This window comes from Solanum lycopersicum, chromosome 9 (assembly GCF_036512215.1).
Source record: "Solanum lycopersicum chromosome 9, SLM_r2.1".
NCBI lineage: Eukaryota > Viridiplantae > Streptophyta > Magnoliopsida > Solanales > Solanaceae > Solanum > Solanum lycopersicum.
This window is the reverse complement of record NC_090808.1, coordinates 51919033-51991121: the sequence shown is the minus strand read 5'-3', so window position 1 is coordinate 51991121 and position 72089 is coordinate 51919033. Positions and strand designations below refer to the sequence as shown.

General features: G+C 32.9%; 1 long non-coding RNA gene and 1 pseudogene across 2 annotated transcripts; one reads left to right on the top strand and one right to left on the bottom strand.

Annotated features, from left to right (window-relative positions):
* Positions 1-29113: 29113 nt before the first annotated feature.
* Positions 29114-50065, bottom strand: LOC104649239 (uncharacterized). 2 transcript variants are annotated; one of them, XR_011211729.1, is made up of 5 exons: positions 49672-50065; positions 49452-49588; positions 31065-31140; positions 29980-30080; positions 29114-29658 (listed from the first exon to the last, which is right to left on the bottom strand). It is a non-coding gene; the product is annotated as an uncharacterized lncRNA (long non-coding RNA). The 2 variants fall into 2 exon arrangements; XR_743227.3 differs by having other exon boundaries at positions 29980-31140.
* An 803-nt stretch (positions 50066-50868) lies between these two features.
* Positions 50869-51691, top strand: LOC101260968 (probable ribose-5-phosphate isomerase 3, chloroplastic; annotated as a pseudogene).
* The last annotated feature ends 20398 nt before the right edge of the window (positions 51692-72089 follow it).

Below are 72089 nucleotides of genomic sequence, written 5' to 3'. Positions count from 1 at the left end.
CCTCCCAAACTTCCATGGATCTTTCCCCAAACATTAATATCACTAATATCTTCAATACCCAATAGTTTTGACTCGTAAAAAAACCTGGAAATAAGACTCACAAACCACTAAATGTACACTACTATTCTCCTAACAAGATTTCAAAAATTGTTCATCAAGAACTTTAAGATTTATCATTAATCAATATAAACTTGCTAAATTAAACATATTGGTGTGTGGGTGAACGCACCCAACACAAAATGATCTCGCATACCCCTATAGGGATGGCCCTCAACGAATTCCACAAGTGAAACCATGAAGAATTCTTGATCTTCTTCTTCTCTTCTCTCTTCTCCCAAATTCCTAAGTGTTCTCAACTTTTCTAAAAATAAATTGGGAATTCGTTTTACCCTTAATATACCCTTAAAACGAATTAGGGTAGGGTGAAAACACTACTTTACCCTTGCTAAAATCCGGATTGGACTTTGCTCAGTCTAACAACCCAACTTCTGAAAAGCATATATCCATCATACAACGTTGAAAATGCCCCAACTTGGCGTCATTGGAAAGATCTTTCCAAAGTTTTTCCAACCATAAAAAAATTAGCCTAAATCCTCCTGAGCTGGGAGTTATGACGATGTGAAAATGAACAAAAACTCACTCTTACACTCACAAAATTTTTCAGATATCCCTATTTATTTCAAAAATGATTATTCATTGTTTCTTAGTTTATTCTTAGTTATTTCAAGTTATGAAATGTAACAACATCATCTTCCCCTTATTCTAAAGCCAATTCTCTTTTCTTATGAACATTCACCTTCAAATCAAGCAAAATGGGGTATTGGTTTTGCTTTTTCTTTTTTTACCTCTGACACAAGTAATGATTGAGCCCCATTAGTCACCACTATTACTACTTCTGTGGAATCCATAAGTTTAAGTCCTATGTGTGCAAGTAAGTGCACATCTACCTTCCTCAACATGGGTAATGCTTCCAATAGGTAACCTACTTAAAGTATCAACAACCACATTAGTCTTACTTGGGTGGTAAAGAATTCTCATGTTATAATCCTTAAGTAATTCTAACAACCTCCTTTATTTGAGATTGAGCTCTTTCTAGGGAACACATATAGTATGCTCTTGTATAAAAAGAATATATCAACATGAACACAACAAAAGTAGTGACGCAATATATTCAAGGCAAATACAACAAAAGCAAACTCAAAGTCATGGATTGCATAATTCTTCTCATCAAATTTCCATTGTCTGGATGCATATGCTATATCGTTTCCATTCTGCATTAAACAAAACCTAACCCAACTCTTGATGCATCACACTACACCACAAAACCTTGAGTACCCTCTGGCAAGGTCAACATCGGGGCAGTAGTCAACCTCTTTTTCAATTCCTGGGAGCTTTTCTCACAACTTTAGACCATTTAAATTTAGCTGTCTTCGGAGTCTACTTAGTCAAGGGATATGATATAGACAAAAACCCCTCAAGAAACCTTTTATGATAGCCAGCCAAACCCATGAAAATCCTTATATCTATTAGAGATGTGGTTCTATGCCAACTCTGAACTACTTCTAACTTTTGGGTATCAACGCTAATCCCATCGCCAGAAACTATGTGGCCTAAGAATGCCAAAAGCTTAAGCCAAAACTCACACTTGGAGAACTTGGCGAATAACTCCTTATCTTTAAAATTCTGAAGAAGTATTCTGCAATGAATAACATGATCTTCTTCATTCCTTGAATAGATTAGTATGTAATCAATGAAGACTATAACAAACATATATAAATAACTTTTGAAAATTGTATTCAGGAGATCTATGAATCTGTCGGGCACATTGGTCAAACCAAAAAAATTGACCAAAGCTCATAATTCTCATATCTGATTCTAAAAGCTGTCTTTCAAATATCAAACTCCCTAACTTTTAGTTGATGGTAGCCTAATATAATATCAATTTTTGAGAATCACTTGGCTGAAAAGATCATCTATACTTGGGAGAGGATCCTTATTATTGATTGTAACCTTATTCAATTGGCGATAATCTATACATATCCTAAGGGAACTATCTTTCTTTCTTACAAAAAAGAATGGAGTGCCCCAAAGTGTTACACTTGGTTGGATGAAACCTTTAAGTAACAAATCCTTGATCTGTTCTATCAACTCTTTTAACTCTCATGATGTCATTATATATGGTGGAATAGAGATCGGAAGAGAATCTGGCATGATGTCTATGCAGAAGTTTATTTCTCTTTTAGGTGGGACTTCGTGTAGATCATGATAAAAGACTTATGGAAATTCATTTACGATAGGAACTGACTGAAGGGAAGGTACCTCAGCACTTGAGTCATTAAGTCAGACTAAGTGATAGATACACCCATTTGAAACTAACTTTCTCGCCTTAAGGTATGAACCTGAACGACCCCTAGGTATCTAAAACTTGACAATTTCAGTTCTACAGTTTATTGATGCATAACATGAATAAAGCCAGTCCATACCTACAATGACCTCAAAATCTACCATGTCTAACTCAACTAGGTCATTCATGGTGTTCTTCTTATTGATAGAATTGGGACAATTGCGATAAACTCTTTCCCCTAGAATAGACTCTCCAACAAGCGTAGAAACACATAAAGGTTCACAATGTTTCTCAGGAAGAATCTCAAACTTGTTTGCAATATAAAGAGTTAGAAAAGATAAACTTCCTACTGAGTTTAGCAATGTATAAACATTAAAAGTAAAGACTTTAATCACATGAGTGACAACATATGGAGAATTCTCATAATCTTGGCGACTTGTGATTGCATATAGGCGGTTTGCCCCTCCACCAGTACTGGAAGTGGATCCTCTAGGTGCAGCCCTGTCTGGTGGAGTAAGTGATGAAGATTGAGTTTTGTTTCCTGGATTCCCACTACCCTGCGTGTTCTTAGGGCACTCTATGTTAGCCTCTTGACCACACTTGATGCAACCTGTCTATCCATCAAGAAATGTACTTGAGTTGGTTCTACCACACCTAGCACATGCAGTAGCCCAACTACCTCCCTGTGCCACACTTACTTGAGATTGTACTGGTCTAACTCTGAAGTTTTGTGAATTTTGTCCATGGTGCGCACCTTTTTTATGGGTTCAGGAGAACTAGAAGCTGATGGTGTAGGTGCCTTTTATTTAATTAACTGTGGCTGATTGGAACCACCTTTCTGTTGTCCAGATCCATTCTACGTCTTAGATTTGTTGTTTATGTACTCTTCTTTGTCCCTCATCTTATCCTCTTTTACTTGTTGCACATAACTCATCCATCAGGAAATGCCTGTGTTGTGGATCATCAATGAAGCTCTAACCTCTTTTCTTGATGCACGACCCAAGTCAGCAACAAACAAGCTCATTCTGGTCCTCATGTCCTTAACAATCTTAGAAGCATATCAGGACAGTTGGGTGAACTTAAACTCATACTCATGTACACTCAAGGAGTCCTATTTTAGTGTAAGAAACTCTCATACCTTAGCCTTTTTTAGTTCTCGGGGAAAGAAACGCCTCAAGAAAGCCTCTTCAAAACAAACCCAACACGGACATGGTGCATCCTTATGTCTGCCCTCCTTCCACTGTTAAACTAAGTCCTAGCTACATTCTTCAGTTGGTATGCAACTAGCTCAACTCTTTTAGCATCAACAACATACATCACATCAAAAACATTCTTTAACTCTTCCACAAATTTTCCAAATCCTCCATAGTTCTCGAACTAGTGAAACTAGGAGGATTCCTTCTCAATAATTCAAAAATCCTCGAGGTGTCAACCTCTTCTGGTCAAGTTTCTTATGGTTGCCCGACCTTTTTAGTTACCGCTTGGCTTAACATTCGGATAGCCTAAAAGAATTTAGCATTCGTGACTTCAACTTGAGGTTGCATGTTTGGTGCATTAGGTAACTTTGGCTCATTGACATTCCTTCTAGTTGGACGTCCTCTCGCTGCTCTTCATTGAGGAATGATGATCTGAAACACGCACAAGCATGGATTAGAGAGAACTTTTGTAGAGATAAACTCTAACACACGAAAAAGAATATGAAAGAAGTGAGAAATTCCTAAATGTTGCAGCCTCCTAATTATAGATGTGACACGCTTACCGATAAATAGGACTCTACATACACGACTTCATACACACTCTAGGACTCTTGAACTATATGATGTTATACTATGTTTTTCACACCCCAAGCCTACACCTTAGAGATGGCCGGCACCTAATGACCATTGCTAGCCTTGAGCAGACATATGGCCTGACTTACATAGCTCAACAAAAGACTTAACTTAGTATTAAAATCATTCGCACAAAATTAACCTAAAATAGATACCTTGGCAAAAACGGCACTTAAGTCTCACAATAGAATATCTGAAATACAAATAAAGAGAGACTTGAAAACTAAATTGTATGTATCTCTATCTTTCTATAAAGCCTCTATAATACTAATGTGAATGTTGGGAAATACCCCACAACATCCTATAAAAAGAAAAGACTTAAAAAAATGTAAATGTGTACTCTAGAATTTAAGAAAGCTCACCGCTAACTACAAGTGCTTAGCTGGATCAGCGAGGCACTAGATGATGCTGATCCTTGTTATTTGCATCTACATCATGATACGAGGCAGGCCAACAGACATTAGTACATTGAATGTACGAGTATGCATGTTAGAATTAAAAAAAAAACTTAATCTTGAAAAGGGTAAGAAGAACTCTTACCTTGGCTTTACTCAACTCATGAATAAGTTGATAAAATATAAAGTAATAAGAACATGCAATATATAAAAGATTATGAAAACAATGTAAACACTTAGTTCATTAATGAAAATGCAATAACAAACTCAACCTTACTAATAGATAAAGTAATATAGTTTATGTGGGAGATTCTCTAATCGACAACCACCACTATGAGCCTAAGTGGTGATACAACGTATTGCCCACGCTACCAGCATTGTGCTTTACATTGTCGTCGCATAGAACTACTTAACTTTGTGGATCCACTAGCTAAACATATGTGCTCATCTAAAAAGTATGAACTGTTAATACACAAGATGTCTGCATGGTTTTCATGGAGATTTGAGTTAATATAAACTATAATCCCCACATCGGTGCTCAATACTAATCCCAAAATATATTTTAGCTCATACTTTTAAAATCAACTTTCTTTCTATGAGTTGAGATAATTGCTAAACATTTAGCTTTAAAAAGCTCCCTAGGAATCAATATTCCTTTTTATTGTTCAAAACTCTTTTGGGAAATCTTAGTTCCCCCTTATCATAAATATGAAAACATTTATAAACTTTCTGGTGAATACTTAGTTCTCTTATAACTTTAGAGAAATGAAAACAACTTTTTACTCTTTTCTTTAGTTGAAAACTTGAGTCTTAAATCAACTTTTAGGGAATACTTCGTTCCCATATAACTTTTGAAGGAAAGACTCCAACCTTTTTACTCTTTACTTTATCTTGAAACTTGAGACTTGAAAGAAAGTTAAAACTTTTATTAAGACTCTTGAAAACCTTTAAGAACTTTGCTTTGACTTACTTTTTAACATTGGATTTGGCTCTTAATTTCATTTACTTTGATCCTAACTTTCCTTGAATTGGATTACAAAGTCAAGGTTATGATATCTTATCTTTGATGAATTTTAGATGTTTAGAATCATTTTAACTAATTAGAATCACTTGAAGGTGTTAATATACCTTAGAAGGACTTAAAAAGACTAAACTATGAACACTGGGAGGAAAACACCGAATGCCTCACCACACACATTGGTCAGAAGTCGCATCGTGGCGTATTGTAGGCGCGCCGCCGAGGCCCCCAAGCGCAAATAGGGCGTGTAGTGCCTGGTGCTACCCAGGTGTAGCTGACGAACTTCTCTCTTCTTTTTCTAATATTAAATCTCTAAAGCTACATAGTTCTTTTCCCAAACCTTCACTAATACATTAAATACCTTGTGGATATAACTCGAAAAACAATTTGAATATTACGAATCAACATCAATGGTCAATCAAACAAATCAACCAAAAGGGATTCGACAATATTCATCAAGAATTCACTTCTAATCATGTAAACGATTCTAAAACAGTGAATTGAAACAAATTTTGGTGTGTAAATGAATTAACCTAACCCAAAAGATCTCAGGTACCTTGATACGGGTGATGCCCGACGAATTCAACTTAAAATTTCTTGGCATTCTTTGCGAGTCCTTGTTCTTTCTTCCTTTTCTTTCTTCTCTTTTATTTTCTCAAGCCCTTAGCGTAAACTAAATTTTCTAATCTAAACTAAAACTTGTTTTTACCCCAAATAAATCAATTAAACTAAAATGAAATAAATGGGTGAAAATACTAGTTTTCCCTTCCTTAAATACGGATTGGGACCCTTATCAATCCAACAACTCAACTTCCAATAGGTATATCTCCCTCATACAATATCTAAAATACACAAACATGGCGGCGTTTCTCCATGGGATATAAAACCATATCAAGAAATACCTCTGAGCATGACGTTATGACCATTTGAAAATGACAAAAAGTCACTTTTCAACTTGGAAAGTTTTTCTAATATTTCCTTTTCTTTCCGATAGTGATTATATTTAGTTTCTCAATTTATTCTTAGATATTTCGAGTTATGAGATGATACAAAACTAATCTTGGAAGAATCCATAGAGATCACACCATCCGGAACAGAATTTGACAATGAAGTTCTAAATGTTTTCCAAGAGTCGGTAGGGAACCAAGTAGAAGCAAACCTTAAATTTCTTCATCAAATTCGATGATATAGTATATAATTGGTTCATGATCCCCTGAAAATTATACAAATGGTATGTCATAGGAGAACCATAATAGTACTTTAAACTCAACATCTACTTTAATAAGAACATTTTGTTGTTGCCAATATTTCGAGCATACAAACTTTCAATATGCTCCCATAGGGTTAGAGCACGTGTCTCCCAATAAATATAGTTCAACATATTGTCAACCCATTGACTAATGAATCTACAAACCTATTTGCGTAACAGATTCCACTCTTCATTTATTTTATTATCAGTCTTTATAATGGTAAATACTGATTTATAAAAATTCTTTACATAAAGCAGATTTTCCAATTTCCCCTTCCAAATGAATTGATTAACAACATTCAAAGTAATCATTCTACTACTTCTATCAAAATAAATCTCTTCTGATATGGAAGTTCTTACTGTTCTGCAATTACCGAGCATACTCAGATAAAACCTTTGCACTAATACCAGTTTTTTGGGAAATTACGGATAGCCACAGAAATACATATGGTAAAAGTAATGTACATAAAATGGGAAAATAATGACACCAAGAATTTTATGTGGAAACCTTTTTAAATAGGGCAAAAAACTATGGACCAAGAGGAGCAATTGATTTCACTATACTATGGAATTTCACACTATAGTCATGAATACAATAATTAAATTGACTACTACACACTCAAAAGGAATAACACTCTTTTTTATTTCCACCTTATTAATGTATTTCTCACACTCTATTTCTTCACACACTATTTTTCTTGTATAGTCTATGGAATTTGTCACTTTTCTGTTAAAATGATATTTCTCTCTAACTTGGTGTGTTCCACAAAAGATCAAGAATGCCCTATTATAGAAGGAGAAAACCATGTCTATGTCAATAAGGACATAGGTAAATAAGAAAAGTCTAGAGGGTTGCAAATCTTACCAATTTTTAAGCCACCAAAATCTTTTATTTTTCACACTTATCACTATTCCTTTTTAACAGTAACGTGTAGTAATTGAGTAGCAAAAGTTGACCAAACAAATGGGATGGAATCTATAAACAGGTGTGTCATCGAAGTGATTCAGCGATGGTTATTTGTGTCGCCGAATGTAATAGACTCCTAAAAGAAAAATAAAAGTTGGAAAGTATAAGTGGCGATGAACTCTACCAATTAGCGCATAACCTAATGTGCTCGGTTGGTCCGACTTAGTTCACTGAAATAATACTTTAATAATCCACCTAAATCGTTATGAATAGGTCAATGGTGAAAGAATTTGGATCAGAAAGCTTTTGTGACACTGACTCAAGTTTTAGGCAGGTGAAGTGAAGCTTTTGTTGATTGATTCCAGATAGGTCTCTCGAGCCTTCTTTCTTGCTCTCATCTATTTTATATAGATGATTGGTCTCGAGCGTGAAACTCCCTAGGTCTAGTTGAGAATAAGTAATGTTGGCTAACTAGAAATACTTTACGTCTAATAGTTTTATATGATGTTTTTTAGAAAATTTTACCCTCATTTTTTTTGTGATATGATCAATTTTGTGTATACAAACATTTCAGTAGAATTGTAAGACTTCCAATAAAGGAAGATCAACAGAAGATGCAAATTGATTATTGCATAAGAAAAATAATTCAACCACCCTTATACTACATTATTCATATTGATTCCAAACTTGTTCAAGGTTCCTCCATAGAGAAATAACTATGATATAGGCAAAACTCTTCCTCCTAAATTAAGATTTTAGCATCGAAGTTGTAGAAGTGATCCAACATCTTCAAACATCATTATTGTCTATTGAAGCTTCTATCTTTGTTATGTTGTAAAGGACAAAAAAATATATATGTATAATGTCAAATTTCTTTTGGAGAGGCTATTTTTGTCTAAAAAAATTTTAATATTTGAAATTCAATTATTCTATTGAGTCTGAAATGTCGAGTTTAGTGAGGTAGCATATTTGGTTTATTTTTATCGAGTACCGAATAAATCCTAAGGGTCTTTTTGAGATTTTAATAAGTTGGAGGGTATATTGTGTTTCCTGTGTGGGGGCTTGATTATATGATGTACTTTCCCGTGTGGAGGCTTGTTTGTGTTGTTTAGCCTATGCTTACGACTTAATTGTTATTCTATTTTCTTGGAGAGTATATGATTCATGAGTTTCCTGTGAGAGAGGCTTGTAATGCTATTTGACTTGTAATGCTTGAGTGAGGGGCTGAGTTGAAAACATTATAATTATTTGAGTAGACGAAAAGATTTTTAAATAGGATCCACTTATTTGAAATGATCTCTTTCTTGATATTTTTATATAATGGTATATATCATGATTAACCTTAGTTTTGAGAAATGTAAAACGTTGATACATGTTGAGCTTATTATTGTGTCCATGTTATATATGTATTGTGATGCATCTGTCCTTTCATGATATTATATTCTTAAGAAATTGAGAATAATGTGGAGATTCCTTGACCACGTTGAGGGGGCAAGTTTATGAGATATCGAGGTTGTGATTTGGTATATGAATTTTGAGTCCCCTATAGGTCCTTGTCTGGAAGCCTTAGCTCGACAAAGTGTATACGGCACGTTGTGCGATGTCATATTTCCACCACACCACATCATTGCATAATCTCATTTCATTGTATTAATCATTTGAGTTTCTTTACTTATTTTGTTATATGGGAATTTCTATGCCCTTATGCGTTAACTTTACTCGTGCCGTTTATTATAAATTGGTAGCACTAATGCCAAAGATGGACTTATCTGTGTGTAGGTGGAAGCGTTCCTTCATTTGTTTTGTAAGCTTATTAATTCCTGGGTACTTGTGGATCGTGTGGATTGTACTCGCCACTACTTCTTAATCATTTTTAGGCAAATTCTATTTAAGGTAATCCTCGCGATGGTTGATCATTTCTAGCTTTGGAGATCTTATTGAAGTGGCGGTGAGATCCTATTTTTGGATCACCATTAGTTCCATATGATATTTTCAAAGTTTCTTGAGTCGATTTCTGAATTGGACGATGAGGTCAAGACTCTTCCCAAGCATTTATTACATACCCATGGTGATGCAAATACATGTATGACTTTGATCTTGCAATGTTTTCCCCTCAGGCCCCCCCATCTTAGAGTCATCTAACTCTGCTCCGTGTCTCTATAATTAGTGATGAAGGTCTGTGTTTTTTTAAAGTGCTCTAATAAAAGGTTTGGTGGATACATTCTTTATCTAATGATAGTTTTCTCTATTTTAGTGTTTAACTTCTTCACTGATTGCTTAGTTTCGTATGCTGTGTCTCACCTAGTGTCCCTGAATTCCTTATGTTTTTGCTTGGTATCTTGCTCTTGTTTAGTGCTATAATTTTTTTATGAATCAAAATGGGGAAGATAATATGTGGTAGGTTATAGGGCAGGCAAGGATGGAACATAGAGTTGAGTAATGGTGATAGTTGGAATGTATGCAGATGTGAAGGGGGACAAGAATAATTAAAAACATAATACACTGAAGTGTTTGTTTGTCATCATCAAAAAGGTGGGAAATGTTGTAACTCTGATGTTTCGATGATACTCATAAATTATGGGACCCGGTCCTATGGTTGAAGTATGTATCTTGTATAAAATGGTGAAAAACTATAAAGCCGCTACTAGTTCTAGCACGGTTGGTGAGTAGAAGAAAAGAGGATAATGTATTCAACCAATAAGAGGACCTTAGTTTTTAGAGGATAACATATCCTTATTGATATTAAACAACCTATTCAAGACATCAAAGTGTAACTAAAAAGTTAGATTTTGTCTTTAGAGAATGCAAGTCTTCAAGAACATCAAGGGACCTGATAGAGCTATCAACTCTGTTTGTTGTTGCTTATTGAAAGCTTGTAATGTGTTGGGTTAAATTTTAAGACATGTTTCTAATCTATAATGAAATGGATCGTGTCTTCATTATTTAATACAATAATGAGTATAGTTATTTAGAGTAAACTATAGGGTGTGATTGAAGTCTATATTAGTTGGTTTTACCTAATATAGTGGACGATAGTGGTATTTCTTTGGCTCTATCTCTTAGAAGGGTATCATAGGTGATAGTATTAAGAGTTTAATCCTTGTATTTGTGGTTGGAGTCTATATTCAATTGGTGGTTGAAAATAGAGAAAGGAGTTGGAAATCTTGCGTGACAGGTCGTGGTATCCTTGAGCATGGAGTTTTCCATGTAAAATATTCCTTGATGTATTAATTGATCGATGAAACATATAGTCATTTTTATTGTTGATGATATGTTAAATCTCCTAGGATGACAACTCCACTACAAAGAATCCACAAATGTTGGAAAATCTGACCTTAACTCTGTATATAATTCTAAAACGTCCACATGAAGGTAGCAACTCTATTGTATTATTTCAAATTCTTCCTAGTTATCTCATCACATTTGGAAATATTAAGTGAAACTTCAGACCAAGAGGTTGAGTTAGATAGAAATTCCATCAATCGACAAAACCACTCAGCATCCAAATGGTACCTAGAAGAATTAAGAATGAAAATTTTCAATTTGTTTTATTCTTTTGTAAATTTAAGCAGCTGAATAAGATATCCTTCATACTCAAGTGATGCCAAATTTGGAGAATCAATCATTCGTTTGTCGTGATAATTCTTAATCTTCCTAAAGTAGAGGCAAATAATGTCAAACTCTGAAGAAGTTAGATATAGAGTTAAGGCCCTCGATTAATCCACTAGATGTAAATGCATCTATACAATTTTATGCTTTTTATACTCAACAATATCCAATTCAGACAAAGAACAATAACGACAATAAGACAAGTATTCAACAGTTGGTTCTTTGATTTTAACAAGTTCCATGACATAACTTAATGCGAAGGGACCTAATCTTTTAAAAATTCCGCACCTCAAACTTTTCCCATCCATATAACTTTTTTTTAGATAATGTATTGTTTCAGTATTTAATACTGCTAAGAATGTATGTGGAATCACTTTTACTTTAATGTTATTTTGGTGAGTGATTAATGTATATGAATAATTCAGTCATTCTATGAAACAAATCCCATTTCTAATATAAACACTGGAAATTATATATTTTGTTATCGCTAAATATAAATTACAAGTATAATAAACACGACAAAATAATAACATACTAATTACGGATAGATTAACATAAAAGAAGGTAAGTATAAGAAGATGAGATAGTAGAACAGATAAATGAGATGAGAGATAACTGAAAGCCAAAGCTTCGACATAATTTTCCTCGCCGTTCTTTCTGATTCCTAGACCTTGTAAATAATAGCTAAATGGGCTTGAATCCCATATAAGACTCTCCAGAATTTTACTCGGCCCAACAATACCAAGTGGATCAGTCATATTTGCCACGTCTAGGCCACATGTCCCTATAAAGTTATCGTGGATCACAACAATACTTATTCCCCCGAAAAGATCATTGTCCTCAAGGTTCATATAAAGAAACATAATCTTTCAACTTTGAATATTATAAATTCCTTGGTTGCGACAAGTGAAAGCCATTATGAACAATATCGTGATTTGGTTGGCAACTTTTATGATTCCAGAATTTACTATGTTATTCTGAACTTTGATCGCAAGAATATCATCAAGAGTAGTACTTGGATCAAAAGAATCTCTAGAAGCACTGGGAATACTACCTTACATGATCGAACCCATTAAGGCTAAAATCATCCTCCTTGAAATAATGATGACTAGAGACGTTTGCAACGATAAAACGAGCATTTATCTTGGAATCAACATCATCAATTATTGTTAGTTTTGAAGGAAGAAAAAACATAACAATCTGACTTCTTTAGTTATTCAACAAGTAGAAACATTAGTTTGATAAACCAACAAAGAAAAAATAATGAAGGCAAAACTACTTACTTCATTATAAAATAGATATTTATAGATTTTACAAGAAAACCAATTCCTAAATATAAGATTAAAAAACTAAGGATAAGGGTGACATAGAAATTCATTAAGTGTTAAATAGTAAATAACTACCCTAACTACCCGACAATACATAGAACTTGGATTGTTGCAGTTATTATGCATATGTCTAACAATTCTCCTTGCTTTAAGAGCTGCAAACTCCATGTTTTTGCCTGAGAAGTTTAAATTTGTTGCCTTATAATTTTTTGGTGAAGATATCAGCCTGCTGCTCTTCTGTTTTGCAATAGAACCGAATCATGTCACCATTATTTTACACTTTCTTAAGGAAAAAAAGCTTGATGTTGAAGTTTTTTCTTTACCCATGAAATATAGGATTATGAGAAATTGCTATTACAAATTGGTTGTTCACATATACTTGAGCTCCCTTTGTCTAATTCATGTGCTGATCACCAAAAAATTTCCTCAACCATAATGTTTGTGTCACGCCCCGAGCTACCATCAAAACGTAGACACGAGACCTAGGACCACAAGTGATCTAAAGCTAACTCTGCTGGCATAATCACGAACATACTAAAGAATATAAACTGATGCGGAAGCTAAAACATACTTAAATGAAAAGATGGGGAAAACCCATATATTATCGATGAAGTATTTGAAAAAAAGATGAGTTCAATACAAACAAGTTATTAACTCAACACTAACCTAAAACTAACTATATCAAAAATAAGCCTCTAGCTGACTAGAAAGACTGGGAAAAGCCCCACCTAAGTCTACAAAAGATTGAAAATCAAGACTAAATACTAAAATGAATCTCATGAGTGTTATCCTCAGAGAATGAGGACTCACCACTGATTCTGCTAACATGAAATCAAAAATCAATCGAAGCGTGATATGGATGCTGAAAACCTAAACTTACATCATGAAAAGATGTACCGCATGTATGCGTCATACTTGAAGGTACTGAGCATGTAGGATAGAGTAAAGCTGAAATAAAACATAAATAAATAATCACAAAAACAAATATTATAATCAGAACATGATATACTGAATTATGAGCTAACTTGATGCAATGACCAAATTTATAACATGCTGAGACTGAATGATAACTGATGTGTAAATATGGTAAATGCAATAGAGTGTGACTGAACCGTGGGAGCAACTAATAACCGACAATAAAACCACATGAGCTAAATGTGGAATTTGCTGTATACGCCCCATCGAAAAGACCCAATATACCCTGCCAGAGGTATAAAGGCATGCTAACATGATCACTAAATAGATTGCCCACATAGGGACTTACAACCTACTTAGCTAGTAGTTCTGGGAGTAATTGGCACATAGAACCCTAGTCCAACTCGGTATTATATTACACCCTATGAACTATGTAGTTATGTGATAATGACTGAGTTTCTACAAATGTTAGATAGCTCAAAACTGAACATGCAATATGAGAATGCAACAATTAATCTTGTAATTATGCATTTATAAGTGAGGCATGCATATCTGAAGTAACTGAAATATCTGACCTAGCAGGTGTAATTCAAGAACTAAAGAAATACATAGTTAGGGTTCAAAAATTGATGCAATAATCTGATTAATAACATGATAATCTAATTTGGAACATATAAATAATAAATTTTTGAAGTTCTGTTGAGGTTCTAAGAAACCTTAGGTCTAATAATGATATGGTAATCAAGAATTTGACTGAAAACTAGGGACCCAATGGGTGAAAGGAACTCACAAGTGAAATCTCACATACATGGTGATGAAATCGACGGAGAAATATTTAGATTTTTGGGCTGAAACTGATGGACCCTTGTTGTGTTCTTGAACTAGGGTTCTTGACCTTTTTCTCCTTTCTTTCTTGTAATTTTCAAAGGTTTTGATTAATAATTTGACTTAGGTAAGTTTTAGTTATGTTTCTAGGCTTAAACTGACTAAACTATGATGATTTAGGGTCAAAACGATGTATATTAGGGTTTAAACGAAGTGGGAAAATACCAAAGACCTTTGAGTTAATTGTTGTCGGACCTTATGACGTCCTGGACTAATGGGACACCGTTCAATCCGCGTCCGTCTTTTGGGTCCGTTGGTTGGGTCAGCTCCACATGTCTTTACTAAAACGGGCACAACTTTTTACTCGGTGGTATGAATTTAGCAAATTCGGTGGCTATGGAAAGATAATGCATTTATCTATCATTTAGTAGGTCGTAGGTCACCTAGTTAATTTTATGATAAGAGTTATGATCATTTGAAGTTGACCTGACAATATTTTCTTCCTAACTATCTGCTAATTTTCAACTACGATCATAACTTACGGATCGTAGATCGAACAACGGTTACTGCTGGTCAATCGTGATTCTTATAACATGCTGGTGTAAAAGGGGTGTTGATTGTTGGACAGAGAATACAGATCATAGTCTTACTTACTGACCATAGGTCTGTCCATGGATCGACACTTAGTCAATTTTTCTAAGATGAGTCATGGATGAGTTTCAGTCACAAACGGAAGATGTGCAGTACGGGCCGTAGATTAGACTACGGTCCATCGATATTGGTCGTTGATTGCACATGCATATTTCTACAAAGCTGATTTTTGGTCTGTTTTTGATATGGGGTGTTACAGCTTTATTCACTGCTGCTGTTGCAGCCATAAATTCTGCCACTAAAGGGGATTGAGCCACAATGTCATGCTTCTTTGAGCACCACCTAAACATTCCTGAGCCGAGACTGAAACAATATCGTTATGTGCTCTTCATTTCATCTGCGGATCTAGCCCAATAACTCTCTGAATCCCTAAGTAGTATTAGATCTAATTTTTTCTGAAACTTGACACCATAATTGATGGTACCTTTGATGTATGTGACATCATGTTTTGATGGTTTTATGTGAACCTTACTAGAACAATACATGAACCTCCATAGAATGCTTACAACATACAAAATATCGGGCCTTGTAGCTGTGAGATACATCAAACAACCGACTATTGAAGTAGGTTTCCCCACTTTCAATACTATATCATTCTTGCTTACTTTCTCTTTATGGTCTACAAAAGTACTAATCTCCTTGCAATCTTCCATGTTGAACTTCTTGAGACTTTCATTAGCATAAACTTAATCCTTTTCGTGCTTGATTTCCATACCAAGAAACTATGAAATTAGTCCAACATCCGTCAGGTTAAATTCTTCCGTTTATTGCTTCAAATACTCAATATGCCATGTATTGCATACAATAACTAGTACATCATCCAACATTTATAGATAGAGCAAGAATATCAAAGCCATGATATTTAACATAAAGAGTATATTCTGACAGACTCTTTTCAAAGCCTAAGCGAAGTAAATGAAAGTCTATTCGACCATACGAAGCCCTTGGTGCTTGTTTAAGTCCACAAAGTGTCTTTCTTAACCTATAAACTTTGTACTCCTCTACTTTCACCATAAAGCGTTCAGGTTGCTCAACATAAATTGCATCCTGAACAAAGCCATTAAAAATGTTGATTTGCCATCCATCTCATACACTTTCCAATCCAATTGTGCTGCAAGATCAAGAAGTAACCTGATCGTGTCAAGCCTAGCTATTGGTGCAATTGTATCAAAATAATCCACACAAGAAATTGAGCATAATTTTTAACGACACGTCTTCGTTTATGCTTGTTCACTAAACCATCTTCATTTAACTTGGTTCTAAACAACTCTTCTTTCATTGCAACCACCCTTTTTTAAATCATTTTTGGCTTCATTGTACCCAAAAATTTCACATACTACTACATTGCATCTCATGATATATATCAGTGAGTTGTTGAGTACTTTGACGAGTAAATGATCCACCATTTCATCCTGCTGCGAGAGTGATATTTTCTTTCAAAAAACTTCGTAGGATACTTTTATGCTTTGTCAGAAGTATTAAGGACACACTCATTCGAGTCTTCCCAACACCACTCTTCATTATCTATAAAATTAACATCTCTACTAAACATTATATTTTCATTTTGTGGTTGGAAGACCTTATATGCCTTTGAAACTAAACTTTATCAAATAAAAATGTGTCGGACAAATTTTATCTAGTTTATGTCATTTAATATGACGAATGTAGCAAAAATAGAGACAACCTAACACTTAAAGAAAATTCGACGATGATTTAAATCTATACCAAGTTTAAAATGGAGTGCGATCTTTCACTGCCTTTGTGGGAATCCCATTTCGAATAAAAACTTATGTATTTGTTGCATCTGCCCAAAATTTCTTTGACAGTTCTTCTCGTTCAACATGTAACTGGTCATCTCCATAATTTATTTGTTACTTGTCTCACTTACTCCATTTTGTTGTTGAGTATAGGGAGAAGTAAGCTGATCATGAATCCCTTCTTCCTCACATAACATATCGAACTAGTAAGAAGTGTATTCCGTTCAATTATTTGTTCTTACGTACTGAATTTTATTGCTAGCTTCATTTTTTACTTTTTCTTTGAACTTCCAAAAGACACTAGCAGCCTCTTACTTATGCTTGAGAAAATAAATCCAGCACATGCGAGTTAGATCACCTACAAAAATGATATAGTAAAGACTAACTTTTAATGAAAGAGTCGTTTGAGGTCCTACATATTAGTATGAATTACTTGCAATTTGCTCGAGGCTCTCCAAGTTGTCTTTGGAAATGAAAGTCTATTTTGTTTTCCAAATTGACACGCAAGACAATTCGAAAAATGTACTTCTAAAAAAGGAAAATCCCTAACAATTTTCATTTTGACGCATTTTAACCAATCCTTCATAGTGATAGTGTCCGAGTCTCTTGTGCCATACTTATGCAACACTTTTTTTTGCTAAAGAAACATCATGCTCCTCCTCAAATGGATCTAATGAGAAACTTTTTCCTCTCATTCTTACTTTAAACATTTCTTAATCTGAAGCATGTTTGATCAGGCAATTATTTTCTTTAAAATTTAATTTGAAACCTTTTTATATAAATTGACCAACACTAAGAAAGTTTTGATCTATGTCAGGTACATAAAGCACATCATTAATGGTTTTACTACCTGAATGACTTTGAATAGCAATGGTTCCTTTATGTCTTACATGAAGATTGCCATTTTTTATCTATTCTGACTTTAGTAATGGTCGTGGTCTTCAATATATTGAACAGAGACATGTCATTTGTAATGTGATTAGTGCATCCACTATCAATCAGCTAATACTTTCTCGATGGTCTTCTTGAATAACATGTAGAAGCAAAGAGTTTATCTTCCTCCTAACCATTAACAATTTGAGCCTCTGCTTCTTGTTGCTGACCATTGTTCTTGAAAATGTTTACAACATGTCCAAGTTGATTCCATTTACTATATCTAGCATCAGACCTTCTCCAACATATATATGGTGATGACCTTTCTTATTACAATCATTGCGAGGATGATAACTTTTCTATGAATGTCCACTTTTTCCTGTGGTAGTACTTTCTTAAATATCTTCACCATTCTTCTTGCTCCTGTTCTTTTTATTTTTGCCTCCATCTTGAGGCTTGGTGTAACAACCCTCAAAACTAACTAGGATGATCTAGATCCTCATATTCTCTTTAAGAGTAATTTACATATTAATGAAGTGTGTCACAACTTGTATTGTGGGTTTGAATAGGTTTAAGGTCAAAACGTCAAGGAACAACCAAGACACATAGAGACTCGTCGTGTGTTGTGCTAGTGTACCTTTGCATGTTTTACATATTTTTTGGTATCTAATTATTATAGGAGATGACCCTAAAATGTATATGGTTGAGTTAAGGGTCAAACAACGAGCATGCAAATGACGACCAGTAGATTTATTGATGCCCCGTCGGTTGGGGGTGTTGCTCAACACTTAGGCATGGAATACCAACCAACAAAATGTGGTGTCTCAGCCACAAATGATGGAGCAAGAGAGGGTGGCAGGTCAGTCAAATAACGTCATGTCCATTGCCACCGTCGATTGAACATGTAACACTTCGGGTGAGTTGTTAAATTACCCCATGTCCCAATTAATATATCTTTTAGCTATTTTTGGGTTTTATATGTCATTTAAAAACATAAAATCCCAATTTAGAATTTATTCTTAAAATCAAACCTTCCTCTCTCAAAATAACCTCTCTCTAGAACCTCCATTGAAGACCAACCTCAAGATCAATCTACGGGATGGATTCCAAGTTCTTCTCCAAATTTTTATGGATTATATTTTATTAAAGTATGTTAAACCTTGATGGTTATGAACCTTTTATCTAAGGAGTTCTTTCATGTTTTCCAATGTGATTTCATGATCAAATTCCTATCTCTCAATATAGCCATGGGTTCATCGCCAAATTGTTTTCAAAGTCATTCTAATGATTACTTTAGGATTAATCAATGGTTTTAAGATAAATTTCAGCCCAATTTCATGAAGAACCTATGATTTGATTAATCACTCAATTTTAGCCATTAAGTCAATCTACGCAGTGAAGGAATTTTCAGAGGTCATTCCGAATGATCTTCTTGGTATTCCTCCTAAGCGGGATATTGATTTTGGTATCAACTTGGTACCGAATATGAATCCCATTTCAATTCCTCCTTATCGGATGACTCTAGCCGAATTGAAAAAGTTGAAGGCTCAACTCAAGGATTTACTAGACAAGGGTTTCATTCCACCTAGTATTTCTCCATGGGGTGCTCCGATTTTATTTTTGAAGAAGAAAGATGGGTTTCTTAGAATGTACACTGATTACCGCCAACTCATGTAACTATAAGAAAATATATCCTCTATCTAGGATTGACGACTTGTGTGATCAACTACAAGGGTCAAGCTACTTTTCTAAGATCAACTTTAGGTCGGGGTATCACCAACTTAGGGTGAGAGGTGAGAATATACCAAAGACGACATTTTGGACTAGATATGGTCACTATGAGTTCTTAGTAATGTCCTTTGGTCTCACAAATTTATGGATCTCATGAATAGAGTGCTCAAAGTTACCTATATTTTTGTGTTATTTTTTTGATTGACGATACCTTGGTATATTAAAAAAATAAGGGTAATTACATGGACCATCTACGGATGGTGTGTAGATTAATTTTGAGTCGACTTATAAATTTTTTTTATAGGTGTTAACAAACTAAAACAATGATCTACTTGATAAAAATTAGAATGAATCATCTCATTCTTTACAAAATGATAAAAGGATAAAAAAAATTATGACTTTACATTTTGCTTTAAATTTCATGAAAATTAGGAGAATAATTTAGTATACTAAGGAAAGAGTTTTTTTAAAAACTAATTTATATACTTGATAAATGATTTATCTCAAATAATGAGAATTTAAAAATATTTACAAAAGTTAATATCATATATATTAAAGTAATTTAACATAAGGTAGTTAAAATAATAATTTATATAACTTGCTTAAAATGATTTTAACTGATGATAAAATAATAATAATAATAATAATAATAATAATAACGGAAAAGGGTCTAAAATACCCTTGAAGTATTGAAAATGGTACAAAATTACGCTTCATCCACCAATTGGCACCAAAATGCCTTTCATCCATCTATTGGCTCCAAAATACCCTTGTCATCCACCTTTGAGTTCAAAATTGACCACTTATTTAATAATTTTAAATTTAAACTATTTAAATTTTTGTAAAATACTTGATGTTCAACTATTGGTTATAATTTAATTTATTTGTATTATTTATAAACCAACCCACATAATATCAAAATCGTCATAAACACTACTACAACATGATGAAATTATAGATTAATGAAAATGACATCCAAAATTATTCAAGTCCGAATCGAAGCCCCAATAAAATTCATGTTGAGCTGCTTATTTATGAGGACACTTTCAATTTGTTTCTCCTTCAAGATTGAATTAGAAATTTTTTATTAAAGGTAAAGAAGTGATACATCCTGAATTAATTCATGCACTTTTTAAAAATATAAATTTATAAATATTTATAATTTGTTTTAAATCTTTTAATATATTATTTTGAAAAAAAGTTACCTATGAAGTAACATCACATAATTGAGACGTAAGAATAATTAAGATGAACATAGTCAGACTTTTAAGTTTATTGATAAGTTTTATTTAGACACTTGAATGTATGATAATTTACTCTTATAGATATTTTCGTCTCAAATTTTTAAAAACATTCAATTGGCAGTAGCTTTTCTGTTGTTGCATTAATAATGTGAGTGATTTATTAATTTGGAGGGTTTAATTAGTAATGGATGGGTAGTGAATTGATTTATAAATTATACTAATAAGTTAAATTAAAATAAATAGTTGAGCGCCACCTATTTAAAAAAATATTTAAATAGTTTAAATATAAAACCATTAAATAAGTGATCAGTTTTGAACCAAAAGGTGGATGACAAGGGTATTTTAGACCCAATAGGTGAGTGAGAATGGTATTTTGGAGCCAATAGGTGGATGGAGGGTAATTTTGTACCATTTCCAATACTTTGAGGGTATTTTAGACCCTTTTCCGCAATAATAATAATAAATATATGTTTCTCAATTTATTAGATAATGATATAGATGTTTTGGGATTATACATAAAACAGAACTCAAGTAAATTATATACTACAAAAATTAATTTTACAATCTAAAAACAAAAGCAACGCCATGAAGTTTAAAAGTCTAAAGAGAACAAAAGGAGTTTTCATAACGTGCTGTGAGTTTTTTGAAAATTTTATTCTTAAAGAGCTTGCTCACTGGATCAATTTCTTATGACTTAGGCCTTTGGAGAATTGCACTTGTGATTGATATTATTATTTAGGATGCAAATTACAAATAAAGGGTGACAAATGTATAAGTATATGACATGAGAGGGGAGAGAATTGAGGGATGCATGAAATGAAGAATGTGTTAGTGTCTATTTACTTGAAAAATATTATAATTCATCGTTTCTAGAATAATCATGTAACTTATGCAGAAAATTTAGGCACTTGAAAAAATATTTTGACAAATTTAAAAATAGAATTTATAGAATTTTAAAATGAAATATATGTGAAATGACCATATTATCCTTGATTGTCCTCAACTTTATATTTTTATATTGTAGAAAATTATCAAATTTTGACCCGTCTACTTTAATTTTAAATCAAACTTACGTTAGTTCACTCTTCAGGTTAATATGTATGATGTCAAATAAAAGTAAAAATTTGATTATATATTTTAATGAAGAACTGCTCATTTATAATCTAGTAAACGTTTTAGTTTACTTAAAATGCAGATATACCATCCTATTCATTTTATTTGTAAAGTTAATTTTTGACACTTTTTAAAATATTGTTCTTTTAATATCATATATAATTTTGTTTATTCTTTAACTTCAATCTAATATATATTATTACATTTGATTATTTCTTTTTAGATATATTAATTAGAGCAAAAATAAGATTAAATGTAATTAACCATATTTTTTAGATAATGAATTTTTATATTAAAACTGACATATGTAATAAGTATAATGAATAGAAAAAATATCAATAATTAAATTGAAGTGATAGTAAAATAGAGTAATGAGTAAATATGACAATAAGTCATTAAAAAAATAAAGTTATAACAAAATAAGATAATGGTAATCATAATAAATAAAAATATCTCTAAAACTATTTAGTTTTCTTGTTATCATTCTTGATAGATTTTTGTTTGCGTGAAGTTATAGTTTTACCTTTGATCATTATCGCTTCATAGAAAAATGTTTCTAGAATTGTTTATTGTTCTTGCTATTTTTCTAAATAAATTTTTGTTAGAATAAAATAATATTTTTATTCGTGGTCATCTTAAATACAAATATATCATCCTATTCATTTTATTTATAAAATTATTCTAAACATCTTTTTCTTTATTTCAATCTAATATATGTTTTTAATTTTATCATACATATTTATTTTCAAGTATATTCATTAGAGTCAAAATAAAGGTGAAAATAATTAATTCATAATGTATTTTTATATTAAAGTAGGCATTTTTATAAGTATAATGAACAGAAAAAATATTAAGAGTTAAATTAAAGTAGTAGTAAAATAGAGTAATGAATAGATATTACAATGACTCACAAAAAAAGTGAAGTAATAACAAAATAAATTAATTGTTATAACAATAACTAAAGATGTTTCTAGAACTATTTGATTTCTTGCTACCATTCTTGATAGATTATTGTTAGCGTGAAATTACATTTTTACCCTTGATCAATATTCACTTTATATATAAAAAGATGTTTCTAGAATTACTTACTATCTTTCTGAATATAATTTTGTTAGAATGAAATTACATTTTAACCTTGGTCGTCCTACCACTTCACTCTTCTAATACTATACTACTAGATAATTGAAGGCCTGTTCACAGGCCCACATAATTAATTATCTTTTCAATTTTAATTTTTCAATTTTGTTTTTACCTAAATTTACATCTTATTTTATTATAGTTTCTAAAATTTCTTCCTTTTGTAAAAATTACAAAATCCCCTCTCAAAGACATCCCTGTCCTCTGTCTGATACATCACTATCCTCTCTCAGACACATCTCTATCCTCTCTCGAATACATTTTTATCCTCTTTTTAATACATATTTATCCTCTCTTGGATACATCTCTGTCCTCTCGGATACACCCAGATTTCATTTTGAATACGCTCCTCCCCTCTCGGATTCATCCGTGAGATATGTGTCTGCAAGTTTCCTGAATAGCATTGTGATCGATGTATCCACATTTCTGCTGATGTATCTGAAAATTTTCAATTCTATGATTCTTTTGTAATTTTAAAAAGAGCAGGGATATATTTTTAATTAGCTTTTAACACTATGAAAGTTCATGTAATTTAATTTACGTGGCATATTTTTCTTTGTAGTCAATTTCAAAAGAATGATTTTTTAATATATGTAATAACATTTTCACTTTAAAATGTTCATTTTATTCTTAGTAAGATGATTTATAATCATATGAATATCTATGGTTTGTTTTCGGCCAAGAGTATTAAAAGTATTTTTTTAAATAAAAAAATATTTCATGCAAAGTCAAAGAAATATTATATAAATCTAACTGGAGTGATTACAAACTTTAGATTAGTTTTATATTTATGAAATTTAAGTTTTGGTAACTATTTTGCCTTTTAGAAAAATTCAAAATGAAAATACTAAAGCTTTTCACAATTATTTTTTATTGTATTTTTTTAATCAATATTTTTTCGATAATAACCAAAATTGTGATAAAAACAAGGTGATAAAGTAATATAATTTTGAAATTCAAGTGTTGATATCAATTGAGAAAAAGTTTTTTTTAGTTGTAAAACATTTATAATTTAATATTTAATATGCTCCTAATTACTATCGAAAAATGACACTAATTTATCATAATTCAAGTTTGTAAGAAGTAGAAATTAAGACTAAGAAGTGCAGACTCACAATTATATGAAGGTCATTATGAGTTGATTGTCACTCGTTAATATGTCATATGTTAATTGTATTAATGAAAAAACATGAAAATTATAAGAGATAATTTATTTATAGTTAAAATTTATTTATGAAAAATGGAGTACAAATTACATATTTAAATATGTTTATGTCGCATACATGTTAGTGTAAAAAATTATTTCACACTATAAATGTATGTACTTGTTTTAATATGTAATTTTGTTTTATTATGAAAATTAATAAATTTGATATTTTTTATGAAGAATTGGTATGAATATTTTTATATGTCTACCTAGTAAGAAGTTCTTTACTTTATAATATAGAGGAATATTACTTAAAATAAGTTATCATGTCAATATTAATATAATTTTTTAGAAAAATATCACGTGAATCAATTTTTTAGGTCTTAACAAATCATTAATTTAGAATTACCTTTCGACCTATAAAAATCATTAGTATGCTGTGAAAACAAAAATTTATTCTACATTTGCTTAATAGATATTTTTGGATAAATGAAAATTTTATTTATACTACATAGAAAATAAATTCATACGAAGTGTAATATCTCATTAAATAGACTAATTATTAGTCTATATTAAAAAATTTGATTGAAAATGTGAGTCCATATATATTTGATTGTTTTTAAATTAAAATCTAATACCACTTTCTTGATGTCATAGTATAATATAGAAACAAACATTCTAGAATCTTTATGAATTGACAAATTTACCCTTGATCATCCTCAACTTGGTTCTTTTATATAATAGAAACTAGATAACGAAAAGCCCGTTTACGGGCCCAATATTACAACCTTATTATAGAAATTTGATTAGTTTTTTAAAAATGAAATTACTCTGATATTTTCAAATAAACATGATAGGAAATAACAATAAAACATAATAGGTTTTTGACAAACAAAATAATGACCTACTTGATGAAAATTATAATGAAACGTCTCATTTTTACAAAGTAATAAAAAGATGAGAAAAGTTATAACTCTGTGGCTTAATATATATTAAAATTAGGACAACAGTTTTATATAGTAAAGATAAAAAAAATTCTAAAGTAATTAATAAAAATAATGAATAAATATTTTATCTCAAATAAAGGGGATTTGAAAATATCAACAAAAGTTGATATAAGATATACTGCAGTAACTTAACATGAGGTAATTAGTATAATAATTTGTATAACTTGCTTAAAATGATACTAACTATGATAAAATAATAGTAATAAATAAATATATGTTTTTCAATAAATTATATAATGAAATATATGTGTTTTATAAGAAATAGTAAATTTTACTTTTGCCTTATAATTATTTTACAAAAGTACGTAGGGTCATTATATATAGAGAATTGATTGAAATATAGTTCTTGATAAAAAATTGCATTATTGGTTTTCCTAATAAGAATCTATACCGGAGTGGATATTTTTTAAGACGCAAATAAAAATAAAGGGCGAGAAATTTATTGGTTTAAGACATGAGAGAGGAGAAAATAATGAGTTGTTGTCATATTATTTATGTCATAGACTTTGTTCTATAAAAATCTTATAATTTATAGTTTTCAGAAAAGTCATGTAACTCGCGGAGGAAATTTACCACTTGAAAAATAATATTTTAATGAAGTTTAAAATACAATTTATAGTTTTTAAAATGAAATATATATGAAATGATCATATTACTCTAGACCGTCCTCAAATTTTTAAATGAAACTTACATCAGTTCACACATTTAGATTAATATGTTTGAAATCAAGTAAAAGTACAAACTTGATTATATATTTTAATGATGAACCACTTTTATAATTTAGTAAATATTTTTAGTTTACTTTAAATACAAATATATCATCCTATTCATTTATTTGTAAAGTTGCTTTTTAACATCTTTTAAAATATATATTTGTAAAAATATTAAAATTAATTTTATTTATTCTTCAATCTCAATCTAATATATATTATTAATTTTATCATGCTTGGTTCTTTTCAGGTATATTAATTATAGTCAAAATAAATGTGAATATAATTAACTCTATTTTTATTTTAAGTTAAAGTAGGCATTTTTAGAGAGCACAATAAATACAAAAAAATTAGAAATTAATTAAAGTAATAGTTAAATAGAGTAATGAATAGATATCATAATAAATCATACAAAATGTGAAGTGATAACAAAATGAGTAAATAGAAATAATATTAACCAAAGAAGTTTCTAAAAGTATTTAATTTCATATTATTATTCTTGGTAGATTTTTGTTAGTATGAAATTACATTTTCACCCTTGATCATCATTCACTTCATATACAAAGTGATATTTCTAAAATTATTTGTCTCTCTTGGTATCTTTCTTAATAGATTTTATTAGTATAAAATTACATTTTTACCCTTGGTCGTCCTAGGCTTCACACTTCTATATAATAGAAATAGAAAGATAATGAAAGGCCCGTTTACGGGCCCAATATTACAATCTCATAATAGAAATTTGATTAGGTTTTAAAAAAAAAATTTATGATATTTTCAAATAAACATGATAGGAAACAACAATAAAACATAATATTTATAAAATAATGACATGTCTGATGCAAATTATAATGAATCATCTCATTCTTTATAAAGTAATAAAAGGATGAAAAAACTTATGACTTTGGTCTTAATATTTATTAAAATTAGGAGAACAATTTTGTATAACAAAGAAAGAATTTTTTTCAAAGTAACTAATAAATATGATGAATTGATGTTTTATATCAAAGAAAAAGGATTTAAAAATATCAACAATAGTTGATATAATATATACTGAAGTAAGTTAACATGGTATGGTTAGTATAATAATTTATATAACTTGCTTAAAATAATTTTAACTATGATAAAATAATAGTAATAAATAAATATATATTTTTTCAATAATTATATAATGACATATATGTTACAGAAGTTTTGAGATTATAAATAAAAAGAGAAATTAAATAAATTAAATACTTCAAAAATTATCTCTACAATTAAAAAAACAAGCAATGTCATGAAATTAATAAGTTTGAAGAGAACCAAAGGAAATGACATAACATGCTTCTGAATTGTTGAAAAAATTTGTTTTTGAAAAGCTATCTCACTGGTTGCATTCATTTTGAATTAAGCATTTTGAGAAAAATAATTGTGATTGATATTGAATTTAACATGTTAACTAATTCATTAGGGTGTTTGAAAAGTGTGGATTAGTTGAATTTTGTTGAAAGTTGAGTCATTATATAGTGAATTGATCGAAACTGCATTATTCATTTTCCTAATAAGAAATCTATACTAGAGTGTATAATATTCAAGATGCAAATACAAAATAAAGGACGAAAAAATTATTGATATAAGACATGGGAGGGGAGAGAATTGAGGAGTGAATGAAATGAAGAATGAGTTAATGTGTACTTATTTGTGTCATAGACTTAGTTGTAGGAAAATCTTACTCCCTCCGTTTAAAAAAATGGTCTAGTTTGACTTGGAACGAAGATTAACAAAAGAAAGAAGACATTTTAATCTTGTGGTTATAAATTAAAGATATGTCAAATGTACCAAAATGACCTTTAATCTTGTGGTCTTAAACATGTCACGTGAAAAATTAAAATGTTGCCAAAAAAGGAAAGGGGTCATTCTTTTTTAAACAGACTAAAAAGGGAATGGGTACATTCTTCTTAAAACGGATGGACTATAATTTATAGTTTATAGAAAAGTCATGTAACTTCTAGAGGAAATTTACTACTTGAAAAGAAAGACATTTTAATGAAGTTTAAAAATACAATTTATAGTTTTTAAAATGAAATATATATGAAATGATCATATTACGGTAGATTGTCCTCAACTTGTTAAATGGAACACATATTTAGATTAATATGTTTGAAATCAAGCAAAAGTGCAAATTTAATTGTATATTTTAATGAATAACTACACTTTTATTATCTAGTAAACATTTTTAGTTTACTTTAAATACAAATATATCATCCTATTCATTTTATTTGTAAAGTTACTTTTTAACATTTTTAAAAAAATTTATTTTTAAAAATATTGAAATTAATTTTATTTATTCTTTAATTTAAATCTAATATATATTATTAATTTTATCATACTTGTTTCTTTTCAGGGATATTAATTAGAGTCAAAATAAAGGTGAAAATAATTAGCTATATTTTTAAGTAATGATTTTTTATGTTGAAGTAGATCTTTTTAGTAAGCATAATCAACATAAAAATATTAGAAATTAATTAAAATAATAATTAGATGGATTAATGAATAGATATCACATAACTCATAAAAAAATGTGAAGTGATAGCAAAATGTGTTGATAGAAATAACATTAATCAAAGATGTTTCTAGAACTATTTAGTTTCATGTTATTATTCTTGGTAGATTTTTGTAAGTATGAAATTACATTTTTACCCTTAATCATCATTTACTTTCATATACAATGAGATATTTATAGAATTATTTGTTTCTCTTGATCGTCCTACCATTTCACTCTTCTATAAAATAGAAATAAAAAAAAATAGACTAGATGGGTCTTGCCCGTGCTTATCACCGGCCCATCAATTTTAAATTTTGATACAATTTTATTATGTTTGATCTACCTAGGATATGTGTTCAAGACCTAATGTAGCAATAAACACTTTTAAATAACCATAATTTCAAAAACACAGTGTACATTATCTACTAACAAATCATATTTCTTAACTTGCACAATAAAAAGAAAAGAAGAAAAGAGTCTAAGTCAAATCATATTTCTTAACTTGCATAATTAAAATAAAACAATCTAAGTCAAATACGAAACAAGCAACATGCGATATCATTCAACAGTATGTTGGTCAAACATTCACAATTTAGTATCCTTGTTCAAGGCTTATCGAACATAAAATGAGCAATCAAATATCACTGTGTAGATATCAAAAATGCACTTCAAAATATCTACATGTAAAGCACATTCGGTCGCTATTCTTCAAGTACTGATCATTTATTTTATGCTACATTATCGCGAATCAATACATCATAAAGTAACTAACACTATTATAAAAACGACTTTTGTTACCATCTCAATCAAAATTCAAGAAATGTCGGAGCAAATAATGAAGAAGGTGTGGTTGTACTCCACAAGTTGTAATTAACTTTTAGAGCAGCAGAATTCTCCAAACATATCTTGAACAACCACTTCCATCTTCACTTGATCAAGCTCAAGCTCATCACATTATTTTCTTCCTCATTATCAAAATGATTGGAAAATACCATGTATTGAGTTTTTTCTCTCAAAGATCAAAGCGAAGGCCATAAAAGTGTTACTACGACATAACAAACTTCACAACTTCAATTCAAATGAAAATACAAATAAGTTAGACCTTCCAACTTTATATTTTTTGCATAATTAAGTAATGTGAAATGATAGCAGTAAAATAAACATGTGCATACCAACACTACTTTTCAATTTTAAGACAACACATGTACATTATAAACGTCTTCATTCCAGTCACATGCAGCCAGCGTCAGATTACTCCATTCATGCTAGATGATCAATCCGCTTGCGAAGGAAATTGCATATAAAATTGTGCATGCAGATTAGGCCCTTATCCGTTACTTGGTACCAACTATCAAATATTTCACATCAGAGAGTAAGAAATCTGTAGCTTTATAGTGCAAATATACGTTGATATCAAATGATACTTTGGCAATGAAAGAGAGGCTAAATGCAAGTGCAGATAAAAAGCCGACTAAACACATCTACTCTCTAGAAACAAATTGCATCAGGTAGCTTTTCTGCTTTATTTTCTCCTTTGTCTTGGAGAGGCAGATATACGTATAAGAAATTTTAAATAATATGTACTTTGAGTGAGATTGCTTTAGCATGAGGAATTATATAAATATACTCCAGCAACAAACTCCAAAATTTTTAGTTATTTTTCGATCACCTTGACATGAGAGAGATCAAGCACAATTCATTACAAGCTCAGAAAAGCTTCAACAATAACCATCACCATGGCGCTGCTGCCACCTCCAATGACGTCAAACCCTCAAAGATACATGCAAAACAATAAGACATCAACAAATGGAGATTATCTCGAATTGTCAGCCATTGCACCGTTGAAAATACTATGAACCCTAGATCTTCATAAGTACTTATTTAGTTGAATATATATATATATACATATATATATATATATATATATATATATATATATATATATATATTCTCAAAATTATCAAGAACAACTTATAAGATTACAACCAGTCCGTTGTGATTTTCCTAGAAATAGACAGTAAGAATATTCCACTTCATCTAAGTAATAAAAAATAAGACAACATGATCTAATTGAATCTCTTCTTTAAGAATATATGAACTCTCTCTTTCAAATGAGGACATATCAAATACACAAGAATAAAGACAGTTATTGTTACAAGCAACAAGTGTTATTAGTCTTAATTATAAGCAGACTGAATACTTGAAACATGTGATATGACTTGGACATAAATGAATGTAAACACACATATTATATACTTGTCACTATGAATATTTCCATTGCGTTTTCCTTTACCGCTCCTAGAACTTCAGTCATATTCCTCTAGCTTTCCATGCAATGTAAGTCAAATCTATGGTTAAATATTTTATATTAGTTGTCACTACCGGAATCTAGACCCCAGACGTGATCGGCGTCGTTGACCTCTCAGAGTTCGCAAACAAGCCTACTTGCGTCATTCTTACTTTACATAGGTTAATATTAGCGTAAAATTTGAAATTTTTGGTTCTTTAAATATACTTGCTAAACATTTTCTTTATATTTCGTAATCGTTCATCACGAATCATCTAACATTTAAGAGATAAGCAACTGAAAGAAATAATTCATTAAGTATTAATTGTATATCGGTCAAAATAGCACTAATGCAGAGACTGAACCAAAACAGGAAAGAAACGCTAGTGGAACATGATCCACTAGCTCAACTCTAAAACTACGCTAGAATGTAACACAGTAGCATCCTCGAAAGCGTGAGGACCTACCAAACTTCGGTGAATGCTGACGTCCGGATAGCTGCAACAACGAACCTGTAGCTCTACAGTCGACCTGTGCCTGCACCTAAAAGTAGATGTTTGTATGGAATTAGTACACACTTGTACTAAGTATGGGTATATGCAAGTACACACCAGGGAAATGCATGAGAAAGAATAGCTCTTTCCTAACAACATGATTTTTGGAAGTCAAGTCATTGGACTTGCCAATTTGAGATTGGGAAAGTTATGCCATGAGAATGGCATGCATCATTATAATTATCGTACTACACACAACACATAACATCTTCATATAGAACATAACATATAACACATAGTTTCTTTCATACTATTCATTCATATGCCATGAGACCTTATTTTCATGGACTTGACCTTAAGACTTTCCACAATGAGGGCTCAACATATGGGACCTCAACTAGGGATCCTTCTTTAGCAAACACAGAGTCTACTTCATTCATTCATATGTACCTCATTTCAGTTCATTCATAGGCCAGTGTGAACACCCGTTATACCTAGGAGGATGTAGTTTAAGACTTTAATCGGGTTTGTTGTGCATGATCAAAAATAACCTAATGTCATTACCTGAATGTAGATCACCTCTTGATTATCCTATCCTAACACCTTCGGTATCATTCATTTCTTTATATGATCCATTTGAGGCTGGCCTCATTCATTCATTGGATATTTTAACTTTAACCGACATAAATCATGTGAGCATCCTGAAATCCAGTGTCTCCCCCACACCGAAAAGAGGTAGAATCACCGGCCAAAGTGACTCAATAACATGCTAGCATATACGGGAATTTAACCCTGTCAGATCCCTATATTGGCATTATAGGTTCGAAGACTAGAAGATGTATGGAGACCCATACCCGGAAAGCTGGACAGTCTTATCTCATGAGAGTTATGTGAACCTTCGCCCTTCCCGAAAGAAGGCATCACCGCTCATACCTAGCCTATCGGTGCTCAGTATAAAGTTTCATTACATTCAACTCATACATCATGGAAGTTGGCTGCTAGTATGAGGACATCATAGCTCAATAGATGATTTCTCATCTCATCATTAGTATTAAGTGTTTTAAACTCAATATTTTCATTAGAGTGTTCATAGAGACTAGTCTCTTTATTATCTTACACTCTCATTGGTGAGTACGTATTGGTAATATTTACTTAGGTCATTTGAGATTGCTCTCATCATATACATTAGCCTCACATCATAATTGACACCACATTCTTCATTATTAGCACCTTTATTTTTCATAGTTACTCACCTCTTATTATGTGAATGTTCATTTCTTCATTTCATAATTCATCTCATCATATGCCAATGCACTTGACCATTTAGTGTATCATACACTCGTACTTAACCCTCGTAAGGTTCATCATTTCATTACGTACATCTTAGGTTCACTTATTTTTGAACGTATGTTAGACTTATGTGTCTACACGTACAAGCCATGGGGCTTCATTCATAGTTCGTTTAAGTGATTCATATCTTCCTAATATTATGTAGTACAAGACCTATGCATCTTGTAGATATGCCAAGATATTGATTTTGATCTTTAGAGGAAGCATTCATTAAATATTTATTTACTTATGACTTATGTTTCAATACGGAATGGGGCAAGGGAATCCGATTTCGAATCCCTTGAACAACACTAAATCTTATTTTAAACTTTGATAATTGCATTTTCAGATTTGGGAGACCCTAGTTCGATTCCCATCAACCCCATAATATGTCTTTCTTGTTCTCCTCCCCTTTTTCATTTTAAGGCAAAAAGGTTGTGGGTTCAATCCCCCACAAGCTCATTATTTTTTTTCTTTTAATTTATTTCTTAACTTTCTCATCTATCCAAGAGGTTATGGGTTCAATCCCCACTCTCCACATTTATTTTCTCTTTTATTTTTCTCCTCACCCTCTCATCCACTCAAGAGGTTGTGGATTTACTCCCCACTCTCCATATTTTATTTCCTCATTTATTTTTCTCCTAACTCTCTCATCCATTCAAGAGGTTGTGGGTTCAATCCCCACTCTCCATATTTTATTTTTTTTACTTCTTTATTTTCATGATTTTTAACATGGTGAGGTAACAGGTTCAATCCTCCATGACCTCACTTGTTTTAATTTTTTTCCAACATTTTGAACCCTCTTTGCTGACCGAAATTCATCAATAGAAGCTGGAAATTTTTTATTAATTTTTTTCAGCATCCTTTCATCAAGTTACACCTTATTTATTTGGGAAATTTCGTAGTGCATTTAGAACGTTTTAGGTGCGTCTTCATGTATTCATTTAGACAAGAGATTATCCCTCAAATCAGCCATATTTGAACTCATATGAACATCACATTTACATCAACATTTGTACATGAAATATAAAGAACTATCATGTCATTTCAAGTCCTAAACCATGAACAATAACCACGGCAACAGACACATACACACGTAGTTACATTTTCGGAAATATCAACATAAGTCACATAATTCAAAACATACATATAAATACATAATCATCATGAAACCACGTTTCATCCCTAGTTTTCTACCAGCAAACATAACCAACCTATGATTTAATGGGAGCTAGTGACAGGAACATGCAATGGGGAGCAATCCTAGTTTTCGGAATAAATATTTTGAACCTTAAGGGGTCTCTTGGGAAAGGGCCAAGAGAGAAGAGAACCTATACCTTAATTCGCTTGATCAAACGTGAAGTTGCAGCCCAAAATCTTCTCCTAACCACTCCCAATTTACTTTAACGTACACTTCACTCGACGAACCTCTCTTAGCCTTGACGTTTTGATTACTTTTTCTTTTACTTAAAAACCCATTGTGAGTTCTTCAAGTGTAATTAACTCTTGATCTATTTTCAGTTCTTGAAATTATTTTTGGCATAAACCAACGTAAGAGAGATATATGGAGAACGTGAGAGATAGAGATAGAGTGTTATTAGGATTAGGAGACTAAATTCAAGACTTAGTCAAATAATATTTAAATTAGATTAATATAAATCTGATTTATTTTAATTAATACATGAAAGAACCATTATGCCCTTAAAATTATAGATTTTTAATTAATAATTAGATTACCTTAAGTACCTATTATTTTTTTTTTCGGGTTGTTACATTAGTGGCTTTCAATGTCAATGATCCGAGCCTATATCATTATGGGCAGAATTAAATATACCAAGTGGAAAGAAAATACCAAAAATTTATTTATATTTTAAAAATTAAATAAATTAAGTTCTAAGAAAATACAGATATCTAGTGAGCTTAGAGTAATAAGGAAAAGAAATGCACGCACATGAAAAATTGTTTTTCATTCAAATTCAAAATTTAAATTTAGCGAACATGCTTAGTGGGAAAATGTCTACTGATAAACTGTAACGACCTGTTCAGTCGTTTTGAGCAGTAGAGTTTATTTCTGGTAATAACTGTCTGGGTCGACGGATCCCACGACGGGCGGTCGAGGGGGTCTCGTTCCAAAACACTTAGATTCTGGAAATTTGGGTACTGAGATCAACTCTCTGAACTTCGCGACGGAAGAGCAGCACGGACCGTCGTAGGCACGATGGAACGTCACAGGGTCTTAAATGAAATTGAGTCTCTGAACTTTGTGACGACTCAGCAGGACGGACCATCGCAGGCACGACGGACCGTCACATGCTGCGTAACCCTGACTGGGTCGGATTTCTGTTAAAAGTTTTAAGGGGTGTTTTGGACTATTCCTGCTTATGATTATAAAGTTAGTGGTTTAATGTTCATAATTCAATTACTTGGGGGGTTAAAGGTGATAACCTTGAAATAAATAGTGGGTTACTTTTACCATCTTTTATACTTAATTATATGGTAATTAGGGTAAAGGAAAAGAGTTTGAATAAGGAAAATAGAAAGAACAGAGAGAAGAGGGGAGAATGAACGATCGAGAGAAGAGGGAACGAAGAGGAAAAGCAAAGGCATTGGGAAGTATCTTGTTGATCACGATTCTTCGGTGGAGGTAGGTTATGGTTTATGCTATTTCATAGTAAACTCTTAATAGCGAATGATATGTATTGGGTAGTATTGTAAAGACTTCTATATGCTTAATTGTATGCTTGCATGATGTGATTATGTAATTGTAATGGGTTGGAAAGATGAGGTTGTGAAGCTTAAACCTAAAACCCTCTATGTTAATGATGATGCCTTGGTATAAAAGAAGGCTTGATGAACTAAAAGAATGAGGTTAGTGGATCGAGTGTCACGTTCCGACACCAGGATAGTATTAGTAAATCGGGTGTCACGTTCCGACACCAGGATAGTAGTAGTGGATCGGGTGTCACGTTCCGACACCAGGATAGTAGTAGTGGATCGGGTGTCCCGTTCCGACACCAGGATAGTAGTAGAGGATCGGAGTGTCACGTTCCGACACCAGGATAGTTAAAAGAATGAATCTTGAATTATGTTAAGATACTCAATTTAAAGAACCTACTTCCCAAATGAGTATGGTGTGGAGGCGTGAGTCCTCATAGATGTGCTTGAGTTGTGACCAATGGTTATAGTATATGTTGTTTTTATCTGTTGAGTATGGTAGTCGATTTTATGTTATTATCTGATATATATTGCTTTCTATTGTGAGTTGGCCGATGATACCTACTCAGTACCTGTGCCTTGTACTGACCCCTACTTGTAATTTTCTTCTTTGTTAATTGTGGAGTGCAGCAAACGTGCAAACAACTTCGACTCTTCCGCAACTCTAGCCAGACTTCAGCATAATCTGATCTCAGGGTGAGCTATTATTCCTAGCTCGGATTGGATTCTTTCCTTCGCGTCTTGATGCCTTGAAGTTCGGACATGGACCATCTCTTTTACTTATTTTAGCTTCTTAGATACTCTTAGATTTAGTAATTTGAAGATAGATGTTCTTGTGGTGATGACTTCCAGATTTTGGGGAATAATAAGTATTAAATTTTAGAAGTTGTTTAATCGATTTTCGTTAATGAGTTTTAAGTCTTCCGCATTATATTCTGTTTATTATGGTTGAAATGTTGGGGTTTAGATTGGTTGGTTCGCTCACATGGTAGGATAAGTGTGGGTGCCACTCGCGGCTCGTTTTGGGTCGTGACAAAACTTGGTATCAGAGCATTAGGTTCGTTGGTCTCATCACACAAGAACGAGTCTAGTAGAGTCATGAGGAACGGTAGGGGGACGCATTTACTTTTCTTTGAGAGGCTACAAGACTTTAGGAAAATTCCATTCTTTCTTTCTTTCGTGCTATTACTTGGATCCAATTAGTATCTAGGTGATACAAATTGGTATCTGACCATCTTCACTCTATTTTGCAGATAGTTAGAGCTAGAGCAACAACTGCGCCAACACCAACACCGGCAAGACAAGATGCGTCTGCGCCAACCACTGGGGCTGTATCTCGAAGAGGAGCAGTGGCAAGAGGCCGTGGTAGAGGTCGCGGGAGGACGTCCTCTAGAGGAAGAGGACAAGCACCTGGCCCATCTAGTACTAGGGCGGTGACTCCTCCACCGACTGAGGAAGTAGTAAGAGAGGGTGAGGAAGGAGAGAATAAGCAAGTGCAGAATGAAGACTTACCACCCCAACCTACCCCAGAGATGATTAACCAAGTTCTTGCTTATCTTAGCGGGTTATCTGATCAGGGCCAGACACCTCCAGTGTTTTCTACACCAGCACCTCAGGTTCCGGGAGTACAGCATGCAGCTGCTGTGGCTCCCCGCATGGATGTCTCATTGGAAATAGGCACGTTTCCTCGGTTGACAACAGGGCCTATAATGACAAGTGATCAACATGAACTTTTCAGTAAGTTCTTGAAATTGCAACCTCCAGTCTTCAAGGGTGCTGAATCTGAAGATGCCTATGATTTTCTGGTTGATTGTCTTGAGCTACTACACAAGATGGGCATAGTAGAACGATTTGGCGTCGAGTTTGTGACCTATCAATTTCAGGGGAACGCCAAAATGTGGTGGCGATCGTATGTTGAGTGTCAACCAGCACAAGCATCACCTATGACTTGGGTATCATTCTCTAGCTTGTTTATGGAGAAGTATATACCCCGAACTTTGACGGATAGGAGGAGAGATGAGTTCCTGAGCCTAGAGCAAGGCAGGATGTCAGTTACTGCGTATGAGCCTAAGTTTCGTGCATTATCTAGGTATGCCACCCAGCTTTGCTTCAGTCCACAAGAGCGGATTCGCCGTTTTGTGAAGGAATTGAGGTCAGATTTGCAGATTCCAGCTTTACTGGTATCTACTGCAGCAAAATCCTTTCAGGAAGTGGTAGACTTTGTGATAGAGGTGGAGGGAGTGAAGCCAGATGACTTCACCATGGCATTAGTAACTAAGAAGTTTCGTAAGGGAGGTGAGTTTAGTGGTTCTTACTCCAGAGGGCAGAGTTCAGGAGGTTATCCAGCCCGACCTATTCAGTCTTCACTACAGGCTGTAGCTGGGGGTCCACCGCAGACCGGTCAACATTTCTCTGAGTTTGGAGGTTATCCCCAGACTCCTTCGTTCTCACAGAGACCTATGCTTGAACCCAAAGAGTGTTATGGATGTGGGGAAATTGGACATACTAAGAGATATTGTCCAAAACAGAGTAATAGACCCCCAATAGTCAGAGGTAGAGGTGGTCATGGAAGAGGCCGCCATGCTGGAGGACGTGGTGGTCAAGGTAATGGTGGTCACCAAACCAACCGGGGTGGCGGGCAAGCCTGAGCGACTGCAGCACAACATGGTAGGGGCAACGGACAGACAGGTGATAGGGCCCATTGTTATGCTTTCCCTGGGAGGTCTGAAGCGGAGACATCTGATGCTATTATCACAGATAATCTTTTGGTTTCTGATTGCATGGCTTCTGTATTATTTGATCCTGGATCCACATTTTCATATGTATCTTCCTCATTTGCTACTGGTCTTGATTTACATTGTGAATTGCTTGACATACCTATTCGTGTTTCTACTCCGGTGGGTGAGTCTGTGATAGTTGAAAAGGTGTATAGGTCTTGTCTTGTGACTTTTATGGGGAGCAGTACTCATGTAGACTTGGTTATCTTGGAGATTGTTGATTTCGATGTAATTCTGGGTATGACTTGGCTTTCTCCAAACTTTGCAATCTTAGATTGTAATGCCAAAACTGTGACCTTGGCCAAGCCTGAGACAGATCCGTTAGTGTGGGAGGGTGACTACACTCCCACTCCAGTTCGTATCATCTCCTTTCTTCGTGCTAAGAGAATGGTTAGTAAGGGTTGTTTAGCTATCTTGGCACACCTCAGGGATGATACTACCCAAGTACCTTCAATTGAGTAAGTTTCGATAGTCCGTGAGTTTCTGGATGTGTTTCCTGCAGACCTTCCTCATATGCCACCAGATAGAGATATTGATTTCTGTATTGATCTGGAGCAGGGTACTCGCCCCATTTCCATACCCCTTATAGAATGGCTCCCACTGAGTTAAGGGAGTTAAAGGCCCAACTTCAAGAGTTGTTAGGGAAAGGCTTTATTAGACCAAGTGCATCCCCTTGGGTGCTCCTGTTTTGTTTGTGAAGATGAAGGATGAAAGTTTTCGGATGTGCATTGACTACAGACAACTGAATAAGGTAACTGTTAAGAACAAGTATCCTCTTCCTCGCATCGATGATTTGTTCGATTAATTACAAGGTGCTTATACCTTCTCAAAAATCGATTTGAGATCTGGTTATCATCAATTGAAAATACAGGCAACGGATGTGCCCAAGACTGCTTTTCAGACCCGGTATGGGCATTATGAGTTCTTAGTAATGTCTTTTGGGCTTAAGAATTCCCCTGCTGCTTTCATGTGCTTGATGAATGGAATTTTTAAGCCATACCTGGATCTCTTTGTCATTGTATTCATTGATGATATACTGGTATACTCAAAGAGCAAGAAAGAACATAAGGAGCACTTGAGAATGGTATTGGAAATGTTGAGGGAGAAAAAGCTTTATGCCAATTCTCTAAGTGTGAGTTTTGGCTAGATTAAGTGTCCTTCTCTGGGCATGTGGTTTCTAAGGATGGAGTGATGGTGGATCCTTCTAAGATCGAAGCAGTGAAGAATTGGGTAAGACCTACTAATATTACAGAGGTAAGGAGCTTTGTTGGTTTAGCTAGCTACTACCGTCGATTTGTCAAGGGATTTTCTTCTGTTGCTTCCCAACGGACAAACTTGACTAAGCAGAGTGTTCCATTTGTATGGTCGGACGAGTGTAAAGAGAGCTTTCAGAAACTCAAGACCTTGTTGACTACTGCACCAATTTTTACCCTGCCAGTGGAAGGTAAGAATTTCATTGTTTATTGTGATGCATCCTATTCTGGTTTGGGTGCAGTGTTAATGCAAGAGAAGAATGTAATTGCTTATGCCTCGAGGAAATTAAAGGTGCATGAACGTAATTATTCGACCCATGATTTGGAGTTGGCTGCAGTAGTGTTTGCATTAAAGCAATGGAGACATTATCTATATGGGGTTAAGTGTGAAGTTCATACGGATCATCGTAGTTTACTGTATGTCTTTACTCAGAAAGATTTGAATTTGATACAGAGGAGGTGGATGGAACTACTGAAGGACTATGATATCACGATCTTGTATCATCCGGGAAGAGCTAATGTTGAAGTGGATGCTTTAAGTAGAAAGGCAGGGAGCATGGGAAGTCTAGCTCACTTGCAGGTTTCTAGACGCCCATTGGCTAGAGAGGTTCAGACTCTGGCTAATGACCTTATGAGACTAAAAGTAAATGAGAAGGGAGGATTTTTGGCCTGTGTGGAGGCAAGATCTTCCTTTCTTGAAAAAATTAAGGGAAAACAGTTTACTGATGAGAAACTGATCCGAATTCGAGATAAGGTATTGCGAGGAGAGGCTAAAGAAGCAAAAATCGATGAGGAAGGTGTGTTGAGGATTAAGGGAAGGGTATGTGTACCTCGCGTCGATGATTTGATTCACACTATTCTTACAGAGGCTCATAGTTCAAGGTATTCTATACATCCTGGTGCAACCAAGATGTATCGTGACCTAAAGCAACATTTTTAGTGGAGTAGGATGAAGCGTGACATTGTTGATTTCATTGCTCAGTGCCCGAATTGTCAGCAGGTAAAGTATGAACACCAGAGGCCTGGAGGGACACTTCAGATAATGCCCATTCCTGAATGGAAGTGGGAGAGAATCGCAATGGACTTCGTGGTTGGTCTTCCAAAGACAATGGGTAACTATGACTCCATTTGGGTAATTGTTGACAGATTGACTAAGTCTGCTCATTTCATTCCGGTCAAGGTGACTTACAATGCAGAGAAGTTAGCCAAACTTTATATCTCAGAAATTGTTCGATTGCATGGAGTTCCACTCTCCATCATATCAGATAGGGGTACGCAATTTACTTCTAAGTTTTGGAGAACATTGCATGCCGAATTAGGTACTAGGTTGGATCTTAGTACTGCATTTCACCCTCAGACCGATGGCCAGTCTGAGCGGATGATTCAGGTTTTGGAGGATATGCTTCGTGCATGTGTGATAGAGTTTGGTGGTCATTGGGATAACTTCTTACCCTTAGCAGAGTTCTCATACAACAATAGCTATCACTCAAGTATTGATATGGCCCCATTTGAGGCACTGTATGGGAGAAGATGTAGGTCTCCCATTGGGTGGTTTGATGCATTTGAGGTTAGACCTTGGGGTATTGACCTTCTGAGGGAATCGTTAGATAAAGTGAAATGCATTCAAGAAAAGCTTTTAGCGGCTCAAAGTAGGCAGAAAGAATATGCAGATCGAAAGGTTAGAGACTTGGAGTTTATGGAGGGTGAACAAGTCTTACTGAAGGTTTCACCCATGAAAGGGGTGATGCGGTTTGGTAAGCGAGGTAAGCTTAGTCTAAGGTATGTCCATTTGAAGTTCTGAAGCGCGTGGGGGAGGTAGCTTATGAATTAGCCTTGTCCCCAGGACTCGCAGGAGTGCACCCGGTATTTCATGTGTCTATGTTGAAAAGATACCATGGGGATGGAAATTACATCATTCGTTAAGATTCAGTTCTTCTTGATGAGAATTTGTCTTATGAGGAGGAGCCTGTTGCCATTTTAGATAGAGAAGTCCCCAAGTTGAGATCAAGGGAGATTGCATCCATCAAGGTTCAATGCAAGAATCGGCCAGTTGAAGAGTCCACTTGGGAGAAGGAGGCTGATATGCAAGAAAGATATCTACACCTTTTCACAGATTCAGGTACTCTTTCTCGCCCTTGTTTTTCTTCCTGTGATCGTTCGAGGACGAACGATGGGTAAATTGGTATCTATTGTAACAACCTGTTCAGTCATTTTGAGCAGTAGAGTTTATTTCTGGTAATAACTGTCAGGGTCGACGTATCCCACGACGGACTGTCATGGGCACAACGGGCGTTCGAGGGGGTCTCATTCCAAAACACTTAGATTCTGGAAATTTGGATACTGAGATCAACTCTCTGAACTTCGCGACGGAAGAGCAGCACGGACCGTCGTAGGCACGACGGACCGTCACAGGGTCTTAAATGAAATTGAGTCTCTGAACTCTGTGACGACTCAGCAGGACAGATTGTCGCATGCACGACGGACCGTCACATGCTGCGTAACCCTGATTGGGTCGGATTTCTGTTAAAAGTTTTAAGGGGTGTTTTCGACTATTCCTGCTTATGATTATAAAGTTAGTGGTTTAATGTTCATAATTCAATTACTTGGGGGTTAAAGGTGATAACCTTGAAATAAATAGTGGGTTACTTTTACCACCTTTTATACTTAATTATATGGTAATTAGGGTAAAGGAAAAGAGTTTGAATAAGGAAAATAGAAAGAACAGAGAGAAGAGGGGAGAACGAACGATCGAGAGAAGAGGGAACGAAGAGGAAAAGCAAAGGCATTGGGAAGTATCTTGTTGATCACGATTCTTCGGTGGAGGTAGATTATGGTTTATGCTATTTCATAGTAAACTCTTAATAGCGAATGATATGCATTGGGTAGTATTGTAAAGTCTTCTATATGCTTAATTGTATGCTTGCATGATGTGATTATGTAATTGTAATGGTTGGAAAGATGAGGTTGTGAAGCTTAAACCTAAAACCCTCTCTGTTAATGATGATGCCTTGGTATAAAAGAATGCTTGATGAACTAAAAGAATGAGGTAAGTGGATCGGGTGTCACGTTCCGACACCAAGATAGTATTAGTGGATCGAGTGTCACGTTCCGACACCGGGATAGTAGTAGTGGATCAAGTGTCACGTTCTGACACCAGGATAGTAGTAGTGGATCGGGTGTCCCGTTCCGACACCAGGATAGTAGTAGAGGATCGGAGTGTCACGTTCTGACACCAGAATAGTAAAAAGAATGAATCTTGAATTATGTTAATATACTCAATTTAAAGAACCTATTTCCCAAACGAGTATGGTGTGGAGGTGTGAGTCCTCATAGATGTGCTTGAGTTGTGACAAATGGTTATAGTACTTGTTGTTGTTATCTGTTGAGTATGGTAGTCGATTTTATGTTATTATCTGATATATATTGCTTTCTATTTTGAGTTGGCCGATGATACCTACTCAGTACTTGTGCCTTGTACTGACCCCTACTTGTAATTTTCTTCTTTGTTAATTGTGGAGTGCAGTAAACGTGCCAACAACTTCGACTCGTCCGCAACTCTAGCCAGACTTCAGCATAATGAGATCTCATGGTGAGCTATTATTCCTAGCTCGGACTGGATTTTTTCCTTCGCGTCTTGATGTCTTGAAGTTCGGACATGGACCATCTCTTTTACTTATTTTAGCTTCTTAGATACTCTTAGATTTAGTAATTTGAAGATAGATATTCTTGTGGTGATGACTTCCAGATTTTGGGGAATAATAATTATTAAATTTTAGAAGTTGTTTAATCAATTTTCGTTAATGAGTTTTAAGTCTTCCGCATTATATTCTGTTTATTATGGTTGAAATGTTGGGGTTTAGATTGGTTGGTTCGCTCACATAGTAGGATAAGTGTGGGTTCCACTCGCGGCTCGTTTTGGGTCGTGACATAAACTATCCAAGAACATTCACCAAATGAGTACAAGTCACTTTTTAGAAGAAAAAGCTAAAGGACAATTGAAACGCTAGAACAGAGGCAAAATTCAACTTTAATAATTCTCATGATTATGTTGTTGGGTTTTAAAAAGGTGTGAATGGAAAATGAAGAGTTGCGACTTTTATAAAGAGTTGTGACTTTTATGAAATGTTGCGACTTTTATGAAAAGTTGAGACTTTTATGAAACGTTACGACTTTTATGAAAAGTTACGACTTTTATGGAAAGTTGTGACTTTTATGAAAGGTGGCGACCTTTCTGAAAGATTGTGACTTTTCCAAAGGTTTGTGACCTTTCTGGTAAGACACAATAAGAACCTTTTTGCACTACCCTTTGTTTTCTATAAATTGAGGGATTTCCTCTCATTTTAACATAGAATTCATGGACTTCTTCTTCAACTACTAAATCTAGTATTCTAAGTGTACTTTACTGTCGTTGAGTGGTTCGCTGACACTGGAGTTTTTTGTATCTATACTCTGGTGATTGAGATCATTTTACCCTAGGAGGTCCTATTACAAATCAAACCTCAGATACTAAAGGGGAATAATTTTCTTAAGGGGACACTATGAGTTCAGTGGACTTGATCTTTTTACTATTAAAAATTTTCTAGATTCTGGTACGTGTTTTACAAATTTTAGATTTGTGAATCAATTTCAGTTCTTCTATTATTTTGTTCATCACTGGTTCATTTAACTTGGTAACTTCATGTTTCTGCTAAGTTTGTTGGAATCGGTAGGATTCTTTAGACACATATTAATAACAATTCTTCTTTAAGAAAAATATTTCATATATTTTTTTTAATCTGTTTCTGATTCTAGTTTCACTACTAGTTTTAATTTTCTAGTTATGAAAATGTCCTTAAACTTTGTTTTCTTACAAAGATGTTCAAAGTTTTGTTCTAAGTATGTCTGGAATATAAGATGAACAACAATCTTAAGGAAATTAATATACTCTTAGTATTTTTTGTATTCTACTGATTGAGAGAATTTGATCATAGAAGTAGAAGATAAATGCATTACTTCTCCATAATTCGTTTCTTTGTTTAGCAAGGTCGAAGTGAGAATGTAACAGAAATTTTTTATGGTATTTCATTTGAAGATTACCAGGTAAGTTTCTTATTAAATTATCTAAGGAATAAAATAGTTTCTAAGAGTTATCATCTTTGATTTATTATTATTTTTTATTATGTGTATCTTTGGAAAAAGATCTGCAAACCATATTATGTGGAATGAATTTTACTTCGCAGATATTGTTGCTTTTATTCTTTAGTTTGCAAAAATGAGAGATGCATATTTTTGTTTGATAAAATAGTATGTCAAATTTTTATAGTTGAAAGACTATTTGATAAGAAAAACATTTCTATGTGATAAAGATTATGTGTTATTCTGTTTGGAGAAAAAAAAGACTTTTGTAGTTTTGTACTCCATGAGAACTGTTAGTGTGTCTGATTTTTATAGACTAAAGAATTTTGTGATTTTATACTCTGGATAAATTGGGCTATGCAATTGGTTTGAAGAATATGAAAACTTCATATAATAAGTCAGTGTTGTACTTCTATAAGCTTCAATGTAACATAGAAATAAATTGTACAATTTTGTTTTGTCCTTATTGTTAGTATTTAAAATACTAAGTGGTATGTCTATTTATGATATAGAAAAATAACAGTGACTTAGAATTTGTGATTATGTGTCTCTATGGAATGAACTTTGACATTGTGTAAACATTGTCAAAGAGAATTGCAGCACTATAATTCTTTCGTAGAATAATGTTTTCAACATTAAAATTTGTGGAAAAACTATTTTTAAATACTTGAAAAATATTTTTGAGATCACATTTGAAATGTGGGAGTTATTTGTTTATGATTAGACTTTGTGTCTAATTTAACTTTGGAGCAAAAGATATGAAATTCAATGATACTTTTGTATTGTGTTATACCAATAAAATTCTTGGAGTATATTTGGTATTGTGGTTGTTGAGTTTCTCTATTACTAGTATATAGTGTGACTAGTATGAAACATCCAAATTATATATATATATATATACTTGTTCAAAATAATTGTGTTCTTTTATGGGAAAAAAATCACTTAAAATATTGTGATTTTTCATGAAAAAATATGTCTATTGTAATAAAAGAATTTGCATTGACATGAATATTGGTGAATAGTCATTTGTTATATTTTTGTAAAAATAACATTTGGACTATATTGTTTTTATTGATCCTGATTAAACTTTATTCATATGTAGTTCTATAACAATCACATTGAAAGTTATGGAAGTGTCTTTCTGAAAAGGATATTTGACAATCTAAACAATGTTTGTATCACACAAAATTGTAAGAAATAGGAAAAAAATATTAGTGAAGAAAAAGCTACCTCGCGAAGAGCTTTTCAAACTCAATGTTTTCATTTGTTCTTACTTGCTTGAGTCAATGTTTGTGACATGAACACTTGGGGCATGTCAATTACAAAACCTTGAAAGGAAACCTGATTCACATAGAAGTTTTGCCTAACTTTGAGTGCAATAAATAAAAATGTCAAGTTTTTGTAGAATCTAAGTATGTTGAACATTCTTATAAATCTGTTGAAACGAATTATAATCCCTTAGAATTGATTCGCATTGACATTTGTGATATGAAGTTAACACCATCTCATGGTGGGAAAAAATATTTTTTACTTTTACTGAGAATTGCATTAGAAATGATTATGTGTATTTGCTTAATGGTAAGGAGAAACAATAGAAATGTCTAGACAATGTAATATCAAAGTTGAAAATCAGTGTGAAAAAATATAAGAAGTGATAAGAATAGAGAGTATAAATCTCATTGTGCAGAAATATGTTTAGAAAGTGGAATATCCATCAAACTAGTGATATATTCACCTCAATCTAATGAAAAATCGAACATTGAAAGAAATGATGGATGCATTATTTATAAGTTCGGGTTTACAAAAAACTTGTGTGGAGGAGCTATCCTTACTGCAAAAGGAAACAACAAAAAATTTCGTCTTTTTAGAAAGAAAGCGATTTTGTTTGATCAGAATACAATCTTTTCCATATGATAAATGGAAAGGAAGGAAATCCAACTTGAAATATTTAAAATTGTGGGGGTATCTAGTCAAAGTTTAAGTTCCTATTCCTAAAAGAATTAAAACAGGACTTTTGACTGTGGACTGTAAAATTAGACTTGAGTAGTCTAGAAAAGGGTCTAAAAGGCCTAGGAAATGAAAAAAGAATAATTTACTTAATAAAGAGATTCAGAGGCTTAGTAAATGTTAAAGGACATTTACTTCCTTCGAATATGATTTTGTAGCATTTCATGTGTCTTCTGTAGACTCATTCTTTGTAAAGATAGTGTCAATAATGTCAAAGGCTTTAGACAAAAACAAAACAAAGGTTTTGATCTTGTCAATGTATATATACTCGTTAGTAATTAGAATTACATCCATTCGGATGCATCAATTATTAGTGTGGTATATGACCTCCAAATTCATCAAATGAATGTGAAAAGAACTTTCTTAAATGTAGTATTGGAGGAAGAAATTTACATGGAACAACCCGAGGGTTTTGTGGTTCCTGGTAAATAAAAGAAAGAGTGTGAACTTGTTAAGTCACATTATTGAAGCACCCAAACAATGACATAATTCGATCAAATCATGTCGGCAAATGGATTGAAGAATGATGGAAGTGATAAATGTGTTCACATTAAAATCATAAGGTCATTGTTTGTTTGTATATTGGTGATATGTTGATCATCAATAAAGACACTAATAACATAAATGCTACTAAACATATGCTATAAAGAAAGTGGAATGAAAATTATTGGAGTTGCTAATGCGAACTTAGATATAGAAATTCATAGAACTCCATAATGTTTAGCATTTTCACGGTCTCATTGCATTAAAAAGGTACTTAACTAGTTCAAATATTCGGATGTCAATATTGTCAAGTGTCCAATAAATGTGAGCTTTGCATTTCAAAAGAGTGAAAACAAAAGTGACTCACAATTGCATTGTGTTAGATTTTAGGGAAGCATGATGTATATAATATAGTGTGTGCAATCATATATACCATTTGTTATTTTAAACTGAGTTCGTTCACAAGTGATCCCAAATAAATTCATTAGACGACAATAAATAGAGTTTTGGAGTATTTAAAATAATACTTAAAACTATGTCTTGCATTATAACAATATCCAACAATATTGAAAGATATAGTGATGCAAATTGAATCATCGGAAGAATGAAGTAAAATTCACGAGTGGATATGTATTTACTATTGGTAGAGGAGCAGTCTCTTAGAAATATTTCAAAAGAGACATGTATCGCTAGCTCTACAATGATCTTTGAGCTAGGTTCTTTAGATAAGGTCAGTGAATAAGTTAAAAGACTCCGAAATTTCTTGATAGATATTCTATTTTGGCCAAAACCATTGGCATTAGTATGCATACACTTTCATAGTCAAGATGTAATAGGTAGGGCATGGAGCATGATGTATAACGAAAAATCTCGTCATATACGACATAGACATGATACCGTTAGAAAATTACTCTCTAGTAAAGTTATCAGAATTGACTATGTAAAGTCAAAGGATAATATGTCGGATCTACTTACAAAAAGGCCTAACTAGAGAGGAAGTTAAAAGATCATCTAAGGGAATGAATTTACAGCTTAGGACAAGTCATCATGGTTGTAACTCTATCTATCAGATTGGAGATCCCAAGATCTAGATTCAAGGAGAAAAATAAATTTGTGAATGACGGTTAGGCATTGTCAACAAACTCAATTCATTCTCATGATGAAGACAATGCTCAGGGACAAGGATATAACATTAAGTCTTCTTAATGAGTTAATAAATCTTAATGGTTTTAATGATTTGCTAAGTTTGGCAGAGATGACCAAATAGTGTATCTACGCGATAACACGGTTAGGAGTCACCTATGTGAGTGTGAAGTGTAAGTCGCTTAAAAGAAGATGATTGTCGAAACCCATCTATCTATACACTCATGAAACGAGGAGGTGTTCATGGCTAAAACGAACACAACCGTAAGAACCATAACCGGTAAAGGGTTAATTGTGTTACATATGGTTGTCTAGGTATACACCAAAGTTCGACGGTTCAAAGATATCACATCTAACGATTGACCGAGTATATCCAACATCGGTTGACTACGGAAAGTCCAAGGGGAAACCTCCTTATCCATATGCAATTAATTCTTGCATGTAAAGTACACATACTTGTCCATTTCTCTATCTTCGAGTCATTCCCCATTCATGCGGGGGATTGTTGGGTTTTAAAAAGGTGTGAATGGAAAATGAAGAGTTGCGACTTTTATAAAGAGTTGTGACTTTTATGAAATGTTGAGACTTTTATGAAAAATTGCGACTTTTATGAAAAGTTGCCAATTTTATGAAAAGTTATTACTTTTATGGAAAGTTATGACTTTTATGAAAGGTGACGACCTTTCTGAAAGATTGTGACTTTTTCAAAGGTTTGTAACCTCTCCGGTAAGGCACAATAAGAATCTTTTTGCACTATCCTTTGTTTTCTATAAATTGAGGGATTTCCTCGCATTTTAATATAGAATTCATGGACTTCTTCCTCAACTACTAAATCTAGTATTCTAAGTGTACTTTACTGCCATTGAGTGATTCGCTGACACTGGAGTTTTTGGTATCTATATTATGGTGATTGAGATCATTTTACCCTGGGAGGTCATATTCAAAATCAAATCTCAGATACTAAAGGAGAATAATTTCCCTAAGGGGACACTGTGAGTTCAGTGGACTTGATCTTTTTCCTATTAAAAATTTCTAGATTCTGGTACGTGTTTACAAATTTTAGATTTGTGAATCAATTTCAGTTATTCTATTCTTTTGTTCTTCATTGGTTCATTAAACTTGGTAACTTTGTGTTTCTGCAAAGTTTGTTGGAATCAGTAAGATTCTTTATGCACATATTAACAACAATTCTTCTTTAAGAAAAATATTTCAGATATTTATTTTTCTTAATCTGTTTCTGATTCTAGTTTCTCTACTAGTTTTAATTTTCTAGTTATGAAAATGTTCTTAAATTTTCTTGTCTTACAAAGATGTTCAAAATTTTGTTCCAAGTATGTTTAGAATATAATATGAACAACATATGCTTCCTCACCAGCCGTGAGAGAGTTTTCTTCACTACAATATGAGACAGATAAGAATCAAAACAAAATGAACAAACTTTGCAGCAACAATGTTTCAAAAGGACCAAAATCATGTAGTCTTTTTCTATACGACCTGTTGAGACAAGTTTGATTTCAGCTATCGATTTGTCTATTTACCTTTGCTGACCATTCTAGAGAAAACAGACAGAAAGAGAAAAGCTCACAAAAGTTGGGGAAACATGGAAGTTCATTTGGCAGAATGCTAGCACCACAATGAAAATAATGCTCAAACAACAAACTCAACCTCCTTCTCCCTAAAGGAAACAAAAAGAATCATTAAACAAATTATAGGAGGATAAAAATTTATTGAAAGTGACAGCCTTTAGCGAAAAAGAACCTTATTTCCAGCTTATAATTCTCCATACATCGCCGATACTTCATAGCGAGTAGTATAAATCTTAATAAGATTTTCTTTTGTCAGGTAAAATGTCCATGGTCAGCAACCTAATGTGCTACTGTAGTGAATTATGAGAAACAAGGGGAAATGTACAAGCAAATAAACTAAAGTTACACTACACATTGTTGATGTCTTAAGTGGTTGTAGTTGTTTCCTTATGCTGCAAAAGTGGCCATACATATTGGATAAGCAAAGTACATCACAAGTGTCATCATAACCACATTATATTGATGTCAAATGAGATGAAAAAAAATTGAATAGGGTTATTTGGGTTAGGTAGGAGTAAATCCTGGTATTCGTATCTGTCTTACAGATGGGAGAACCAGAGAAGTACTTCTGCAACCCTCAAGCACAGAAATTCATAACGACAACGTTGATATATAGAGAACTCATTTATGAAATTCTTTATGGTGTCTTTTCTTTTTCATTTTTATATAAAATAAAATTCTTTTAATAATATAAAGATATTAGAAGAGGCACAAAGAGAAACAAAGCACCAACTGTACACTACTAAAAAACAATGATTAACGACGGATATTAGAGACAAATTATTTTCCGTCGCTAAATAACAACGGATTCGCAACAGAACATCTATTTTGTTGCAAAAATTGCAAATAATTTTTTGACATGTGATATAGTGACTGATTGGTGATGGAATATTTTTTTAGTCGCTAAAACTTAGTGCGAAATTTTGGCGCCCTAATTTTGCTACAAATTTTGCAACAAAGTAGGGATGACAAATTTAATTAATATTTGGTGATGAAATTTGTGACGGAAAAGCGTTGCTACAATTATAAATATATTTTGATGAAATTTAAATTATATAGCAACGGAAAATTTTGTTACTAGAATTTAATCTAAATAATTTTTTTATAGTGACAGATATTATAATCCGTCACTTAGGCTGTTGCAAGTTTTTTTCAACACTATGTTTGACTAGGGGACCATTTTATTAATTTTTTTGGATCAAAGTGAGTCCACATCAAACAAAAAGAGAATACCTATCTCTTTCCAAACATCTTTCTGAAAAATAGGGTTTTCTTAAAAATATAATCTCTTTTCAAGCTTTTGTTTAAGTGAAGATGTTTTGTCTTCTTGCGCAACCCCACTATAAGTATTCGCTCCACAACCCCTTTAATGAAAGCCTTCTCTGCACTCGTTCCTTCACCTTTAACCCAAGACGGACTCAAGAAACTCGCAGCTGATAAGACCGTTGAGTATCTGAAAAGTGGAATGGTCTTTGGTCGAGGAACTGGGTCAACAATAACTTTCGTTGTCGCTAAATTGGGTGCTTCTTTCATCTGGCCAACTCACGAACATCCTAGGAGTTCCCACTTCGATGCGTACTGAAGAACAAGCTTTTTCGCTTAACATCCCACTATCTACATTTGATGACCACCACATGTTGATCTAACTATTGATGATGGTGATGAGGTCGACTGAATCTCAACCTATGCAAGGGTCGAGGAGGAGCTCTTTTAATAGAGAAGATGGTGGAGGCAGCGTCTGGTAAGTTTTGTTGTTGTGTTTGATGATTCGAAACTTGTTCCGGGTCTTGGTGGATCCGGGTTAGCTATGCCGGTTTGGGTGGTGTAGTTTTGTTGGAAGTACAATTTGGTTAGGTTACAGGAATTATTTGACAAAGAGGGTGTTGATGCAAAGCTGAGATAAGATTGTAATGGGAAGTCATATGTGACCGATAACTCGAATTATATTGTGGATTTATATTTCAAAATTGCTATTAGGTATTCTGCTACGGCTGGGAAGGAGATCACATCTTTCGAAGGAGTGGTGGAGCATGGGTTGTTCTTGGATATGACCACTGTTGTTATCATTTCTGGGAAGGAAGGAGTCAGTGTCAAGAGCAAGTGAAACATTGATCAATTTTAGTCCCAACCGGTGAGGTCTGAACAACTTTAACTTTTGTTTTGAGTGGAAAATAAACTTCATTTTCGTTTCGAGGAAGTAGGAGTTTACTCTTGTAACATTAATAAGTTTTGCCCCTTTTTTGAGATGTTTAGCAATAATACTCCTATCTGAATGTAATTTGTATATTAGAATGGATATAAATGTCTTTTGGGGATTTCTGTTTGTTGCTTCTATTCTGACTAGTTTACTTATTTGTTGCTGAGCATATGGCTATATGATCACTTGGAAAATTCGATTTGCTTTAGAATTTAATATTTGATAGAGATAAATGCAGTCGAAATCTGCAACAATGTGTAATGTGTTATTAGGAAAGTTCCAATTTTCATTTTCTTGTATCTTCTTTTAGAGAACTCTTTAAAATATTGAATGCATACCAGAGCTTCAAACTACATTATTGAATTTCCCCGTGGAGAATTTAGCGGTGAAACACGTGTTTTACATGTCATATATTCTGAAGCTACATTTGTTTTCACTGAATTGCGAGATAGGTACCTGTTTGTGTATGTTTGGGGGAGCAACTTTATATCCAAAGAAAGTTTGAAATACGCTAATAATAGGATCGGCTTATGCATTTAGGCAAGGTACCCATCTAGAGACCACTGTTTTAAAAGTTTAGCTATAGAGCAGTTGTAATGTACGCTCTTCTTTGTGATTTGGTGGGTTGCTCGGTTTGAGGTTTATCATTCTAGGATCTTTACTCTTTAGGTGCTCCAGTGTACAAGTTAAATGAGTAAATTGCTGGAGTTTAGATTTTATATCTTCTCTAACATTGTTTAGGAGTAACATCCTATAGAAAGACATTGTGCTCAACGATGTTTCATGCCCTTCTCTCCTTCCAACACCAAAATATTTCGGTCAAGATGTGGTTCTCAAACTATTGGTTCCGTCTCCTTAATCTATGAGTAAATAGCAAACATTCTGGGGAAGTCAAGTGTCGATCCGTTTAGTGAGCTAATCTTCATTTTAGGTTGTTATTTTCCTTTTCACGGACTTCATCTCATAAATTTTCCTTTGATTTGCCTTTGTTTTGAAGGTATACCATCTGGTGTGTGAAAATTGAAGAAAGACATAGACATTCGGTAAGTGTTCTATTTCTCCTTCTTCTTTCCGATGCCATCATTCTTACTTTCATATTATCAAATCTTGTAAAAGATTTACAGTTGAAGTCTAAAAAGTATAACTCATGCATCATCCATAAATTTTCAGTTCTTACTAAGACATAAAAGATCTTGATATCTAATAGGAAAGTAACTAGAAGTGTAAACCATTGATTGTATTTTATCATCCATACAGACTAGTAATTAGGATAACAACGCAACATAGAGAGAAGAACCTACTATTGTGTTTGATAAATCGCTATCAGACCGGTTGTCCATCTAGCTACAAGTAAACTTTAGTACTGTCAACATGTATCCTTGATGATTTTATTTATCTCTGTATTCAAATTTATATTAAGTTATTGTTGTTTCTCTTATTACATCAAGTTTTGAAATGCTTATTGATTTCTATTGATGATTTTTGTTATCACTTTACCTAATTGGTGTAGTGTGAATCTGTTAAGGTAATTTTGCTCCCTAAAATCTATCTCTCTAATTCTTGTTTGGGTTCTTCTCTTTTTTTTCTTAGCTTACTGGTTTGTGAACCTGCTGTGTGCGTGAGCTTTATGTGATTTGTTAACTCTAAACTGATTTGTCTTCTTAAGCTGGAATGTTTTAATCACAGTTTGAGTCCTTCTCATCGAGTTAATCCTTGAATCATCGAAGTAGGAAGAACATTTGTCTATCTTCAATAAGGAGTTTTCCATCATATTAATTTCAGCTTGTACAATTCAGAGAAAATGCAAAAGTAATTACCAAAATAAGTATGAAGAGATATAATTTTCTCAAAAGAAGATAAAGGAAAAAAAGTAGTACAAGAAAGTTGATGGTGATTTTTTTGAAACAAAATCTAGAAGGTGGGACATGACCACCTAGAATATAGAGTAAAACAACTTTCCATTCTTTTTGTTTTTACCTATACTTTTCCATCCATTCTTGCTCTAAGTCGTCTTTTCATGTGGCCTTGTGATTGTAACCTATAACATGACAACAAAACCTGGTGATTGATAATAAGGTCATCAATGATATTATTTATGGTCTTTCAAGTACTAGTTTGCAGAACAAACATGTTATTGCTAATCTACCTATTGAAGATGGAAATTTTTATCTAGCTTTGTGAGCATCAACTTCTTTTTAGTTCTTTCTTAAACAGGTCCATATAGTATTTCATTGATATTTATATGAACTACATTTGTTTGGTCCTCAAACATTTGAAACTCATCCAAGATTTTCTGAACTTTGAGGTGTCAATTAAAGTGTGTTTATTTTTTTCCTATCTAGTTTTGCACAAAAAAAAAGGGTCAAAATTATCCTCAACATATTATAAATGACTCAAAAAAATTCCCTTATTGGATCACATATCAAGTTTTAGTTTAGGTTCATATCTACTTTCTAACTTGTCTCCTCATGTGTTTGTTGGGACTAATGTATAGTTGTAGGGTTATAGACTTATAGCATGTATTCTTGAATACTTTGTTGTTGTACATAATTATCAACTCTTTGATTTTAATCTAAGCTTAAATGTAATATAAGTTAGATAAAAAGTATAGAATTAATTAATCGAAAAGGTTATGTATGTTACTGCATTTTCCTATAATTATAATTTTGTTCCTAATCTTTAATGATTTCTCTTTATCATTATATATAGACAAAATATGAAGAGATATATCGAAAAAAAAATGTCTCAATATGATCCAAAGTTGATGAGCATAGGTTCTCCTAAGAATAATTTTTAGATTTATTTTGATGTTTTGCTCCAAAAATTTGTGACTTGGATTCTGCTATCTACAAATGTTGAACTGTCTAAATATTATTCTATGAATATTTATTGTTTTAGAGATATTTAATAATTGTTATTTAATTTATTTCAGCAGTGTATATTTAAAATAAATAAATGAATTTTTTTACAAAAGAAATTAGCAACAAATTTAATGACGATTTGGTCGTTGCTATAAATAATGTTGGCGACGGATTAGCGACGAAATATTTCAGTGCCAAAAATTCTGGAAAAAAATAACAGAATATTTTGTGACGGATTTGTGACAGAAATTCGTCACGAATATATTTGAAATGACGAAATAAATTAGGAAATTAGGAACAAACTATATAAGTATAATGACGGATCGGTTCATGACTAACAAGTGCCGACGGATATCATTCGTCTCTAATACGTCGTAAACTTGCGATAGAACTAATTTTTCGTCGCTAAGTGATTACTAACGAACGAAATAGCAACAACCAACAATCTGTTGCAAATCCGTCGCAACTACAATTTATCGACGAAACACCATAGATTAGCAACGAATTTCATCAGTCGCTAAATGCTATTTTTTTGGTATGGTATATTCAAGCAAAGTAGTAGTAGCATCTTAACAAAAATTTAAAACATTTCTTCGATATTTCGATAGTAATTAAAGTTGAACAAAAAGGTCTTCTACATAAGAAAAAAACAATACTCATAAGCTTATTCATATTCAATAAAGAGTATTTCCATATTCATCGAAGAAAAACAAAGTAACAAATATCAAAGAGTACTCTGATTGCCTCATATATAGACATGTACGGGAATCGAGGTAAATTCTGAGTTAAAAATTAACATCATACAAAATATTATCAACAAAATAGATTTTGGGGAAGGTAGGGTATATAAATACCTTACCCCTAAGGTAGAGAGACTGTTTCCGAAAGGCCATAGGCTTGAAAAAATATTAGATGCAAAAATTGCAAATATGTCAAGAAGATACAATATCAATATGAGGCGTATGACCAACCTAAATACTATAATCATATGATAAGTCGCCTCATTATATTCAGTTTCAAATAGTTTAAATCATTACTTTCATTACATATTTTGGTTATATTGTTAATTTAAGAGACAGTATGCTTGATGGAAGATGTATGCATAGATGTTTTAAGTATCTGTCATTGGCAGGTGTAATAGTTTCTTTTTCATAAGCGCACACTAGTATTTGAGAGGAAGAGAGCTCAATATATCATTATTCTTAATGATAGTGTGTATTTTATTTTAGGAGAATCAAGTAGAAGAAGAGATATGATGTGCAAGTTAGAAGGAATAGTTAATTGTCTAGTTATTGAAAAGTAACACCACAACCAGATAGTCACAATAGCGTATTTCAAATTGTATCCAAGATTAAACAAAAAAAAACATAAACAATTTTTTTCCGGCAGGATATATTAAATATCATTATTGTAAAAAAACAACTACAAATTGTTTTCTTATATTATAAGAAAAGTGAAATCAAACGATTAACTCTAACAATAAAAATCACGCCAATAAGAAGCTTTGGTAAAAGGTTCACATGTATAAACTACCAACCTGATTAGACCACATTGAGAAGGTCATTTGCTACATAAATTGTAGTCTTGAATCACAAGTTTCATCCAGCATTGGAGGATCACGATCCCTGGAAAAAAAATGATATGTCACAAATAACTTTTTGAAGTAAGACTTTCTAAAAAACATATGATAATGGTCTTTACACTAATACAAGAAAAAAGTATATAATATTCCATAATTTTATGAGATGTAATATTGATTATTGTTGGAACATAGAAAAAAGAACTTGCGAAACTCAATAGCCCTCACCTACTGTATGACATAGTAAGAAAATCTCATAACTGCATGTTGCTTGCTCAATCAAAATACACAACCTATTCTTTCCATTTAATTTCAATAAAATTCTAAAAGTACACAGAAAGATGTCTTATTTTCTCAAACATGATCCATGCTTAGACTAGAATGACCATGTAATTGTGCCACAAAGATGCAGACGTGCTGGAACAGGTGAACCAGGTCAGTAAAATCATAGCGATGTTAATTTCTACGGGCCTGAACTTCAACAACATGAACATCAATAAGTTACAACGTATTTGACTCAAAGAGGCAAGATTGCAAAATTAGACGGTACACATATTCACAAACAAATTGTTATTGACAACAAATACAAAGGTAGGTTTTTGTCTATCAACATTAATGTATCAAGATGAAGTCTTTTGTCATATTTCATTTTTTTAAAAAAGATCATATCACCAACGAATTATTAATATAAATAATAGTAATAAAATGATAAGAACCCAACAAGAAGCTCTCAAGAAATATAAAAGAAATGTTGCCAAAGAAATAGCGACACATCCCGCACTAAGAAAACAAAGTAAAGCAAGGTGTCCATTTTTCCGTTGCTTAGTAGCTAGAAACTGAAAAGTCACTGCTACATATAAATGTTGTCCCGTGATTTATGCCAAACTTCATATCGTTAAAGCTTTAAAGTTCATTCATCACCTCTATATAACCATAAGAAAAGTAGAACATAATGGGTTAGAATACGCTAAGTGTATTCTATTGTCTAAATACATAAATTATCAGTTTGTAATGTACAACATTATAGAAAAAGATAATCATCTCTGTCGAATTAGCACACTTATAATCACCTCCAGTGTTCATGCATTCAACATTAGTTAGACAACTTCATATAAACAATCAGCTACAGTGAGGCGTCATCTATTCACTTTAAGACCATCTGTGGAATTCCATACGGTGAAAACTGGTTTACATCAGGGTCACGAAACAACTGTTGGTGTAATATAATATCACCAACTCAAAATAAACATAAATTATAATAATTGAAAATTTACAGAAAAAAAATATTTACAAAAAGTTCATAACAATTGAAAACATACCATGTTTCAGTGAATCCAAGAATATGCAAAAAGTCACATATTAGCGAAAAATTTAAGTTGTTAAGCAATAAAAATTCATCTCACACTCGGAGGAGCTGTGTGGATATACAAAGATTGGTATTGGCTTACTTGGCTATGAGAACTCAATGTACTATATATGTACACTAAGTAAAAATTCAATAAGTAAAACATTTATTAGAAATCAAATACTCAAATGTCAAATGTCAAATGTCAAATCTCAACTCAGAATTCCAAGGATACATACTAATTAGATAAGAAGTAACATTGTGAGTCCAATAGAAAAAAGGTAATAAACAGAAATATAAAGAAGATTTTAACTAAGAGGAATTAGTGTGAAGGATTTCTAAGTATATAATATAAGAAGGGAGAGGAAAACATGGTACAAAAAGACATGGCAGCAGAATGAAGAAGTGGAGATATCCTTCACATTAGAGGCAATTCCATTTGCATTTGGAGCTATCTTATTATATTTGTTTTATCTTCTCCAACAGCCACTGGATTCGCCTCAGAAGTAGCAGTTGCAGGTGAAAGTCCTATACAGTATCGGTCGCGTTCAGTTGCCACCCTTAGCCTTTGTCTCTTAGGTTAGAGAGTAAAGAGAGGAATTAGAGAGGAAGAGTGATCGAGAAGAGTACAGAAGTGAAGATGTGATATAAAGACAAAAATACCCTCAGTTTACATTTAAATAAGGAAAAAGGTTCAAAAATACCCCAAACTTTTATTTATTGTTTAAATTTACCTCGCCGTTAAAATGGAGTTAATATTACCCCTCTCGTTATTAATTTCATCAAATTTACCTCTCATTTAACGGATTGACCCGAATTTTTAAAAAAAAATCATATTTCTTATTTTAACCCAATAACCCAACCCCATTTAGAATAACTCGTTCCTATTCTCCACATCTCCTTTACCCATTTATCCATCACCCCATTTAAAAAAGGAAGTATTCAAAGTACACCTATTAGAATTTGAAGTTGTATTTGAACATATATTGCGCTGCGAAACGTGTATTTACTAAAGATTTGTGATTCATAAATGGATATGAAACATGATTTGAGATATTGTGTCTAGGGACTTTTTCTTATTTTCTTTATGAAGGTGTCATGGGTTAGAGAATGTCACAGAGAATGTGAGACACCAGCTGTGTACTGGGAACAGAAGGCATCAAACATATATATCCATCAAGCGTAGTGCAGACTAAATAATTTGGTATATGTGCACTTCAAGTTTTGGCTTAGAGGATCTTGGATGATATTTCACATGCTCATATTCGATCTCCTATCTTTTGATCAATAGCACAGTCTGATTAAAGATTATCCAAACTGGAAACAAAAACATGCTTGAGCAGAATAATTTGGAGTTGTTAGTTAAGTTAAGCTGTCGTTGGATCGTAATTTTCAGGAGATTTTAGCTTTACTAGTAGTATACAAATCTCTATTAGAGTTGCCAATTTTTGCTTAAACAAGGTTTTTAGCGTTTCCTTCACAACTTTACGGCTTGAGTTTTTTGAAAACATTTAAGACTCTGCCTTGGTGCATATTCCTCCACCTAGCCAGACTCATTCCATTGCATGGAAAATGGCGTGATGGCTATTAAAATATGCTACTAACTACATGCCTTTGGCATTGGAAAATTACACTCCAACTTTTTTATGTCCGTTTATTTAAGTGTCTGACTTACCAGTAATTAGATTTATAAAATGGGTAAAGCAGATGTGGAGGATGGGAACCGGTTTTTTTAAATGGGGTTGGGTTATTGGGTTAAAATAAGAAACAGGATTTTTTTAAAAAAAATTCGGGTCAATTTGGATTATTCCGTTAAATGGGGGCTGATTTTGGTGAAATTAGTAACGGGAGGGGTAAAATTAACTCCATTTTAACGGAGAGGATAAATTTAAACAATAAATTAAAGTCGAGGATATTTTTAACCCTTATCCCTTTAAATAACTAAATATAGTTACTTGGGAAATGCAAAAATAATCGAAACCTAACTTTGGAAAAATAATTAAAGACCTCTTTGGATTTAATATTTGCCAAGTTCATTTATTTTGAAAAAAAAAAGTGTTACTAAAGATGTAACGAAAAGGTAGAGATAGTCCGTGGATCAAATTCACTAAAAATTCTCTATTAGCTATAAGCATTCAAAAACTCAAGTATTTATTTACAAAATATTAAATTTAAGTTAAAGATATAATATCAAACTCAGAAGTCATTAAAATAAAATATAAATTAAAATCAAAATCACCAAATTAATTCAAGATAAAGGTTTAAACCCTTAAAATCAATGGATTCATAGATATTAGAGTACCATCCACTATATCTAAAATCAAATTTCACAATTATTAGAATATCTTCCTATATTGATTATTATTCTCTCCACATAAATATTATAGTGCATGTACAATAGCATACAAGCCTATTCCAATTAGTGATTTCTGATATTGTATATGTGCTCCATATTCCCTTTCCTTTTCCACTTCGGGTGAAGTCCATTTGCATTCTATTTTTATACTTTTACCAAGTCTATCTAAAAAGGATGTTTTGGCCATTTAAGACAATATCGTCCCAAATGTTTCGAGTAGTTGGGTCATGACTCATAACCAAATTAATTTGACCCACTTAATTTTGATAATCTTAACGTATTGTTATTTAATCTTTATAATCTCTATTTGAATTTTAATTTAATAAAATAAAATAAAAAGTTACAATTGAATAGATAAATTCTAGATGATATAAAATAGGTACTAATTTAATTAAACCTTCGATATATTAACATATTATGTTAGTACAAATAAAGAATCAGGATGAAACTGAAGATTAAATTGCACTCAATTGAAAATTCTTTTTAAAATGGAACAGGGATTGAATGAGTTGAGATTGAACTCATCAATCCATAAAATTTTGGCCGAGTTACCTATATTTGAGCTCATTTGCACGTCCCTAAATTTTAAGTTTTGTAATTTTGGAATTATTTTAAAGTTTGCATGCATGTGTGAGTAAGTATTAAATGGTACCAAATCATTATTTTAAAGTTTGCATGCATTATTTTGGGTGTGTCCCACTGGTGATTCTATTTTTGTACTTTTGCCAAGTTTATGGGGAAAACGAGTTTTAGGTTTTGTTTGGTATATTTTAAAATAAAATTTCACATTTGATCCATCATTTTTATCTTTAAAATTTCACAATATTATTTCAAGATCATTGACTATTTTTGGTTAGTCCACACCATTGGCTTATATCTTTATTTATACTCAATTTTCTATCAATAATCTCAACAGACCCATTACGATTGGTTGAAGCAAATATTGGTTGTTGATTGAAGTTAAAGAGATTCTTGAAACAGTGTAATCTGTTAAAGGTTTGATCTTGATTACCATTTTATATTTTTTTTGTTGTTAATTCATTTACTTGAAGTAGATTTTGTCATCTGAATTTACCTTGTCAGTGAGTCACGCTCCTTTTTTGATTATTGAGGGGGTTCATTTTAGTATCTATACACGTAAAATCAGAAGTCTACCTTATATATACAATGTAATTTTCGACAATGGGGTTAGAGTGAACTCCCTAAGATCAACGTAGGTCCGTCCCTGGGTCAGTGTCTTGTTGGAAAAGACAAGGCACTAACAAAGAATGTCTGAAAGGATAACAGCGGAAGAATACCCAAGTCTATACTTTCCCTTTTCGATTTGAACCAAGAGAAGACAAACAATCACAAGCAATATGATAGTAAGGCAGCAAGTAATTCAACCAAACAAATATAACAAGGCAATAATAAACCAATCACACAAGACACCAAGATTTACGTGGAAAACCCTTCGATGTGAAGAGTAAAAAACCACGGAACAAAATCTCCACTATAATCACCAAGAGTTACAATATTGTTCTCCAAAATTGGCCACAAAACAAGTGCCAAACAACGAGCAACAACAAAATAAGATTGCACCAAATCTAGAGAATTAAAGGAGCAAAATCACCAATTTTGCAGCTACTGTTCACGACAGCAAAACTGAAGCTGCAGGCCACCAAATCCAACTCTGTCAGTTCCTAATCAAAGATTGAGATGAAGATAATATGCTTTCCAATAATCAGCTCAATCGGACAAGAAACGAAGCGGGGTTATCAATTTGAAGTTGGCTGTTAGGGCTGAATTTTGACTGCGAAAAAACTGCTCTCTCTCTCTTTTTGGCTGCTGAAAAAACTCTTTGTGTATATGAAAATAAGACCTAAATAGGCTTATATTTGCCTAATAAAAATGGGCCTATGGGCAAAAATGGGTTGGTCCAAATTGAGTTTTTATTTATCCACATAGGAAGGAAAAAAAAGGCCCATAACCCAAGAATTCTCCCCCTCACAACTATGTGGAGGAGACCGCCATCCCGGCGACCATGCAACAATCTTCAAACTTCCCTCTTGGCAAAGCTTTAGTCATCATATCGGAACCATTGTCATTTGTATGAACCTTTTCAAGCTCAAGCAACATAGAATCCAACACATCTCAAATCCAATGGTATCTCACATCAATGTGTTTAGACCGACCATGGAACGTAGAATTCTTGCCAAGATGTATAGCACTTTGACTGTCACAATAAAGCACATACCTCTCTTGAGCACAACCAAGTTCCCCCAAGAATCTCTTCATCCAAATCAATTCTTTACAAGCTTCAACGACAGCAATAAGCTCAGCTTCTGTAGTAGATAGAGCAACACATTTTTGCAACCTAGATTGCCAAGACACAGCTCTCCCTGCAAAAGTAACCAAGTACCCTGAAGTAGACTTGGGGGTATCAATATCACCAGCCATGTCTGAATCAGTATAACCACAAATAATAGGCTTCCCTGTACCAAAACACAAACTCAGACTAGAAGTGCCACAAAGATATCTCATAACCCACTTCACATCATTCCAATGTTCTCTTTCCGGATTGGAAAGAAAATGGCTAACAATTCCAACAGCGTGAGTAATATCCGGTCTTATATAAACCATCACATACATCAAACTACCAACAATTGAAGCATAATGAACTTTCTTCATATCTTCCTTCTCATCATCACTAGAAGGACACTGTTTCGTGCTCAATTTGAAGTGCATAGCTAAAGATGCACTGACACCCTTAGCTTTGTCCATGCTGAATCTGCGAAGTACTTTCTGAATGTATTTCTCTTGTGATAATACAAATTTCTTGGCCTTTCTATCACGGACAATCTGCATGTCAAGAATCTGCCTTGTTGTTCCTAACTCTTTCATAGCAAAAGACTTACTCAACTCTTGCTTCAACTTCTGAATCCTGCAAGTATTATGACCAACAACAAGCATGTCATCAACAAAAAGTACCACAATAATAAAGTCACCATCAGAGAACTTTTGCACAAAAGCACAGTGGTCTAAAGAAGTCTTCTTGAAGCCCTGCTGACTCATAAAAGAATCAAACTTCCTGTACCACTGCCTGGGAGCTTTGTTTCAAACCATACAAGCTCTTCTTCAATTTGCAAACATAATTCTCTTTACCCTTGACTTCAAAACCTTTCGGTTGCTCCATATAAATTTCTTCATCTAAGTCACCATGGAGGAAAGTAGTTTTAACATCCATTTGCCCAACCTCTAAATCTAGACTTGCAGGCAAGCCTAGAACCACATGAATGGATGACATCTTCACAACTGGAGAGAATATCTCATCAAAATCAACTCCCCTTTTCTGATTAAATCACTTGACAACTAATTTAGCTTTGTACCGTGGAACTGGATTACCATCTTCATGTTTCACCCGAAAAACCCACCTGTTTTTCAAAGATTTTCTGTCTTTAGGTAACTTAACCAAATCAAAGGTATGATTATCATGCAAGGATTTAATCTCATCTTCCATAGCATCAAACCACCTTTATTTTTCTTCACTTTCAATGGCCTCATCAAGACTCTCAGGTTCTCCCCCGTCAGTCAAGAGTACATACTCATCGGGAGAATAACGAGATGAAGGAATTCTCTCTCTACTAGATCGTCTGAGAGAACTCTCTAGAGCATCTATAATTGGTTGTTGGACAACCACAACATCTTGCACTGGAGCATCAACAACATCATGCCGGTCATTCTGAACATGATCACCATCTTCATTATCAACTTGATTTTCATCATTATGAAGATTTTCTTCCGGTGCAATGGTCAAAGGAATTGGATCAACATCAACTAAGCTCTCACTACTCTGAAAATCAGCCTTGTTAGCTTTGTCAAAATCATCAATTGTTTGGACTTCAAAGAACACAACATTACACTAACAAGTTTCTTCTCAACGGTATCATAGAAACGATAGCCAAATTCATCTTGACCATAACCAATGAAGATATGCTGCCTAGTTTTAACATCCAACTTTGACCTTTCATCCCTAGGAACATGTACAAAGTCTTTACACCCAAAGACTCTAAGATGATCATAAGAAACATTCTTACCAGTCCAAACTCTGTCAGGGACATCACCCTCTAAAGCAACAGTAGGAGATAAATTGATAACATAAGTAGCAGTATTAAGTGTTTCTGCCCAAAAGGAATCTGATAGCTTAGCATCTGAAAGCATACATCTAACCCTCTCAACTAGAGTTCTGTTCATCCTCTCTGCTAAACCATTTAACTAAGGAGTCTTTGGAGGAGTTTTCTGATGCCTAATACCCTGTTCTCTGCAATATCTATCAAAAGCAACAATATACTCACCACCATTATCTGAGCGGATGCATTTCAATGTCTTCCCTGTTTGTCTTTCAACCAAGGCCTGAAAACTCTTGAACACATCAAGTACTTGATCATTGGACTTCAAAGGAAACACCCAGAGTTTGCGAGAATGATCATCAATAAAAGTCACAAAGTAAAGTGCACCACCATGACCTCTTACCTTAAAAGGACCACACAAATCAAAATGTACCAACTCCAGCAAATCAAGCTTTCTTGAAGGCGAATGACTCTGAAAAGAAACTCTTTTCTATTTACCGGCTAAGCAATAAACACATTTCTTCAACTTTGCTTGTTTCACTCCAGAAAGCAAATTTTTCTTAGCCAAACTATCAATCCCCTTCTAGCTCATATGACTCAGCCTTCTATGCCATAACTCTGATTAAGTATCATTCTCCACCAAATTTACCGAGTCTCTAGACATGGAGCCGTGAAATACATACAAGTTAGACAACTTGTTACCACGGGCCACAACCATCAAACCTCTAGTAAGCTTCCACTAGCCAACACCAAGTGTATTAATATAACCCTCATCATCAAGATATCCCACAGAAATCAAATTCAAGCGAACATCTGGAGCATGCTTGACATTATTGAGAACTAGTTTGGAACCATTGTTACTTTCCAAACAAACTGTCTCAATGCCAATAACTTCAACTTCATGATTATTGCCCATTTTCAACGTTTCAAAATTACTTGGAGTATAAGAAGAAAATAATTCCTTCTTTGGCGTGACATGAGAAGTAGCACCAGAATCCACAAACCAACTAGACTCATCACGAACAAGATTAATGGCATTTGGATCACAAGAAAGAAGAAGATCATCATTAGCAACAACAACAACACGATTTTCATTATCGCCTTCTCTCTTTTGTTGTCTCATATCTCTCTTGTGCTTGTAACAATATTTCATGATATGCCCATTCTTAGAAGTAGAAGTGCCCTCTTCATACTTGATATTCATTAATTGTTTAAATAGGAACAACTTGTTGTTGTCAGTCTTCGAAGCATAAAGTGTCTCGAGCTTGTCCCACAAACTTTTGGCATGTGTCTCATTCACAATATGATTTCTAACATTATCTTCAATCCATTGTCTAATATAGACACAAACCTGCAGATGCTCAAATTCTCATTCTTCATCATTCAAAGACTGAGGCTTATTAGAAGAAAACACATGTAAATGCATCTTCTTGACAAATAGAAGATCTTTCATCTTGCCTTTCAAAATATGATAGTTACTACCATTTAAACACATCATTTTGCTCATATTTGCCTCCATTATTCAAAACGACAATCAACAATAACTAATGCTTTGATACCACTTTGTTAGGAAAGACAAGGCACTAACAAAGAATGTCTGACAGGATAACAGCGGAAGAATACCCAAGTCTATACTTTTCCTTCTCGATTTCAACCAAGAGAAGACAAACAACCACAAGCAATATGATAGTAAGTCAGCAAGTAATTCAACCAAACAAATATAACAAGACAATAATAAACCAATTACACAAGACACCAAGATTTAAATGGAAAACCCTTCGATGTGAAGAGTAAAAAACCACAGGACCAAAATCTCCACTATAATCAACAAGAGTTACAATATTGTTCTCCAAAATTGGCCACAAAACAAGTGCCAAACAACGAGCAACAACAAAATAAGATTGCACCAAATCTAGAGAATTAAAGGAGCAAAATCACCAATTTTGCAGCTACTGTTCACGATAGCAAAACTGAAGCTGCAAGCCACCAAATCCAACTCTGTCAGTTCCTAATCAAAGATTGAGATGAAGATAATATGCTGTCCAAAAATCAGCTCAATCGGACAAGAAACGAAGCGGGAAGCACAATTTGAAGTTGGTTGTTGGGCTGAATTTTGTCTGCGAAAAAACTGCTCTCTTTCTCTCTTTTTGGCTGCTGAAAAAGCTCTTTTTGTATATGAAAATAAGACCTAAATAGGCGTATATTTGTCTCATATGAATGGGCCTATGGGCAAAAATGGGTTGGTCCAAATTGGGCTTTTATTTATCCACATAGGAAGGGGAAAAAGGCTCATAATCCAACATGTCTTTCATTTCAGTAATAGTGTTGATTGTATTATTATTTGTGATTGTTTAGTTTTTGATTCATTTTAATCTGTTAAAGGTTTGATGTTCATTTGTGATTGTTTAGAGTTTTGATAAAAAAAATTATTTGCAGTTCGTTAGGAAAAAGTGCATGATATGGATGTAGTTTCTACTGGCCTCCTATAACCACATCTTTGATTCTATAATTAGACTATGAGTTAATATTAAAGATTTTATATTCGAGAATCGTTATCATCAAAATAAAATGTTGAGTGATACGAAAGAAAGTTAAATGACTTTTCTAGATAATTTTTGTTAGTTCATTAATATTTTAAGATATTAACTCAATTAGTTAGTATGTATGCATGTTTGTCATTGATAATTAATTAATTTTCTTTTTCTCACCTGTTTAGAAATATAATGAACCATTCAAAAGACACCGGAGGAGTACTATTTTTCTGATAAGGTTTTATAATTTATGGTAATACTAGTAAAGAATATCCGAACATTATTCTGGCCCAATAAGGTTTTTTTTGTTATTAAATATAATTTATTAGTAAAACAATAGTAAAAGTTGTTATTTATAATATATTTTGCTCATAAATAAAGCTACTAGAGAAATATGTTTGTCAATGATCTAACTTTAAATTTCAATTTCAAATAGCAAAGAGGTGAGGCGATCAGATTGAATGTGTCTCAATAGATGTGCTTAAGATTCATGAGATAATTTAATAAGGAAAATAAGTTTTAGAAAAATAAGTTAAAATATTCAAATTTTATTTAAAATTTTTGTATCTATTAAATTTTTTATGGGAAGTTTTTAAAATTCAAAAAAAATTGTAAGTGAATACTGAAGAATAAAGAGATAAAATTAGATAAATGACAAGAAAATACACTAATGTATATTTGACAGTTATTATTACTTTATAAAAATGAAGCATATATTTCTAAATCTAAGCAAAAATTAATGGAATAGAAGTAACAAATTATCATTAGTCAAATAATATTTAAAATATAATTTCATTTTTGTCAAAGAGGCTAAATTAAAAACGTGGGGGGGGGGGGGGGGTTCCTCTATCTTTTAAAAATATGTTAACAAATTTATACTTATTGAATTAATGTTATGAAACAATATAATTTTAGAAGAAGAAGAAGATAGCAGGGAGAAGAGAAAGATTTCTTATTCATCTTGAAGTATATTCAGGATTCATTGATCTTTCACAAATCTTCTTTATAATGAAGGAAAACTCATTTATTTATAGGAAAAACCTTACTTGGTCCTCAAGTAGGATTCCTAACCATATCCTATAAGGACTCCACATAATTAGACATTCACTTTATTACAAATTATTTATAACAATCCCCCTTGAATGTCGGTACATTATGTGCCTCGTTAAAACCTTATTAGATAAAACCCAGTGGAAAAAAATCTAGTGAAGGAAAAAGAGGACACATATCTAATAATACGCATTATGAATGCCTCATTAAAAACCTTACAAGGAAAACTCAATGGGACAAAACCTTGTGAGGAAAAAAGAGTATATCGCGTATTAACTCCCCCTTATGAGAACATCAATTCAAAGACTAGAATCTTCGTTTTCCAAGCTTGTGCACCATCTTCTTGAAAGTTGTAGTTGGTAGAGACATGGTGAATAAATCAACTATAGTATTACTTGAACAAACCTCTTACATGTTGATTTCACCATCTTGGGAGCTCATTAGTGTAGAAAAAACCTTTATGAAATATGATTTCTTCTTCCTGCTTTTATGAATCTTCCCTCATGATTAAAGATTTCTGCAAGTTCCTTACTTTAACTTCTTTACCCAAATAATCTATTGCCTTTTGAAAACTCTTCAAGAGTTTCAATTCTAGTTATCAACTGGCATAACAATATTTGTATATGTTTCATGCATTTTGAACCGATTTAATCCTTATAAAGTTCTCCAAAAACTTGCACATACTTTAGATTTTGAATCCTTCATGACCTTTCATATTAATTTTGTCAAGTGATAACATCTAATTTTAAATGTATTAAATATTCTAGTGACTAGATTGGAAGTCAAATAAGTTTTACGCTTACCAAGATGCATCATTTCACTTTTCACTTGATAATTAATCTACATCAGCATCTTTAATAGACGTAAAATTTATATCCTCATAATCTTTTACAATATTGCGCGCTATTGTATTAAAAATATCGTCAATGACATACCATTTTGTGTCGATTCACAAAATGACAAAACTTATTGAGATCTCATCACTTCATTATTTTTAGGTAGCTACCCCTCTCATGGGGTTTCATAAAGTGTTATGCCGTAGGCTCTCCAAGAGCACATTATCTTCTTATTATGATCATTTTGATTCTTTCATCCTACCCCATTTTTCAAGGATTATTTTATTAAGAATTGATTAGTCTATCATGTTTCATGCATGTCATAAACTCTATCCTTAAAGGACATTCAATAAGAGTATTTACAACTCTTGTGTTGCTTCTGATGTCTCCTTTATGTTAGACAAACTAACATATATCTCAATCTTTGGAGAATCTACCCTTGTGCATCAATGTACATTGATTATATACTACATATCAAAATAATCAGATGAAAAATATTTGGTCCCTAACCATAAATCAACTGAAAGAAAATTTGATCATAATTTATCGGTCTGATGCATACAATTACTTTTGTATGCAATATCGTATTTCATATCAACATATGAAGCTTTATTTTCATAAACAATGATTTTACTATTTGAGACATTTAGTGTCACATCATCTCGAGTATTTATCAATATTAACAAGATAAATTGTTTTGATTACATATTCTGAAGTTGTGCTCTTAACTCAATTAATTTTGCACAAACAATTTTGTGAATGTTAAACTACATGTGGACAATAAACGCACATGTCATTATCTTATAGATGCATCTTTTTATTATATCACATGATAGGTGAACGGGATCATATTCACCTTTTATACTATTAAGAATTTAGGGATTTAGTCTCAACTTTAGTTGATCCAATCAACTTTATCACAGGACAAACAACGTAAAGAATTCTTGAATAATATTCTAGTTTTTCAATGTATGTCCATTACTCAATATGCACATCTTTGGGATGATCAACTTATTCATGTCAACTAATAAAATTATTAGTACTCCTAAACTCCAAATTTAATACGTCATGTGCCTTTTTCTTTAGTAAATTTCTGATTTACTATTATATGAGTAAATTTTAATTTTATTAATCCAAGAGTAATTTTCAGATTTATTTCTTCTCAATTACTTCACCCTTTAGGTGAGTCCTGATCCCATCATTGAATGAACTAATGTGAAGAAAATTGTGCATGTAACATACAATTTATGCCAACATTTTTGCAAACATCAAGTTGCGAGATAATAATAGGCACACATGAATTCAATCTCAACTTTCGTTTATGATGGTCACACAATTAGCTTGTCTTGCTAACATGTAGTACAAGAAAATTCACTATATAAAAGAATTTTTAGTTTCTTCCATGAATGTTCATTTTAATTTTCCATAATTCGTCTAAACATTATAGACGAACGATGTCCCAGAAAATCGTGTGAAACTAAGAAATTATTGAAATTAGAAAACTTCTTATTTATCATAGAATGTGCCTTAGTTGACTAATACTTGTCCTATACAAGTCTGAAGATAAAGCATGAAACATTTCTATAATACATGTCTTCTTAGAGACATTCTTGATGATACCACATCGTTAATCAAAGGTCGCAATCTTTCTCATGCCTAGCATGGTGGCTTACACCTCATTCCCTTTAGAGAATGGAAAAGGGCCTAAAATACCCTCAAAGTATTGAAAATGGTACAAAACTACCCTTCATCCACCTATTTGCTCCAAAATACCTTCTTACTCACCTATTGAGTCCAAAATACCCTTGTCATCCACCTTTTAGTTCAAAATTGACCACTTATTTAACAGTTTTATATTTAAACTATTTAAATATATTTTTTAAATACGTGACGCTCAACTATTTGTTATAACTTAACTTATTAGTATAAATTATAAATCAATCCACTACCCATCCATTAATAATCAAACCCCTCTAAATAAATAAATCTATCACATTATTAATGCAACAACAGATTAGCTACCGATAAACTTAAAAGTCTGACTATGTTCATCTTAGTTATTCTTTTGTCTCAATTATTATGTTAGTTCATAGGTAAATTTTTTTCAAAAAAATAATATATTAAAGGTTTTAAAACAAATCATCAATATTTATAAAATTACATATAAAAAAAGTGCATGAATTAATTCGAAATATATTCCTTCTTTACCTTTAATCATAAATTTCTAAAATTCAATTTTGAAAGAAAGTGTCCTCCTAAATAAGCGCTCAGCCTAAATTTAATTGGGGCTTGATTCGGACTCGAATAATTTTGGATGTCATTTTCAGGAATCTATAATTTCATCGTATTTTAGTAGTGTTTATGACGATTTTGATATTATAATTGAATTATTAATTGGGTGAGGTTTAGTTAGTAATGAGTGGGTAGTGGGTTAGTTTATATATTATATTAATAAACTATATTATAACCAATAGTTGAATGTCAAGTATTTTAAAAATATTTAAAGAGTTTAATTTAAAAACAATTAAAAAATTGTCAATTTTGAACCCAAAGGTGGATGACAAGGGTATTTTGGAGTCAATAGATGGATGAAAAGGGCATTTTGGAGTCAATAGGTGGATGAAGGGTAATTTTGTAGCATTTTCAATACTGTAAGGGTATTTTAGGTCTTTTTCCGTTTAAAGAATGAATCTATATTTTTAGCATTTATCAAAAGTTTTCATTCTTCATGAATAGAACATAATCATCTAAGTACATCAAATTTTGATTACTTAGTACCTCATTCCATATTCATGTGCATCATTTAATCAATTGTCTTCTTTTAGACATTTATGCACCTCTGCATTCACTTCGGGGAATGGATCTGCTTCAATGAAATATATTTCATGATTATCAATAACTCATTATTTGTCTTAGTCATCATTATAAATCAATATGGTGCATTAAGACTCAAACTCAATGTCTTATTTCATAATTCAATGAGGGACTTGAACCCAACATATTTCATCACAGAGCATCATGAATCATGATGTTTTACCCTCTTGGTGCAATTGAACATGAATCCATCGTCTTATGCTTTTAATACGATGAAAATTGATTCATCATCTTATTCTCAGTTGAGATTCACCCGAGTCTCTAATGATATTATGCCACATCAACTCCAATAATCTTTTTTAATTAATTGATCATATATAATAATAATAATAATAATAATAATAATAATAATAATAATAATAATAATAATAATTTTCAAATAAAAATTGAACATGTACATATGCTCACATAAAAAATATGTTCACTGCCACCGTCTTTTTCTTTCTTTTTTTTTTCTTTTTGAATTTATATGCGATTATCCCATATTTTAATTTTATCAATTAATTTGTAGATTATCAAAATCAATAATAAATGTTAATCAAGGAAAATACTACACATACCTGTTTGGTGTCCCACTTGCAATATTTACACGATTCTTGAGAGCAGAAGCCTGCTCAAACTGAATGATCTAAACTTAATCACAAAATTTGAGATTCGTGCTGATAACGTGTTATGAAACAATATAAATTTAGAAGAAGAAAGTAGGGAGAAGAGAAAGATTTCTTATTCATTTTGAAGTATATTCAGGATTCATTGATCTTTCACAAATGTACTTTACAATGAAGGAAAAGCCCTTTATTTAGAGGGAAAACCTTACTTGGTCCCCAAGTAGGATTCCTAACCATATATTAC